At 42.0% G+C, this 71,067-nt stretch overlaps 6 protein-coding genes across 9 annotated transcripts in view; 2 read left to right on the forward strand and 4 right to left on the reverse strand.

Annotated features, from left to right (window-relative positions):
• slc1a7a (solute carrier family 1 member 7a) overlaps window positions 1-4,808 on the forward strand; it is a 236,422-nt gene extending 231,614 nt beyond the window's left edge. The window contains exon 11 of one of the 2 annotated variants that reach the window (XM_055865925.1): window positions 840-4,808. In XM_055865925.1, coding sequence (XP_055721900.1) covers window positions 840-1,089 — 250 coding nt within the window. In that variant the 3' untranslated portion in view covers window positions 1,090-4,808. The remainder of the gene's footprint in view (window positions 1-839) is intronic. The other variant, XM_055865924.1, reaches the window with a different exon arrangement.
• Window positions 4,809-14,517: 9,709 nt separating this feature from the next.
• Window positions 14,518-35,631, reverse strand: scp2a (sterol carrier protein 2a). The gene is made up of 16 exons (XM_055865926.1): window positions 35,396-35,631; window positions 34,400-34,454; window positions 34,113-34,184; window positions 33,445-33,576; window positions 31,859-31,923; window positions 30,820-30,946; window positions 30,583-30,646; window positions 30,354-30,440; window positions 30,003-30,153; window positions 29,760-29,907; window positions 28,952-29,059; window positions 25,514-25,667; window positions 22,729-22,822; window positions 22,158-22,287; window positions 20,968-21,047; window positions 14,518-16,128 (listed from the first exon to the last, which is right to left on the reverse strand). The coding sequence occupies exons 1-16, from the start codon at window positions 35,576-35,578 to the stop codon at window positions 16,033-16,035; spliced, it is 1,746 nt and encodes a 581-aa protein (XP_055721901.1). The 5' UTR covers window positions 35,579-35,631; the 3' UTR covers window positions 14,518-16,032.
• On the reverse strand, window positions 16,135-20,961 carry LOC129813594 (apomucin-like). The gene is made up of 2 exons (XM_055865927.1): window positions 18,111-20,961; window positions 16,135-18,060 (listed from the first exon to the last, which is right to left on the reverse strand). The coding sequence occupies exons 1-2, from the start codon at window positions 18,222-18,224 to the stop codon at window positions 17,122-17,124; spliced, it is 1,053 nt and encodes a 350-aa protein (XP_055721902.1). The 5' UTR covers window positions 18,225-20,961; the 3' UTR covers window positions 16,135-17,121.
• Window positions 35,632-35,837: 206 nt separating the features above from the next.
• Window positions 35,838-38,315, reverse strand: czib (CXXC motif containing zinc binding protein). Its single transcript, XM_055865930.1, has 8 exons — window positions 38,227-38,315; window positions 38,055-38,138; window positions 37,471-37,527; window positions 37,286-37,367; window positions 37,108-37,139; window positions 36,801-36,878; window positions 36,367-36,432; window positions 35,838-36,229 (listed from the first exon to the last, which is right to left on the reverse strand). The coding sequence occupies exons 1-8, from the start codon at window positions 38,230-38,232 to the stop codon at window positions 36,152-36,154; spliced, it is 483 nt and encodes a 160-aa protein (XP_055721905.1). The 5' UTR covers window positions 38,233-38,315; the 3' UTR covers window positions 35,838-36,151.
• Window positions 38,316-39,271: 956 nt separating this feature from the next.
• uck2b (uridine-cytidine kinase 2b) lies at window positions 39,272-53,623 on the reverse strand. 2 transcript variants are annotated; one of them, XM_055865928.1, is made up of 8 exons: window positions 53,484-53,623; window positions 44,634-44,699; window positions 44,301-44,394; window positions 42,442-42,538; window positions 41,756-41,898; window positions 41,337-41,434; window positions 41,174-41,222; window positions 39,272-40,930 (listed from the first exon to the last, which is right to left on the reverse strand). In XM_055865928.1, the coding sequence occupies exons 1-8, from the start codon at window positions 53,586-53,588 to the stop codon at window positions 40,791-40,793; spliced, it is 792 nt and encodes a 263-aa protein (XP_055721903.1). In that variant the 5' UTR covers window positions 53,589-53,623; the 3' UTR covers window positions 39,272-40,790. The 2 variants fall into 2 exon arrangements, with proteins under 2 accessions (XP_055721903.1, XP_055721904.1); XM_055865929.1 differs by lacking the exon at window positions 53,484-53,623 and adding an exon at window positions 45,521-45,607.
• A 4,943-nt stretch (window positions 53,624-58,566) lies between these two features.
• On the forward strand, window positions 58,567-63,909 carry LOC129813597 (zinc finger protein 236-like). 2 transcript variants are annotated; one of them, XM_055865932.1, is made up of 4 exons: window positions 58,567-59,170; window positions 59,755-60,318; window positions 60,571-61,347; window positions 61,724-63,909. In XM_055865932.1, the coding sequence occupies exons 1-4, from the start codon at window positions 58,909-58,911 to the stop codon at window positions 62,668-62,670; spliced, it is 2,550 nt and encodes an 849-aa protein (XP_055721907.1). In that variant the 5' UTR covers window positions 58,567-58,908; the 3' UTR covers window positions 62,671-63,909. The 2 variants fall into 2 exon arrangements, with proteins under 2 accessions (XP_055721907.1, XP_055721908.1); XM_055865933.1 differs by having other exon boundaries at window positions 58,569-59,170; window positions 61,727-63,909.
• Window positions 63,910-71,067: the final 7,158 nt, after the last annotated feature.

Genomic DNA, 71,067 nt, shown 5'->3' on the forward strand with positions numbered 1-71,067 from the left:
GAGACCCAAACATTTATTTGCCTCCGATCACCCAATCTCTGTTGAATACAGATATTACAATTCTGACTAAGAGTCCTATCACCCAATCTCTCTGTTAAATACAGATATTACAATTCTGACTAAAAGTCCTATCACCCAAACTCTCTGTTGAATACAGATATTACAATTCTGACTAAGAGTCCTATCACTCAATCTCTCTGTTGAATACAGATATTACAATTCTGACTAAGAGTCCTATCACCCAATCTCTCTGTTGAATACAGATATTACAATTCTGACTATGGCTCCTATCGTTCAGTCTTTCTGCTAAAGGCACCATGAAGTTTATCATTCCCATTATATTCAAAGGCAATCACACAGAGTTCATTAGGTTTTGACCCTCTTACTCTAATATTTATGAGCTTCTCAATTCTATTTACACTTCATCTCACTTAACTAATCCTGATTCTTTTCCTAATTTCTCTGTACGCAATACAAACCTCTGATCCTGTAGTGAGATCCTGGACCGTCTATTTGTTTAATAACATAGGGAATTATTTGTTTCTGCACAAATTCACAGATTGGTTTCTTCTACATTTATGGGTGGTCTATTATTAAACATGAGATTAAAGAACATTAAAACAAAGCTTCAATTGCAATTTACGTGTGAATGCTGGCCTTTCCATTTTTAGTTTCTTATTCGCCAATGTGTCCTGAAGGTGCCTCTGATCGTTTCTATGGATGCAGCAAAATATATTTTGATCCAATAGTCAGATCCAAGGCCATCTATTTGTTTTTCATAGGGAATACATTGCTCTGGCACAAATTAAGCTATTATTTCCTTCTTGTACCCTCCTGCAGGTGCCTCTGATTTGTGAGACCAAGCCCATGATCAGCATCCAGCAGATGATGACGTACCAGAAGAACGGTGGGTACCAGCACCCTCCCTGCGGACCAGAGGGCCCGGACGTGGCTCGTCTGATGCAGCTGGAGGAGGGGGTACGGCCGGAGCAGAGGAAGAGGAACCCCCACGCTGCCCAACACAAGAGGGAGCACAAGGACAAGGACCACTGCTCCATCGACATGAATGGCCTGGAGACTAACGTATAGAGGGAGCCAGTCATCAGCACCACAGCAACCGGCTGCATCCCGATTCTCCACACTTCTCTAGAAGTGTGCACATGCATATTCTCCGTCACGAATCTAACAATGGTGGATCTAACAATGGTGGATCTGACAATGGTGGATCTAACAACTCCCTCCAGCCAATGGTTACACCAATTCAATGTTTTTAACACCATGACAAGGAGTGGGAAAGTGCATACTTTGGAAAAAGGGTGGACAATCAGAATGCAGACAAGATTATAGCTACAGGCGAGAGGAAGGGACTGACTGACTAACTGCAACAGATGCAGGACAGATTATAGCTACAGGCGAGAGGAAGGGACTGACTGACTAACTGCAACAGATGCAGGACAGAGGATCCAACAAGAAAATATGATTTTTTACATGATTTATATTATGAACCAGTATGATTGTGCATGTGTGTGTATGTATTTATCAGAGTTGTTACACGCCAGCAGAATGATTTTAAAGAAACATTTTATATGAGGAGCAGGCATTCTATATGACAAGGGGACATTCTATATGAGGAGCAGGCATTCTATATGAGAAGGGGATATTCTATATGATAAGGAGACATTCTATATGACAAGGGGACATTCTATATGTTAAGGAGACATTCTATATGACAAGGGGACATTATATATGACAAGGAGTCTTTCTATATGATGAGGAAACATTCCATGTGACAATGAGACATTCTATATGGCAAGGGCACATTCTATATGACAATGAGACATTCTATATGTTGAGGAGACATTCCATGTGACAATGAGACATTCTATATGACAAGGAGACATTCTATATGACAAGGGGACATTCTATATGACAAGGAGACATTATATATGATGAGGAGACATTCTATATGACAAGGAGGCATTCCATATGACAAGGGGACATTCTATATGACAAGGAGGCATTCTATATGACAAGCAGACATTCTATACGATGAGGAGACATTCTACAGGATGAAGAGACATTCCATATGAAGAGCAGACATTCTATATGACAAGGAGACCTTCTATATGATGAGACATTTTAAATGCCTAGGAGACATTCTATATGATGAGACGTTCTAAATGACAAGGAGACATTCTATATGAAAAGCAGACATTCTATATGATGAGACATTCTAAATGACAAGGAGACATTCCATGTGACAATGAGACATTCTATACAATGAGGATACATTCTAAATGACAAAGAGACATTATATACGTTGAAGAGACATTCTAAATGACAAGGAGACATTCTATATGACAAGCAGACATTCTATATGATGAGACATTCTATATGACAAGCAGACATTCTATATGACAAGGAGACATTCTATATGACAAGGAGACATTCTATACGATGAGGAGACATTCTAAATGACAAGCAGACATTCTATACGATGAGGAGACATTCTAAATGACAAGGAGATATTCTATATGATGAGCAGACATTCTACAGGATGAAGAGACATTCCATATGAAGAGCAGACATTCTATATGACAAGGAGACATTCTATATGATGAGGAGACATTTTAAATGCCTAGGATACATTCTATATGACAAGGAGACATTCTATATGATGAGGAGACATTTTCAATGCCTAAGAGACATTCTATATGATGAGGAGACATTCTATATCACAAGGAGTATTTCTATATGACGAGCAGACATTCTATATGCCGAGCAGACATTCTATACAATGAGAAGACATTGTATATGACAAGGAGGCATTCTATATGATGAGCAGACATTCTATATTATGAGGAACATTCTATATGACGAGGAGACATTCTATATGACAAGGAGACATTCTATATGACGAGCTGACATTCAATACGATGAGGAGACATTCTATATGACAAGGAGACATTTCATATGAAGAGCAGACATTCTATATGAAGAGCAGACATTCTATACATTGAGACGTTCTATTTGACAAGGAGACATTCTAAATGACGAGCAGATATTCTATACAATGAGGAGACATTCTATATGACAAGGAGATATTCTATATGAAGAGCTGACATTCTACATGACGAGCACACATTCTATATGATGAGGAGACATTCTATATATGATATGGAGACATTCTATACGATGAGGAGACGTTCTATATGATGAGGAGACATTCTATATATGATATGGAGACATTCTATATATGATATGGAGACATTCTATACGATGAGGAGATGTTCTATATGATGAGGAGACATTCTATATATGATAAGCATACATTTTATACGATGACATAAGAGATAAAGAAGAAGAACTGTGGGAATCTTCAGTCGGGGATTGAGAATCTGTGGACCTGTGGATAATGACAGGACAGCTAAGCTTGAACCTTCCATCTTAGCCAATCAACACCCCCCTCACAATGGATGTGTCAGTCAGTCTGTCTGTCTGTCTGCTGGGCTGAGAGGTGAATGTGACTACACTCTCATTACGCTTGTGGACTATGGATAAATAGGAAGTATTCATTTATTTTTTGAAAATATTATTGAAATGTTATTGAAGAATGTTATCATATTTTGCATTGTTTTTTTTTTCTTGTTGAATTTTGTATGTTTTTATCATTCAGTTCTTCTCTTTCTGAACAACATCATCACACAAACAAACGTAATGTTGCCTCAAAACCCCCACACGGGGTTATGGTCATTTTATGCTCATTGGTTAGTCTTATATACCCAGCAGGTTACTCTCACAATCATCATTGGAGATAATTCGTAAAACTTTACAGCTAAGGTCAAATCTAGTTTTTTTTTCTTCCCGAATCTGAAACAAAGAGATATATGTCTAATTGTTTTCTGTCATTGAGAAACGAGTTTTCTCTGGTGGTTATGTTTTGGAAGAACTCATGTTCATTGATATCTACAACTGCTTTTCAAGACATTTGTGTTCACACTCAACAGAGAAGGAATCTACAGAACTCCCGTTCTTTCTGCTCTTCTTCCTCAGCAAACTGACCATGTTGCTTCTCTCTTACTGATTTCAATCTTTTGGTACCTTTTCTGGTCAACATTCCCACCCTATTTTCTTCTTTGTCTTTTGGTCCCCTTATAATCAGGGTAGTACACCTCTGACTCATATATGGTGACTGGCATGATGGAGACCAAATGGCATCCTATTCCCTATACAGTGCACTATACACTGTAGGGAAAAGGGTGCTATTGCCCAAACTCTAATGCACTATATAGGGAATAGGATTCCATATGGGACACACACAATGACAGAAAAAAGTTAAGTATGTGTCAGAGCCATACTGCTCCGGTGGGTGTTAGCCCATATTCAAAAATGTCCAATGTCCAAGAGTGTCCAATTATTTACACCCATAGTATTCCCTCTTTGGCTTAAAGTAAAAAGGAGAAGCATGTGTGGAGATAATACAGTCATTTACAGTATGGGGGTCCCCTAAACATATGGGGGTACCCCTGAACATTCAAGGCAAGAGCAGCAAGCTACAACTAAATAACCACAGGTCTTACTCTGAATATGTTTATGATAATATATGCTGTAAATATATTTATTTCAAAAGTGAAAAGGAATTTGTAGTTTGTATGAACAGACAGTATGATTCAACAGGCGCCATTATATCTCTGTCATGAAATTAACATAATTATTCATTGTTTCATCTAGTCCAATTGTACAAAATGTAACCCCCTTTTCTGTAAAAAATCAAAACAAACAACAACAAAAAAACAAATATATTCTAAGGAAACACAAATACACATATTGAACTGTTGTGTATTGCTTCTGTTGATGAACTGATTGTTTGGTGTTCTTATTTGAAATCAGTAGTTTGGAATTGTTAGCTGAGTTGGATTTTCTTGCTATCGCAAATACACTTTCTGCCCTTTTCATGTTGAACCAAAAGAAAGACAATGTTAAGAGTTCAAAGAAGACCAACAACACAAAAGGGACATGGCAAACATTCAAAAAGTTACAGTTGCAGTTACAAAAGTTCAAAAACCAAATGGATAAACTCTCAAAGAACCCAACGTTCCATCAAAGTCACAGTTACCATAATCTATAGCAACCGCTTAGCGTTGATGTACATTGCCCACAGCCTCACAGGGTGAAGGGAAGATAAGCTCCAACACACACCTTGGAGCTCTCCTGAGTGAGCCAGGAACGAGCTACAGTCTCAAAATAGAACATTTACCTCAGGCAACGTGTTATGTGTACACACTTTCCATACTGTGGCCACTAGCGCATCCCAAATAGCACTCTATTCCCTGTGTAGTGCACTACTTTTGACCAAGGCTCTTGTCTAAAGTAATGCACTATATAGAGAATAGGGTGCCATTTGCGACACAACCCAAATCAGTAGTCCTTAAGGGATTCCCTTAGTCTTAACACCAGCCTGCCCTGGTTCTCTTCTTCCCAGATCATAGATCAGATCCCACAAGTTTTCCTTATCCGTTAATCGTTAACATTAAGGTGACCTAAGTCTGGTAGCCCGGGACTGAGAGGAGGGACTAAACGGTCACTGAGCCAGGCCACACGGCCACCACAGCTGCTAAATGCCACCAGTTGGCACCATTGGATGGAGGAAGGGAGGGGTGGATATAGGGAAGGGTGGAGGGAGATATTAAGAGCGCAGGCTGTATCTGGCAGAAGGTGCGGCCCCGGTGGGGTGGGGTTGAGGGTGGAGGGGGGTAAAAAAAAAAAGTACAGCATAATGAGATGAATGCACAAAATGGAAATTACAAATGCATTCAAAAGACATTCAAAATGTGTTATAATTCGGATAATCTAGAAACAGTGCTTTATATTTTGTTCTGTTGGTTTTGCTTTACCAAAAAGCCTCAGAGGCTTAACCCCAATGACTGTATATATGAATCATAGGCGGGTGCTGAGGGGAGAACGGCTCATAACAATGGCCGGAACGGGGCAAATGGAATGGCATCAAACACATAGAAACCATGTGTGTGATGCATTTGATACCATTCCACTGATTCCGCTCCAGCCATTACCACGAGCCCGTCCTCCTCCGTTTAAGGTGCCACCAACCTCCTGTGATATGAATGGACAAAGCCATCAATCACTTGACACCATTTGTTCCTATGTGAGGACTCAATAGGGCATTGAAGCCAAATGAAGTTGGTTCAGATTGTATCTCATGGAGACATAACATGTGCCGTTTGAGCTGATCCAGGAAGTGATGTTGGTTCAGATTGCATCTCATGGAGACATAACATGTGCTGTTTGAGCTGATCCAGGAAGTGATGTTGGTTCAGATTGCATCTCATGGAGACATAACATGTGCTGTTTGAGCTGATCCAGGAAGTGATGTTGGTTCAGATTGCATCTCATGGAGACATAACATGTGCTGTTTGAGCTGATCCAGGAAGTGATGTTGGTTCAGGTTGCATCTCATGGAGACATAACATGTGCCGTTTGAGCTGATCCAGGAAGTGATGTTGGTTCAGGTTGCATCTCATGGAGACATAACATGGGCCGTTTGAGCTGATCCAGGAAGTGATGTTGGTTCAGGTTGCATCTCATGGAGACATAACATGTGCCGTTTGAGCTGATCCAGGAAGTGATGTTGGTTCAGGTTGCATCTCATGGAGACATAACATGTGCCGTTTGAGCTGATCCAGGAAGTGATGTTGGTTCAGGTTGCATCTCATGGAGACATAACATGGGCCGTTTGAGCTGATCCAGGAAGTGATGTTGGTTCAGGTTGCATCTCATGGAGACATAACATGGGCCGTTTGAGCTAATCCAGGAAGGGATCAGGCTCAGTGCTGCCCCTCTCATTGATTTACTCAAGTTGAAGGCTGACTGTAGTACTGCAAGTTGCAATTAGCAACTAAATGATCCTCTTCTGTGTGCGATTTTTAAATAATTAGTTCAAGGACATACATCTGGTGTATTACAAATAATTATTGGTACCATGATTGTCTTCAAAAATAATTTTTTTTATACATGAAGATTGACCCCGAAGATTGACATTCTGTTGAGTATGCAGGCCTGGGACATTTTCAGGTTCCAGGAATTGTGTACAGAGCCTTGTGACATCGGAACGTGCATTATCATGCTAAACATGAGGTGATGGCAGTGGATGAATGGCACGGCCATGAGCCTCAGGATCTCGTCACGGTATCTCTGCATTCAAATTGCCATTGTGTTCGTTGTCCGTAGCGTATGCCTGCCCATACCATAACACCACTACCACCATGGGGCACTCTATTCACAACGTTGACGCAATACACGCTGTCTGCCATCTGCCCGGTACAGTTGAAACTGGGATTCATCCGTGAAGAGCACATTTCTCCAGTGTGCCAGTGGCCATCGAAGGTGGGCATTTGCCCACTGCATTCGGGTTATGACGGAGAAAAGCAGTCAGGTCAAGACCCTGGCGAGGACGATGAGCACACAGATGAGCTTCCCTGAGAAGGTTTCTAACAGCAGAAAAACCCACAGTTTCATCAGCTGTCCGAGCGGCTGGTCTCAGAGACGATCCCGCAGGTAAAAAAGCTGGATGTGGAGGTCCTGGGCTTGCGTGGTTAAATGGGGTCTGTGGTTGTGAGGCCGGTTGGATGTAGTGACAAATTCTTTAAAACCATGTTGGAGGCAGTTTATGGTAGTGAAATGAAGATTAATTCCTGCAGTCAGCATAACAATTGCACACTCCCTCAAAACTTGAGACATCTGTGGCCTTGTGTTGTGTGACAAACTGCACTTTTTAGAGTGGTCCACCTGTGTAATGATCATGCTGTTTAATCAGCTTCTTGATATGCCACACCTGTCAGTTTTCTTTATTTACTTTCCCCACAGGCAGCATTAGCATTGCTACTGGTGAAACAATGAGAATGGTAGGGCCTATTGCAGGATGCTTCCAAAAGCATGCCCAAATACTCATTCACTTCAAACCAAATGTTATAGCACCCAAATACCATAACATGTTGCATGTATAGAATATTGGAGGATATTATAGGAATTCTGGTATTTATTTAACATTTCCTGTAGAAAAAATGTTTTGCGAACATATCGGGAAAATTTTGATATGCACAAAAATAAGGTCATTTGAGTTTTGTACAATTCAAATCAATTAAATTTGTCACATGCAGCGAATACAACAGGTGTAGACCTTACGTGAAATGCTGAATACAACAGGTGTAGACCTTACCGTGAAATGCTGAATACAACAGGTGTAGTAGACCTTACAGTGAAATGCTGAATACAACAGGTGTAGACCTTACCGTGAAATGCTGAATACAACAGGTAAACTTACCGTGAAATGCTGAATACAATAGGTGTAGACCTTACCGTGAAATGCTGAATACAACAGGTGTAGACCTTACCGTGAAATGCTGAATACAACAGGTGTAGACCTTACCGTGAAATGCTGAATACAACAGGTGTAGACCTTACCGTGAAATGCTGAATACAACAGGTAAACTTACCGTGAAATGCTGAATACAACAGGTGTAGACCTTACCGTGAAATGATTACTTACAAGCCCTTAACCAACAATGCAGTTAAGAAAATTAAGTACTTACTAAATAAAATTAAATAAATAAAAGAGGAACATTAAAATAACAGTAAGGAGTCTATATACAGGGGGTACCAGTACAGAGTCAATGTGCGGTGGTACTGGTTAGTCAAGGCAATTGAGGTCCAATGTACATGTAGGTAGGGGTAAAGTGACTATGCATAGATAATAAACAGCGAGTAGCAGCAGCGTAAAAACACAGTCATAACACATAGAAAAGTTACATCTTAGGCCGAGTACATGGTGAGCCGTATCATCTGCCTCTGCAGATGATCTGTCTATCTGGTCAAAATCACTGATACAGGTCCCCGTACAGGTAACTCCTCCCTCTGGTGGTACGGGTAACTCCTCCCTCTGGTGGTACGGGTAACTCCACCCTCTGGTGGTACGGTTAACTCCTCCCTCTGGTGGTACAGGTAACTCCTCCCTCTGGTGGTACAGGTAACTCCTCCCTCTGGTGGTACAGGTAACTCCTCCCTCTGGTGGTACGGGTAACTCCTCCCTCTGGTGGTACAGGTAACTCCTCCCTCTGGTGGTACAGGTAACTCCTCCCTCTGGTGGTACAGGTAACTCCTCCCTCTGGTGGTACAGGTAACTCCTCCCTCTGGTGGTACAGGTAACTCCTCCCTCTGGTGGTACAGGTAACTCCTCCCTCTGGTGGTACAGGTAACTCCTCCCTCTGGTGGTACAGGTAACTCCTCCCTCTGGTGGTACGGGTAACTCCTCCCTCTGGTGGTACAGGTAACTCCTCCCTCTGGTGGTACAGGTAACTCCTCCCTCTGGTGGTACAGGTAACTCCTCCCTCTGGTGGTACAGGTAACTCCTCCCTCTGGTGGTACGGGTAACTCCTCCCTCTGGTGGTACGGGTAACTCCACCCTCTGGTGGTACGGGTAACTCCACCCTCTGGTGGTACGGTTAACTCCTCCCTCTGGTGGTACAGGTAACTCCTCCCTCTGGTGGTACGGGTAACTCCTCCCTGTGGTGGTACGGTTGACTCCTCCCTGTGGTGGTACGGTTGACTCCTCCCTTTGGTGGTACGGTTAACTCCTCCCTCTGGTGGTACAGGTAACTCCTCCTTCTGGTGGTACAGGTAACTCCTCCCTCTAATGGTACGGGTAACTCCTCCCTGTGGTGGTACGGTTGACTCCTCCCTTTGGTGGTACGGGTAACTCCTCCCTCTAATGGTACAGGTAACTCCTCCCTCTGGTGGTACAGGTAACTCCTCCCTTTGGTGGTACAGGTAATTCCTCCCTCTAATGGTACAGGTAACTCCTCCCTCTGGTGGTACGGGTAACTCCTCCCTCTGGTGGTACAGGTAACTCCTCCCTCTAATGGTACAGGTAACTCCTCCCTCTGGTGGTACGGGTAACTCTTCCCTCTTATGGTACCGGTAACTCCTCCCGCTGGTGGTACCGGTAACTCCTCCCTCGAATGGTACAGGTAACTCCTCCTTTTGGTGGTACAGGTAACTCCTCCCTCTGGTGGTACGGGTAACTCCTCCCTCTGGTGGTACATCTCCAGAGATACGTAGATTCACATAAAGGTCCTATCTATCAAATTACTACAGGCAGAAATAGGTGTTTTTGGTGGTGGTCAAAATGACTTCAAAGGACTTGAATTTGATACAGAGACTAAACAATGATTTAGATTTAAAAAGAAGAAGTTGATTGACAAATCATGAACATTTTGAAGAATTGAATAAACCACCTTTGGGCTATGATACAATTATCCCAGTTGGTAGTATGAGGGAAAGAAATTCTCTGGTACTTTTGTTTGCTTTTTAGACAGTAGTTGTGAAAGTAGCGCTCATGAGCCAAAAGTGGTCCCCGAAAATTGCATAGCTGTCACCCAAATGGTGAGGGGCTTAAGCTCACTAGTTGAACCTTGAATTGCTAGGGGGTTGGCCCATGTGGGGGAAAAATTTTGGGAAAATGTAGGTAAAACAATAATTCTGCTCATAAATTATGTATGTATGAACTACACAGTGACACATCCAGCCCAAAGCGGGAGGTTTTAAAAATACTAGTCATCAAAGTACATCCTAAATAGCACCCTATTCCCTATATAGGGAATAGGGTGCCATAGAGCTCTGGTCAAAAGTAGTGCACTACATAGGGAATAACGTGTCAATTGGTATGCAGAAAGTTCTGTCTTTGTAGAAAACCAATCATGTCCTGAGAGAAAGATCAACATGATATTTGACCCTTAAAGATACTTATGTACAACATAACAGAATAAAAATCTCGGGTCTGGATTCAATCAGATTGAGCTTTAACCAGAGTTAACCAGCGTTGGCTGACATCAGCATAGCAGACATCCTGCTGGTGTTGGAGGTGGGACTGTGGTATGAGCTGACATATCGGTGAGCGGCTGCTCTTGTGTGTCACAATCCACTCCCTTCCTTATTATCCCTACCCAGTTAGATGTTCAAAATGGCGCTAGAAAGTGTAGGCTCTATCGCTGTTGGAAATAATGACTGTCAAATATCAAACTGTTGATGTTAGACTAATGCATGTTTTCATGTTCATTTAGATGGGGAATATATAGCCTATCAGTCTAATTCAAGTGTTTGAACTTGTAACGCTGCTGCATTGGATTTGTCGGATTAAAGTCGGGTGTGATTTTGTTACATTATTCACACCCTTGGACTTCTTACACATTTTGTTGTGTTACAGCCTGAACTTAACATGTGTCAGTGGGCAACACGCAATACCCCGTAATGTCAAAGTGGAATTATGTTTTTAAAAGAAAAGAAAGAAATATATGAAAAAATGAATAGCTGAAATGTCTTGAGTCAATAAGTGTTCAACATATTTGTTATGGAAAGCCTAAATAAGTTCAGGAGTAAACATGTGCCGAACAAGTCAAATAATAAGATACATAGACTCACTGTGTGCAATAAGTGGTTAACATAGTTTTTGAATGACTACCTCATCTCTGTACTCTGCACATACAAAATTATCTGACCAGTCGAGCAGTGAATTTCAATTTCTTTGCCTCGCAAAGAAGGGGACCTATTGGTTGATGGGTAAAACATTTTAAAAAACATACATTGAATATCTCTTTGAGCATGGTGAATCAATACACCCAGTCACTACAAAGATAAAAGCGCCTTTCCTAACTCAGTTGCCGGAGAGGAAAGAAACCACTCAGGGATTTCACCATAAGGCCAATGGTGACTTTAAAACCAACTTAAATTGCTGTGTTGGGAGAAAACTGAGGATGGATCAACAACATTGTAGTTACTCTACAATACTAACCTGAATACAAAGTGTTATGTTTGGGTCTAATCCAATACAACACATTACTGAGTACCACTCTCCATATTTTCAAGCATAGTGGTGGCTGCATCATGTTATGGGTATGCTTGTAATCGTGAAGGACTGCAGAGTTTTTTCAGGATAGAAAAGAAACGGAATGGAGCAATGCACAGGCAAAATCCTAGAGGAAAACCTGGTTCAGTCTGCTTTCCACCAGACACTGTGAGATGAATTTACCTTTCAGGAGGACAATAACTTAAAAAACAAGGCCAATTCTACACTGGAGTTACTTACCAAGAAGACAGTGAATGTTCCTGAGTGTCTGAGTTCCAGTTTTGACTGAAATCTGCTTGAAAATCTATGGCAAGAACTGAAAGTGGTTGTCTAACAATGATCAACAACCAATTTGACAGAGCTTTAATCATTTTGAAAAGACCAATGGGCAAAATGTTGCCAATCCCAGAGTGCAAAGCTCTTAAAGACTTACCCAGAAAGACACACCTTTAATCACTATCAAAGGTGATTCTAACACGTATTGGGAAAGGGGGGATACCTAGTCAGTTGTCCAACAATGTATTCAACTTAAATGTGTCTTCCACATTTAACTCAACCCCTCTCAGTGGCAGAACGACAGATTTTTACCTTGTCAGCTCGGAGATTCAATCCAGCAACCTTCCGGTTACTGGCCCAACACTCTAACCACTAGGCTACCTGCTGGTTACTGGCCCAACACTCTAACCACTAGGCTACCCGCTGGTTACTGGCCCAACGCTCTAACCACTAGGCTACCTGCTGGTTACTGGCCCAACGCTCTAACCACTAGGCTACCCGCTGGTTACTGGCCCAACGCTCTAACCACTAGGCTACCCGCTGGTTACTAGTCCAACGCTCTAACCACAAGGCTACCCGCTGGTTACTAGTCTAACGCTCTAACCACTAGGCTACCTGCTGGTTACTGGCCCAACGCTCTAACCACTAGGCTACCTGCTGGTTACTGGCCCAACGCTCTAACCACTAGGCTACCTGCTGGTTACTGGCCCAACGCTCTAACCACTAGGCTACCTGCTGGTTACTGGCCCAACGCTCTAACCACAAGGCTACCCGCTGGTTACTGGCCCAACGCTCTAACCACAAGGCTACCCGCTGGTTACTGGCCCAACGCTCTAACCACTAGGCTACCCGCTGGTTACTGGCCCAACGCTCTAACCACTAGGCTACCCGCTGGTTACTGGCCCAACGCTCTAACCACTAGGCTACCCGCTGTTTACTGGCCCAACGCTCTTACCACTAGGCTACCCGCTGGTTACTGGCCCAGCGCTCTAACCACTAGGCTACCCGCTGGTTACTGGCCCAACGCTCTAACCACTAGGCTACCCGCTGGTTACTGGTCCAACGCTCTAACCACTAGGCTACCCGCTGGTTACTGGTCCAACGCTCTAACCACTAGGCTACCCGCTGGTTACTGGCCCAACGCTCTAACCACTAGGCTACCCGCTGGTTACTGGCCCAACGCTCTAACCACTAGGCTACCCGCTGGTTACTGGCCCAACGCTCTAACCACTAGGCTACCCGCTGGTTACTGGCCCAACGCTCTAACCACTAGGCTACCCGCTGGTTACTGGCCAAACGCTCTAACCACTAGGCTACCCGCTGGTTACTGGCCCAACGCTCTAACCACTAGGATACCCGCTGGTTACTGGCCCAACGCTCTAACCACTAGGCTACCCGCTGGTTACTGGCCCAACGCTCTAACCACTAGGCTACCTGCTGGTTACTGGCCCAACGCTCTAACCACTAGGCTACCTGCCACCCTATTGCCTCAGGAGGTTGAATACTTATCTAATCAAGATATATTAGTGTCATATTTTTCATAATTTATTGACTTTGTGTTGATCGTTGACACAAAAAAATGGCAAATCCATTTGAATCCCACTTTGGAAGACGACAAAATGTGGAAAAAGTCGAGGGGCTTGAATACTTTCTGAAGGCACTGTAGATGTGTCAGGAACAAGGGGAACTGAAAGTAAAGCAAGAGACAGAACACATTGTCTTCAATAAACATGCATGGGTTTTAAATGCAGTAGATATCGATATGCAGACTGGAAGAGACTTACTACACAAACACAAAGCCATTTTCAAAATGGAACACCATTCTATTTTTAGTGCACAACTTTGTTGGTCAATCCCTAAACTGTAGCCCCCTACGTTAAATAAGAAAACTGAGGAAAGGATTTCATTACTATGCATTACACCTTTAACAAAAAACAAAAAAAACACCAACAGAAAAATTGGTGAGGAAAACATAAGGAAGACAACTTATGAACAAAGTAAACGGTCCGTGTACGTATGCATGGAGAATTGGTTTGCTCAAAACACCTCTGGTCAATCATTTCAAGTTTCACAAGTTTATTCGCCATGTGCACAGGATAACAGGTGTTAAACAGTACAGAGAAATTCTTACTTGAGAGCTCTTTCACAACAATGCAGTGAATTTGTGAAGCAAACACACGATTATTAGTTTCACCTATATGTTAAACGCTCTCACAGGCTATGCTCGCTCAGCCCTACGGGCCATGGTCAAAAGTAGCACGCTAAATAGGGAATAGGGAGCCATCTTCTCATTCACATCTTGAAAGTAATTAATGAAACACTCAGTCTGCTGGTCAACATAGCTGTTATTTATTTTGTAAAAATCAATTGCATTCATTCAGTCATTCACACATACACATTCTATATAAAAGCATTTCCTCAAATCAGGTCCTATCGGACTGTCATATTGAAATCAGAGCTGTTAGTTCATAGAGACACCAGAGGCACATAAAGTGGTGTTCTGTATTATTATAAAATAGTCCACCATGTTACATTATTATTAAACATTATTTACTACACAAACATAAAATATTGTATACATTTACCTCAATGACAGTGTTATTATTATGTGGCGGGAGAGCAGGCGAAGAGTCACTGCCATGCTCTCGCAGCAAACGCATGGCATATGGGACACAAACACCTGGTCACTGTGGTATTAAATGACTGAACAGCAGTGCCGGAGATCAAACCAGATTAGTTGGGTCTTAAAGATGATCTTTTGCTTTTCTTGACACAGCAACAGCCTCATAAGCTGTTTGTAAAATGGCCGTCAAGAGTCCAAAAAAACTTCAATTGCTTTTCACAACTGTCACAATCTCTCTTCCTCCTGTTTGTCACAGCAGCTCAGAGCAGAATATTGTGACATAACATTTAAGACATTTTCCAGTTCTATGTGTGTATGTGTCTTCACATTGGTTGGTTGAAACATGAGGAACCCATAAATCATGAGGAAAATGTGAATTAAATATAAATATTATCTCATCAATTATGTTACAGGACACTTGAGGAAGTTAGAATCTTGGGACATTGGGGTTGATTTCTCAACTAATTATCTAGTATAGAATCTATTTCAAAGAAAGACAGAGAGAGGAATCAATAGAGAAAGAGAGAGGCTAAATTAAGAGTGAATGTGAAGGGGTGTGGAGGAGAGATGGAATGAGATTATAGAGAGACGAGGAGAGGTGAGAGATGAGGAGAGGTGAGAGACGAGGAGAGGTGAGAGACGAGGAGAGGTGAGAGAGGAGGAGAGGTCAGAGACGAGGAGAGGTGAGAGACGAGGAGAGGTGAGAGACGAGGAGAGGTGAGAGAGGAGGAGAGGTGAGAGAGGAGGAGAGGCGAGAGACGAGGAGAGGCGAGAGACGAGGAGAGGCGAGAGACGAGGAGAGGCGAGAGAGGAGGAGAGGCGAGAGACGAGGAGAGGCGAGAGACGAGGAGAGGCGAGAGACGAGGAGAGGCGAGAGACGAGGAGAGGTCAGAGACGAGGAGAGGTCAGAGACGAGGAGAGGTCAGAGACGAGGAGAGGTCAGAGACGAGGAGAGGTCAGAGACGAGGAGAGGTCAGAGATGAGGAGAGGTCAGAGATGAGGAGAGGTCAGAGATGAGGAGAGGTCAGAGATGAGGAGAGGTCAGAGATGAGGTGAGAGGAGGGGGGAGAGACAGGTGAGCGAGAGGTGAGGGGAGTGAGAGAGGTTAGAGAGGTGAAAGGAGGGGTGAGATAGGGGTGAGAGGAGGGGTGAGGGGTGAGAGAATGTGCATAACTGCTACATATGGCAGGAGTTCCAGAGCTGAGGGTCTATCAGCCAATCACAGCTTGGCTTTGGCTGGCGCCAGCTGCAGACTCTGAAGCTTCATGGCCATGCCCATGTTTCCTGCGATCTTCAGCTTGCCCTGGAAGAATGCCTGCAGCGGACAGGTAGGGGAGAGAAATTATAAATCAGAGGAGAATGGGTTAAAACATAGGAAAGTCAACTACTGCTCAGGCTCCAAGGTTTAAAGGGTTCAGATTACCCAGTTGCAGGATTAACACAGTTCATTGAAAACTGGGACACGGGGGAGAGAGAAAGAGAGAGCGGGAGGGGCTGGCAGTGTCAGTGTTGGTCAGGGTGACAGCTTGCAGCCAGGGAACGGCTCTGCTCTGACATGAACCAACTGGAGTCATGCCAAACCCCAAAAACAACCATAACATTGCAGGATTCATCCTTGAGGAAGTATGTGTATGATGTCTGTTAAATGGTACAAAAAGAGGTTTCTAACCTCAAGTGTCTTTTGTGGTTAAATAAAGGTTAAATTCAACAACAAAAAATCCCCAACTTCTTCAATTCTGCTCGCTGATGCTGACTCTCAAAAATAAAAGCTCTGACGAAGACTAAGAGTCCGACACATTAGCTTGAATAAAATAAGTGACACTAAGAGCAGTGTGAAGGTTTCTCTTTCCTTTGGGTAAACGAAGGAAGGGAAAACCCAAAGGACTGAGTTCAGTGTTGCTGAAAGGATCAATTAAACCAAATGAATCAATGTGTGGATGGGAAGTGGGCCTATATTTAGCCAGGAAAAATCACCCAAAAACATCCACTATCATTAATCACATTCTTCCCTGTTGAATTTCTCCTCCCTTTGTATTACTTTTGTCTCAATTGCGAAAAGTTGGATTGGAAAACGCCCACCTGCTGAAAATGTCACCATGGTAAAAATCTACATTTCCCTGCTGTGTCATCTCCCTTTCTCCTCAACGTCAGAAAATGGATCATGGGAATCAGTTATAGTCTGGTCCTCCAGCCAACCTGGGGACGATGTTAGTTCAATAACAATAAATCTCATCGCTCTCAGGTCTTTGTCCTTTATATCTGAACGGAGGTCTGAAACCACACCTGGCCAAATCTGGCAACTGGGTTCCTAACAGGTCTGAGACCACACCCGGCCTTTCCCTGTGGTACCTGGGTTCCTAACAGAGGTCTGACACCACACCTGGCCTTTCCCTGTGGTACCTGGGTTCCTAACAGAGGTCTGAGACCACACCTGGCCTTTCCCTGTGGTACCTGGGTTCCTAACAGAGGTCTGAGACCACACCTGGCCTTTCCCTGTGGCAACTGGGTTCCTAACAGAGGTCTGAGACCACACCTGGCCTTTCCCTGTGGTACCTGGGTTCCTAACAGAGGTCTGAGACCACACCTGGCCTTTCCCTGTGGTACCTGGGTTCCTAACAGAGGTCTGAGACCACACCTGGCCTTTCCCTGTGGTACCTGGGTTCCTAACAGAGGTCTGAGACCACACCTGGCCTTTCCCTGTGGTACCTGGGTTCCTAACAGAGGTCTGAGACCACACCTGGCCTTTCCCTGTGGTACCTGGGTTCCTAACAGAGGTCTGAGACCACACCTGGCCTTTCCCTGTGGCAACTGGGTTCCTAACAGAGGTCTGAGACCACACCCGGCCTTTCCCTGTGGTACCTGGGTTCCTAACAGAGGTCTGAGACCACACCTGGCCTTTCCCTGTGGTACCTGGGTTCCTAACAGAGGTCTGAGACCACACCTGGCCTTTCCCTGTGGTACCTGGGTTCCTAACAGAGGTCTGAGACCACACCTGGCCTTTCCCTTTGGCAACTGGGTTCCTAACAGAGGTCTGAGACCACACCTGGCCTTTCCCTGTGGTACCTGGGTTCCTAACAGAGGTCTGAGACCACACCTGGCCTTTCCCTGTGGTACCTGGGTTCCTAACAGAGGTCTGAGACCACACCCGGCCTTTTCCTGTGGCAACTGGGTTCCTAACAGAGGTCTGAGACCACACATGGCCTTTCCCTGTGGCAACTGGGTTCCTAACAGAGGTCTGAGACCACACCTGGCCTTTCCCTTTGGTACCTGGGTTCCTAACAGAGGTCTGAGGCACACCTGGCCTTTCCCTGTGGTACCTGGCACCACTTGACCTCTGATTTTGAACACTTTGGGGTGATTAAGTGCTTGAGGACACCCACACTGTTTGCTGAAGTAGATAAACCTACTCATTCCATTTCTTTTGTGTGTGTGTGTGTGTGTGTGTGTGTGTGTGTGTGTGTGTGTGTGTGTGTGTGTGTGTGTGTGTGTGTGTGTGTGTGTGTGTGTGTGTGTGTGTAATCAATGCATGTAATCAAAATCAATAGATTTTTCTCTCCCTGTCTGTTACATGTTGAGTGAATTGTCCTTGGTCTGTGGGCGTTGTCAGACTCTGTCCCTTATGTCCAGGGTCAATGTCCATGAACAGACAAGGGGCTGATGCCCTTAGTACATCTGAAGGCCTTGACTAAACATTTATTTCTTAGGGGAGAGGAGGGAAGGGTTGAGTGAGAGAGAGAGAGTGAGAGAGAGAGTGAGAGAGAGAGTGTGAGAGAGTGAGTGAGTGAGTGAGTGAGTGAGTGAGTGAGTGAGTGAGTGAGTGAGTGAGTGAGTGAGAGAGAGAGAGAAGGAGAGAGAGAGAGAGGAGACCCACCCTATGGCATAACAGAATGCATTCTGGACAAGGACTAATCTCATTACACTGGCCAATTTCCAAACCTATTTTTAGAAAACAATCAAATCAGATTTGGCATCCTACTTAAGATCGGGCTTCGCTCGCTTTGGTAATTTTGATCAATATCAAATGAATATTTTTTGTTGTTGAATTAATACAAAAATACTTACACAAGATTCATAAAAGCTGATCTCTATGCATCTATGTAACCATCTGCCTCTCCTGAGGAACTCAATTTGCACTAGGCTTGGTGGGCTACATTCATATTGTCATACAGTCCTTCTTATCCCAGGATTTACGGTATTACCGGCATAGCCCACCACGGGGGCGCAAAAAATGCAAGAAAAGCCCATTTAGCCTATATTACCAGAATGCAGAATATAAAAAAAAATTCAGACTGAATGTGAATGTGAAGGAGAGCAATTGTGCAAATCACCACCTAATGTGCGCCGCGGAAATGACTTGCCGATAAATATTGAATGCTATGGACTCACCAGCTCGCTTTCTCCAGGCGCAGAACTGGCCCAGCGTCGTACGTGTTTGGCCGGTGTAGGCCGTCATTGTAAATAATTATTGGTCTAGTTAAATATAGGGTAAATTGAAAAACTTTATTTAAAAAAAAATCTTTATTCTCCTGTTGTGCTATTTACAAACACATGACTGGCTCAACTCTTTTGGGGAAGTACGGTGTAGGATTCTAATATTAAATACACTTATTCATGTTACGATACTAGAATTTATTGATTACTTTACATTTAATGAATGTATATATTAAGAACTGGATGATAACTAGGTGTATGGAAAGTTACTGAGTAAGACAAGGGGGAGGCAGGAAGTTTGCATTCTGTCAAACATGTTATCTCATGGATCCTATGGAGAGAGGCAAAGGGCAAAAGTCTGGTTTCAGTCACTGATAAGGTAGGACTGTGGAGTAGGGAGGAGTGAGTAATTCAGCCCAAGGTCAGATGAAGTGAGAAGGAACAGTCCTGTTACACACATATACTTACACGCCCACAAAGGTTCTAACAGGAGGCAGGGCCATGACTAAACCAGTGAGAGGAACTAATTAAGTTCCTGAATAGCAACAAAGATGTGTTGGCTGTCTATACGTACAAGGAGTTGACTCCTCCTAGTAGGAGGGTATAAATATGTGCTTGTTTAAACATGTTTTTGCAGCTGTTTGACTCAGTGGGTGAATAAACTTGGTTTGAGCTTTTCCTAGTTGTCAGAACCTAACAATGGTAAGCTTCATAATGTAAAATAATGTGACAAGTGAAATGAAGAACGCAATCTGTTTTATCTGCTAATGCATTGCACAAGTTCACTGCAGGTATTAACTTAAAAAGTAGCTACAAATATTCACATTTATTAAAAAAACTTAAAATAAATAGATGAAGGTATTGAAAAACCATGCCGTGGCTTTTTCCAAATACCCCGGTATACTGCCCAAGCCTAATTTGGACTAAAAGTGAGTGAAGAATCTCAATATTAAAGATATTGAAATGAAATGACTGGTCTCCATCAATGAGACAGAGATTCACTTTACTGTATAATACAGTGCATTCGGAAACTATTCAGACCCCTTGACTTTTTTAAACATTTTGTTACATTACAACCTTATTTCTACAATGTATACAAAATCAAAAACGGAAATATCACATTTACTAAGTATTCAGACCATTTACTCAGTACTTTGTTGAAGGACCTTTGGCAGCGATTACAGCCTCAAATCTTCTTGGGTATGATGCTACAAGCTTGGCATAGTGCATGTATTTGTGGAGTTTCTCCCTTTCTTTTCTGCAGATCCTCTCAAGTTCTGTCAGGTTGGATGGGTAGCTTTGCTGCACAGCTATTTTCAGGTCTCTCCAGAGATGTTCAATCAGGTTCAAGTCTGGGCTCTGGCTGGGCCACTCAAGAACATTCAGAGACTTGTCCCAAAGCCACTCCTGTGTTGTCTTGGCTGTGTGCTTAGGGTCGTTTCCCTGCTGTAAGGTGAACATTCGCCCCAATAGGAACAGGATGCACCTGAGCTCAATTTCGAGTCTCATAGCAAAGGGTCTGAATACTTATGTAAATAAGGTATTTCTGTTTTTATATTTTGTATAAATGTGTATAAAAACTGAACAAGAGGACAATAGTATTGGGCTTCATCCAAAATGGCACCCTATTAGCATAGAGCTCTGATAAAAAGGCTGTGCACTATATAGGGAATATGGTGCCATTTGGGACACAGCCTTATTCATTGTTGTTTTAAGGACTCACCGTCTGTGGATTCATCTTGCCTGTCATCAGCTTCATTAAGTCTTCATCTCCCATGGTGATAGTGCAGTCAGCCTTCTTATCTGAATGGAGGGGAGAATAAAATAACAGAGGTTAAACTTTGGTGCACAATTTCTACTTAAAATATCAAAAGGGACGCAAAAGGCACGATTTTGTAGAATGACGCTGTTACGAACAGAAAAAGAGGAAGTATGCTCTATAGTTTCTCCCCCATCTTCAGTTTCTTGTTGATCGGAACAGTTCGAGAATCCAATCAACTATATACTGCAAAATACATGGGAACCTTGACATCATGTTAACTTAAATGCCCAACACCATAATCATTGGGACTGCGCTATTCATGGTTAAATAACATGATAAGACTACTGTCCATGTGGTTAAGAAGGGAACAAGTTGTCATTCCAGTACCAGGGACAGGATGAAGTGTACTGTGCTGTGCTCTACTTCACACACCTGCCACGGAAGTTGCTTTTATGAAATGTTCGCTGCTCTTTAGAGACCATTCAACGTACTATTGGGACAATGTCCCAAATGCCACTCCATAGTGCTCTGGTCAACAGTAGTGCTCCATATAGGGAATATGTGCTTTCTATACAACGTCCTAACAAGTGAGATAGGTTTGATAACAGGAACGGCTCAGAGGAAGGCCAAGTTTCAAAAGGTTTTTCAACAGAGCTGAGTGGAAGAACAGGACATTGCTCCAGACAGCCATAATGGAAGCAATTTAAAAGTTCTCTCTGTGTGTGTGTGTGTGTGTGTGTTTTCTAAAGGAACAATTCAAAAAGTGTGTGTTTGGCGTTTGATTAAAATCCTTCTTTATCTTTTGCATTACAGAGCTGCTCTCTCAGAAGACAGACCGCCCATCCTTCAGTCATTTATATTCTGCAGACAACCATCTCCTCAGACGGACAGTCGTTCTGTTTTTTTGTAAGGAAATCTAATATGTCAGAATCTCAGCCAAGATCATCGATCTCCTCCAAGTCCTCTAATGCTCACACTGATAAAAACACTCAACATTGTCAAAACACAAAGACCAGATATTCTGATGACACACACACACACACACACACACACACACACACACACACACACACACACACACACACACACACACACACACACACACACACACACACACACACACACACACACACACACACACACACACACACCAGCGTCGTTGCTCACGGAGCCTTGTCCATTCTTGGCGTCTACGACCCACAGAGCGTCTTTCCCCTCTGGTCCATCTGTCACCTTGAAGGCAAAAACTCCTCCAATCTTCTTCACAACGTCTACTCCTTCCTGCAGACAAACCCAATGTGACATCAGAGCAGAGAGAGACGGACTGTTATGGCTCTGCGTTCTGTTGGGTTGTGTTAGGTTAATGTGGCAGCGGAGGCTAACGTCGGGTTAGAGTTACCTAAATATATACGAGGGTGACGGACTCCATAAATTACGTAGCTAGCTTGTGGTACTGGGTTCTGAGACTACCTTGACATTGGTCTCTGGTGACAAACTATTAAACAGAGACAACCTTATAAAGTCATTATTATAATACAAAAAGCTTTGTTAAATAACATTCAAATGTGGCACTTAATTGATGTGACAACAAGCAGCAATGACACTGCAGAGTGAGACGGAGGTAAGCAGTCGTCAGCGCCCACACAGAACATGAACACATTTGGACTTTGTATAGAAGGATATAAATCATGAATAGGAATTTAGTTTGTCCAGGTGGTGTACCTCGTGTAGTTTCTTCTCTATCTCCTGGAAGACAGAATAGACTCTGAAGCCCTCCAGACGTTCTGCTCTGGTGGGGACAGCCGCTATCTGGGACCTAGAAAACACACACAGGAACAGAACACGGCTTCAGTTAGAGTGCGTTCTCCTCACACAGGAACAGAACACGGCTTCAGTTAGAGTGCGTTCTCCTCACACAGGAACAGAACACGGCTTCAGTTAGAGTGCGTTCTCCTCACACAGGAACAGAACACGGCTTCAGTTAGAGTGCGTTCTCCTCACACAGGAACAGAACACGGCTTCAGTTAGAGTGCGTTCTGCTCACACAGGAACAGAACACGGCTTCAGTTAGAGTGCGTTCTCCTCACACAGGAACAGAACACGGCTTCAGTTAGAGTGCGTTCTCCTCACACAGGAACAGAACACGGCTTCAGTTAGAGTGCGTTCTCCTCACACAGGAACAGAACACGGCTTCAGTTAGAGTGCGTTCTCCTCACACAGGAACAGAACACGGCTTCAGTTAGAGTGCGTTCTCCTCACACAGGAACAGAACACGGCTTCAGTTAGAGTGCGTTCTGCTCACACAGGAACAGAACACGGCTTCAGTTAGAGTGCGTTCTCCTCACACAGGAACAGAACACGGCTTCAGTTAGAGTGCGTTCTGCTCACACAGGAACAGAACACGGCTTCAGTTAGAGTGCGTTCTCCTCACACAGGAACAGAACACGGCTTCAGTTAGAGTGCGTTCTCCTCACACAGGAACAGAACACGGCTTCAGTTAGAGTGCGTTCTCCTCACACAGGAACAGAACACGGCTTCAGTTAGAGTGCGTTCTCCTCACACAGGAACAGAACACGGCTTCAGTTAGAGTGCGTTCTCTGAGAGAAAAGACAGGCTAGGAAAAGTGTGTGTGTGTGTGTGTGTGTGTGTGTGTGTGTGTGTGTGTGTGTGTGTGTGTGTGTGTGTGTGTGTGTGTGTGTGTACCAATGTTGAAAGGAGTATGGTTCAAGGCCATACTACAGTATCTTCACTTAATCTGTTCCAACACAGAAGGTTAAAGTACATGCTGTGGCCACGTCCCAAACAAAACCCTATTCGGTCCACTTCTTTTGATACACACAATAATAGTCTTTGATGAAACCACTTTCAACATTCAACATTGGTACATTCAGTGAGTGAGTGAGTGAGCTGGCTGAACGACAGGTCTGTCTACCTACACATCAGGTAGACTGAACGACAGGTCTGCCTACCTACACATCAGGTAGACTGAACGACAGGTCTGTCTACCTACACATCAGGTAGACTGAACGACAGGTCTGTCTACCTACACATCAGGTAGACTGAACGACAGGTCTGCCTACCTACACATCAGGTAGACTGAACGACAGGTCTGTCTACCTACACATCAGGTAGACTGAACGACAGGTCTGTCTACCTACACATCAGGTAGACTGAACGACAGGTCTGTCTACCTACACATCAGGTAGACTGAACGACAGGTCTGTCTACCTACACATCAGGTAGACTGAACGACAGGTCTGTCTACCTACACATCAGGTAGACTGAACGACAGGTCTGTCTACCTACACATCAGGTAGACTGAACGACAGGTCTGTCTACCTACACATCAGGTAGACTGAACGACAGGTCTGCCTACCTACACATCAGGTAGACTGAACGACAGGTCTGCCTACCTACACATCAGGTAGACTGAACGACAGGTATATTATTTATCTGAATATCAAGTGTTATTATATAGCCTGTCACTCAGGAGAAAGAACAGGTGGACAAAAGACATGTAGGTGTGTAGTTCCATGTTGTTGTTGCTGTGTGTGTGTGTGTGTGTGTGTGTGTGTGTGTGTGTGTGTGTGTGTGTGTGTGTGTGTGTGTGTGTGTGTGTGTGTGTGTGTGTGTGTGTGTGTGTGTGTGTGTGTGTGTGTGTGTGTGTGTGTGTGTGTGTGTTGTTTGAAAGAGAGAGAGAATGTTTCCTTTCTCAGTTATTAGGAACTTTTTACAAAATATGGGTTTGGTGCAGTATAGAGGATTAGAGTTGTGAGGAATGCTCCCATTTTACCTACAAATATTAACAACAACTATCACACAGAGAAGCAACAAGATTGTGAACAATGCCCGCCAACTATATCTTTGAAGCCAATTCAATACCGTGAAAAACAGTGTTGAGATAAGAACCACGTTACCCAGTTCAAACAATGACTTGAAGACGTAGGCCTGAAGAGATACTGTAACACAGCCATTTCAACCTTGCCTCGGGGCAATTCCTCATTCACCGAATTACACCGAATTACACAGACTCTGATTTGTCACTTTGATCAATTGAACATTGATTTCAACGTTTAATAAACCAAACAACTCTATGCACAATGACTACTTTGAACAATTTACACAGTCAATTATTTTTATAAAAACATTTACTGGAAAAGTTGTATTTTGTTACCAGGCTTTGTATCTGTGTTTTTGTAATATTTTCTGTGGAAATTGTTCTAAGTAGTCCTTGTGCATAGAGTTGTACGGTTTGTTAAACATGGAAAGAAATTGTTTTATTTATTGTACATTTTAAAGTGAGAAATCTGAGTCTCACCGTAATTCCGTTACCATGGAATTGCCCCCCCCCCCCCCCCAAAAAAGTGTTTTCTATTATTTTAAACATACAATTTCTACAAGGATCTTAGAGATGAAGCCTAGTTATTTAGTTATTTGGTAAATCACCTCAGTTGTGTGTTTCTCACCTAGTCAGTTAATTAGTAAGTTGGTAGGCAGATAAACTCACCTGGCGTCCTGAGGGAACCCCATCCTGTAGAGAGTGACGACCACAGCTCCTCCTAGGCCGATGTTGTGCTGTAGGGCCACCTTCGCCCCCGGGACCTGCCTCCTCTCAGCCTGGCCTCTCAGCTGCCAGCACAGCTCCGCACACTGGGCCAGACCTGAGCAAGCAGAGAGAGAGAGAGAGAGAGCGGGGAGGTCAATGACACATACAGAGAGAGATCAGATCAGAACACTGTGCCAGACCTGACTAATCAACCACAGAGAGAAATTAAGGCCAACACAATAGAGCAGACCTGAGCAATAACAGAAACCAATAGGGTCAATGCACTGAGTCAATCCCAGAGATCAGAACGCTCAGCCAGACCAGAGTAATCAACAAGAACAAAATGAGAGAGAGAGAGAGGTCAGAACACTGGGCCAGACCTGACACATCAACTACAGCGAGGGGAGGTTAATACTGAACCAGACCGGAGTAATACACCACAGAGAGATAGAGCTCTAGGATGTCTGTGAGATCAGAAAACTGGGCCAGAACTTACAAAATCACAGGTCAACACACTCTACAGCTATATAAGCGTTATATAAGGAAGTCATCATGCTAACAACCAGAGGGATTGGAAAGCCTACTGTAATATCTACTTGGACAACAAACTGAACATCACATGTATGAACATTTTATATTTCAAAAGTCTTCATATTTGAAAGGTCTCAATTAACAGATTGATTTCCTATCATAGATTATGGATTTCCTGTTTGTCCTTCCTTCCTTCCTTCCGCGCGCACACACACACACACACACACACACACACACACACACGCGCACACGCACACGCACAAAGCCTGTAAGTGCTAATGCTGGATTGCTAAATCTAACCAGATGGACAACAGGCATTTGAACCCAGTGTGGCTGAGGCAGGATGTCATTTCACAAATTAAAAATAACCCTAGGTCCCTGACACAACACATCGCTGGCCCTATAAAAACACAACGACCTTCCATTTTGCTTTTCTAATTTCTACATTGAAAAATTACTACATAGTGCCTCCATTACAGACATTTATAATCCTCTCCGATTCCAATGCACTTGATTTCCATCAACTCTTGCCTGCCACATCAGAGGGTGACAAGTTAACACCCCTCCCTAATCTTGCTGGCCGTGACTCCTAGGTTAGCGTTCCAGCATATAATAAACCCCAGGAAGAGTAGCTGCTGCATTGGCAGGAACTAATGGGGACCCTTAATAACCCCCAGGAAGAGTAGCTGCTGCCTTGGCAGAACTAATGGTTATCCTTAATAACCCCCAGGAAGAGTAGCTGCTGCCTTGGCAGAACTAATGGTTATCCTTAATAAACCCCAGGAAGAGTAGCTGCTGCCTTGGCAGGAACTAATGGTTATCCTTAATAAACCCCAGGAAGAGTAGCTGCTACCTTGGCAGGAACTAATGGTTATCCTTAATAAACCCCAGGAAGAGTAGCTGCTGCCTTGGCAGGAACTAATGGTTATCCTTAATAAACCCCAGGAAGAGTAGCTGCTGCCTTGGCAGGAACTAATGGGGATCCTTAATAAACCCCAGGAAGAGTAGCTGCTACCTTGGCAGGAACTGTCATTTTTTTGTCAACGTTCTACAAGTATTCAAAACCTGAGTCAATACATGTTAGAAACACCTTTACAGCTGTGAGTCACTCTGGGTAAGTCTCATAACAGCTTTGCACATCTGCAGTGTACTATATTTGCCCTTTATTCTTTTCAAAATTCTTCAAGCTCTGTCAAGATGTTGGGGATCATGGCTAGACAGCAATTTTCAAGTCTTGCCATAGATTCTTATGCAGATTTAATACAAACCTGTTACTTGGCCACTCAGGACACTTCACTGTCTTCTTGGTAAGCAGCTCCAGCATAATTGTGGCTTTGTGTTGTAGGTTATTGTCGTGCTGAAAGATGAACGTCTCCCAGTGTCTGGTGGAAAGCAGACTGAACCAGGTTTTCCTGTAGGATTTTGCCTGTGCTTAGCTCCATTCCGTTTCTTTTCATCCTGAAAAACTCCCCAGTCTTTGCCAATGTCAAGCATACCCATACCATGATGCAGCCACCAACATGCTTGGAAATAAAGGAGGCAGTTACTCAGTGATGTGTTGGATTTACCCCAAACATTAGGCTTCGCATTTAGGCCAAAACGTATATTCCTTTGCTGTATTACTTTAGTGCCTGGTTGCATACATAAGCATGTTTTGGAATATATATATATTCTGTATATTTCTATTCTTCTTTTCACTCTGTCATTTAGGTCGTTATTGTAGAGTCACTACAATGTTGTTGATCCATCCTCAGTTTTCTCCCATTACAGACATTGAACTCTGTAGCAGTTTTAAAAATCACCAATGGCCTCATGGTGACAACCCAGTTTCCTTCCTGTCCTGCAGCTCGGCTCAGTTCAGAAGGACAACTATATCTTTGTATCTGGGTGGTTTAATACATCATCCACAGCATAAATATTAACTTGACCATGCTTAAAGATAATCACTGTCTGATTTGTACTTGTTACCCTTCTGTATGAGGCTTCCAGAAAGCTCCCTGGTCTTTGTAGTTGAATCTGTGCTTGAAATTCAATACTTGACTGAGGGATCTTACAGATGTTGTATGGGGGACAGAGGAAGGGGTAGTTATTAAAAAATCATGTCAACTCCTATTATTTCACAGAGTGAGTCCATGTAACTTATTATGTGATTTGTTAAGCAACATTTTACTTCTGAACTAACATAGGCTTGCCTAAACATGTGGCGGCAGGTAGCCTAGTGGTTAGAGCGTTGGGACAGTAACCGAAAGGCTGCTGGATCGAATCCCTGAGCTGACAAGGTAAAAATCTGTCGTTCTGTCCCTGAACAAGGCAGTTAATGGAGATCCACAACAAGAGAGACAGCACTACATAAAGAGAGACCTAAGACAACAACATAGCAAGGCAGCAACACATGACAACACAGCATGGTAGCAACAAAACATGGTACAAAAATTATTTGGCAAAGACAACAGCACAAAGGGCAAGAAGTTAGAGACAGGAATCAACCCAGCACGTAGCACAGTTCAATATCCTCCTGGGACTATTTAGGATGTCACATCCTGTCTGTGTGTTACAGGCAAAGCGTGGACGTGGGAGTTACTGACTTTCTCAGGAGACTACTGCCCTCTGGTGGTCATGACAGTCACATCACACATTCAGAATCCATCTTAATCTATAATGTAGCTTTTTGAACATTAATTTGTTGCATACAAAATTAGTTGTTGGATTAAGAGGATGATGAAGTCCCTGGGTCAGCAGGAGATGGTTGGTGTTGTTTACCTGTAGCTCATAGGGTTACGAGGTCAGGGGTTATGGGGTCAGCAGCAGGTGTTTGTGCTGACGAGAGGGGTCAGGGATTAGAGGTCACTTGGTCATAGTTGTTATTACCTGTGGCTCCCAGAGGGTGTCCTTTAGAGATGAGTCCTCCGCTGGGGTTGACCACCCACTGGCCTCCGTACGTGTTGTCTCCTCTGTCTATCAGCTCTCCAGCCTTACCTAGGAACATAGAACAGTGATACATTAAATAATATAATACCTTTGATCTTTAAAGCGCTTTCATGTTGGCCTACAGGTAGACATTCACAAAGTGTGGTACAAAGGTAAAACAGGACAGAATGCTAAGAGAACACAGCCAGGGGGTAAAACTCAGAATGCTAAGAGAACACAGCCAGGGGGGGGGGGTAAAACTCAGAATGCTAAGAGAACACAGCCAGGGGGGAGGGGGGTAAAACTCAGAATGCTAAGAGAACACAGCCAGGGGGGGGTAAAACTCAGAATGCTAAGGGAACACAGTCAGGGGGGGGGGTAAAACTCAGAATGCTAAGAGAACACAGCCAGGGGGGTAAAACTCAGAATGCTAAGAGAACACAGCCAGGGGGTAAAACTCAGAATGCTAAGGGAACACAGTCAGGGGGTAAAATTCATTACGTGTATGATAGGAGTATGACATGAGATCAAAGACACACAGATGGCCTCTCAATCAAAAACATATATGAATAATTCAACTATAGTAAAACATTGAACTGAACAAATCAGAAACAGTGAAAAACAAATAAAAAGCAATTCTATATTTTTTTTAAATAAAAAAAACATTGTTAAAAAAAACATTTTTAAATAAAAAAAACATTCTATGGAGTTAAAAATGCTACTTTTATGTGGCTAGAAATAGGCGGTAGAGTGGTAGGGTCAGACTCACCCTCTGGGCACAGCCCCAGAGCCTCGTACGTGATCAGCTCGTTGGCAGAGAAACAGTCATGCAGCTCGATCACATTGACGTCACTGGGTTTCAGACCCGCTGTCTGAAAACACTTCTTGGCTGCCAGGGAGGTCATGTCGTATCCAACCTAACAGGAAACGACACAATAAGTCACTATCTTTTTGTTGTTCTGCATTTAAAAAGTTGTTGGATACTTTTGAACAGCTTTATGTCCCCTCTCACCATCTTCATGCAGCTATTGTCGTCGAAGGTAGTGGCGAGGTCCGTGACCATCTCCTGGGCTAAGATCTCCACCGCCTGGTGCTCTAGACCATGGCGCCTCACAAAGTCCTCACTGGCCAGGACAGCTGCCCCTGCACCGTCAGAGGTAGGACTGGGGGGGGGGGGACAGTGTTAGTGTCCCATATATTATTTTCCTGCCATAGTGCAAAAGCCCCAAAGCAACACCCTGGTCCTTAACACTAAAATGTTTAATTGTAATCAAATAAAGTCAAACTCTAGGGAGGGATTCCCCACTCTGCCTATCCTCTGGTAGGGGAAACACTGCCCCAGAGAGATAGTGGGACTCCTTACCAACACTGGAGAAGAGTAAGGAACTCAAACACCTTCCTGGACTGTTTGACCTGGTCCAGACTGTACTCATCCTGGAACTGAGAGTACCTGTTAAAACACACACACACACACGCACACGCACACTTGTCATGCAGTGGCAGGAAAACATTGATCATTGGATTGGTCAAAGAAGGTAATTTCTAATGACCAGGCCTTCTGTGTGTTAAAGAGTTGATGGTTGCAGTCTTACGGGTTGTTGGTGGAATGCTTGTGGTTCTTCCATGCGATTTTAGCAAAGTGCTCTGGTGTAGTACCTGGAAGAGTCCCGGGAATGAATACACTTAACTATTCAATGACAGACTTCCCAGATTTCCACAGTCACACACTACATGGTGTATCATCCAGATGAAATAAAAGGCTGAGAACAACACCAACAACACACTTCATAAGGTACTGTACACATGTGCACGCACACCATCATGTTTACCGTATTTCTCCATGTGTTCTCTGCCGGCGTTGCCAAACATCTGTGGTGCTGCCGGTGCTGCTGCCATCCCATATGTGTTGAACATCACCTCCATATGCTTGTCCATGGGGTTTGTCCTGTCCATGAACTACAATACACCGGGTTAGTCCTGTCCATGAACTACAATACACCGGGTTAGTCCTGATCATGAACTACAATACACCGGGTTAGTCCTGTCCATGAACTACAATACACCTTATTAGCCCTGATCATGAACTACAATACACCGGGTTAGTCCTGTCCATGAACTACAATACACCGGGTTAGTCCTGTCCATGTACTACAATACACCGGGTTAGTCCTGTCCATGTACTACAATACACCGGGTTAGTCCTGTCCATGTACTACAATACACCGGGTTAGTCCTGTCCATGAACTACAATACACCGGGTTAGTCCTGTCCATGTACTACAATACACCGGGTTAGTCCTGTCCATGAACTACAATACACCGGGTTAGTCCTGTCCATGAACTACAATACACCGGGTTAGTCCTATCCATGTACTACAATACACCGGGTTAGTCCTGTCCATGTACTACAATACACCGGGTTAGTCCTGTCCATGAACTACAATACACCGGGTTAGTCCTGTCCATGAACTACAATACACCGGGTTAGTCCTGTCCATGAACTACAATACACCGGGTTAGTCCTGATCATGTACTACAATACACCGGGTTAGTCCTGTCCATGAACTACAATACACCGGGTTAGTCCTGTCCATGTACTACCATACACCGGGTTAGTCCTGATCATGTACTACAATACACTGGGTTAGTCCTGATCATGTACTACAATACACTGGGTTAGTCATGTCCATGTACTACAATACACCGGGTTAGTCCTGATCATGTACTACAATACACCGGGTTAGTCCTGTCCATGAACTGCAATACACCGGGTTAGTCCTGATCATGTACTACAATACACTGGGTTAGTCCTGATCATGTACTACAATACACTGGGTTAGTCCTGATCATATACTACAATTGGTCTTACCTTTGATGACAAGGAGCCTCTCTCCATCTTTTCAAAGCCAAGGGCTAGTGTACAGTCAGCCAGACCTACAGTCAGCAAAAGAAGGCATATGTTTAGGTCCAGCATAAGACGGATTATAGTAGATGAGCATGCATCCTACTTCAGTTTGCTTCCAGGACATGGCATCACTAGGGTCAGAAGTTTTTCCTGAACATGTGACCAGAGCAGGGAAAGACTCCTAGTCCTAGGAATCAATCCTGCCCCCCTCTCTCTCAGTCCCACTCACCTCTCTGTGTCCCATCCAATGACGTCCAGGGAAGGGGGAAAAAGTATGTGGCACACCTGCTTGTCGAACATCTCATTCTGAAATCATGTGCATTAATATGGAGTTGGTCCTCCCTTTGATGCTATAACAGCCTCCACTCTTCTGGGAAGGCTTTCTACTAGAAGTTGGAACACTGCTGCGGGGACATGCTTCCATTCAGCCACAAGAGCATTAGTAAGGTCAGGCACTGATGTTGGGCGATTAGGCCTGGCTTGCAGTCGGCGTTCCAATTCATCGCAAAAAGTGTTCGATGGGGATGAGGTCAGGGCTCTGTGCAGGCCAGTAAAGTTCTTCCACACCGATCTCAACAAACCTTTTCTGTATGGACCTCGCTTTGTGCACGGGGGTATTGTCATGCTGAAACAGGAAAGAGCCTTCCCCAAACTGTTGCCAAAAAGTTGGAAGCACAGAATCGTCTAGAACATCCTTGTATGCTGTAACGTTAAGATTTCCCTTTACTGGAACTAAGGGGACTAGCCCAAATCATGAAAAACAACCGCAGACCATTATTCCTCCTCCACCAAACTTTACAGTTGGCAGTTGGCACTATGCGTTTGGGCAGGTAGCGTTCTACTGGCATCCGCCAAACCCAGATTCGTCTGTCGGACTAGCAGATGGTGAAGCGTGATTCATCACTACAGAAAACGTGTTTCCACTGCTCCAGAGTCCAATGGTGGCGAGCTTTACACCACTCCAGCCGAAGCTTGGCACTGCGCATGGTGATCTTAGGCTTGTGTGCGGCTGCTCTGCCATGGAAACCCATTTCATGAAGCTCCTGACAAACAGTTATTGTGCTGACATTGCTTCCAGAGGCAGTTTGTAACTCAGTAGTGAGCGTTGCAACCGAGGACAGACGATTTTTACTCGCTACGTGCTTCAGCAACCGCCGGTTCCGTTCTGTGAACTTGTGTGGTCTACCACTTCGCGGCAGAGCCTTTGTTGCTCCTAGACATTTCCACTTCACAATAACAGCACTTACAGTTGACCGGGGCAGCTCTAGCAGGGCAGAAATTTTACGAACTGACTTGTTGGAAAGGTGGTATCCTATGACAGTGCCACCTTGAAAGTCAGTGAGCTCTTTAGTAATGACATTCTACTGCCAATGTTTGTCTATGGAGATTGAACAACTGTGTGCTCGATTTTATACACCTGTCAGCAATGGGTGTGGCTGAAATGGCCTAATCCACTAATTTCAAGGGGTGTCCACATACTTTTGTATATATAGAGTACTGTATGTGTAACACAGATATGATTAATATATCTACGGTCGAGTCCCACTCACCTCCCTGGATTAGCTGTCGGGCCATGAACAGGGCAGTGGAGCCTGTGGAGCAGTTGTTGTTGACGTTGATGATGGGGATCCCTGACAGACCAAGGCTGTGGTAGATGGCCCTCTGGCCACAGGTAGAGTCACCTGAAAAAAAATGATAATAATATGGTCATTTACATTGACAGTAACACAAGTGGAGTCAACCGAGATACACAGATGGACAGACAGATGTCAAAATGACCTCATTTTAAAGTGATCTTGTTTTAAAGCAATAGTTCATCACTAGACAGTTCTCTTCATGACACAGACACAGGTCAGCTCAGGTGAAGGATTGCGTTGTGTTATAATATCTTACAGGCCTATACAACAGCATAGCTTATTACTAGGCCTATACAACATCATAGCTTATTACTAGGCCTATACAACATCATAGCTTATTACTAGGCCCATACAACAGCATAGCTTATTACTAGGCCTATACAACATCATAGCTTATTACTAGGCCTATACAACATCATAGCTTATTACTAGGCCTATACAACATCATAGCGTATTACTAGATGGACACTTACAGCACTTTTGGACTGAATTTGAAGGCAACTCACAGGGCATTTAATATGCCTGAAAAAATACTGTTAAGTAACGGACAGTTAACGTTATAATCAATGACAGTCTCTTACCATACACATAGCCCACACAGGCTTGCTGTATGGCAGAGTAGGGGACTCCAGCATCAGACAAGGCCCTCTCACCTGAGTCATAAGAGCATGATTATAAGACACAACAGGGAACAATGGGCATCACTCAAAATGTTGCATGTAGAATGGGACTATTATATGACATGTACAACACAGGGTATTATAACCAGGTAGTATCCAGGTGACTATAGCTCAAGGTGTATCCAGGTGAATGTAGCAAGGTTGGCAAGTACAGGACAGGTACAGTAATTAAATGAAATGACAACCACCTGCTATCTTTGCCATGTCGGGATAGTCAAAGTCTTCTTTTCCTGGCTTCTCAAACTGCAAAGACAAAACACAGGAGAGGGTTCTGGATCAGACTGGGGATAACAGTTCAACTACTACACAGACAGAGTCAACATGACCGCTGTGTACTTGAGCAAGGCACTTCGCCCGTAAACTGCTCGGTACTATGGCTTACAACCCCCGTGTGTGTGTGTGTGTGTGTGTGCGCGCGCGTGTGTGTGTGTGTGTGTGTGTGTGTGTGTGTGTGTGTGTGTGTGTGTGTGTGTGTGTGTGTGTGTGTGTGTGTGTGTGTGTGTGTGTGTGTGTGTGTGTGTGTGTGTGTGTGTGTGTGTGTGTGTGTGTGTGTGTGTGTGTGTGTGTGTGTGTGTGTGTACAGGAGGGACGTCCTTCTGCTGCATGCAATGTAGCTAGTGTTTATCTAGCTATCGGTGTGTGCAATGCATCCATGAACCTTGGCACAATTAGCCTATGACCATGGAGTATTGGACTTTCAGATTAGACGGGGTTTTAAAATGCCACGTATGGCAATTTCATTTTAGCTAGCTAGCAAATACATTTCCAAGACACACTTTACAATACAATTGTAAACATTGTTCGCCCAATATAGTTGTTATTCAATGTTTCGTGTTAGCTAACTAGCATAGCTTGAAAGCTAGCTAAATTAGCTACGTTACTGTAGTTACCTAGTTGGCTAGCAACACCAACATGAACAGCTGACAAGTCTTAAATCTCGCGTTAAGTTATATGTTTAGCCAACAATAGTTGTTTAGCCTACGTTAAATATCGAAAGAAATTACAAGCTACTTTAGCTACCTACGTTTTTTGGAAATGCTACTAACCAACATGACAGGTAACGTTAGCTAGCTAAGGACAACGAGCTAGCTCTTTGCTAAATAGTCTTTCAATACTTGATAGCAATCCAGCTAGCATGGATGCTAGTCTAAATGCAACCATTTATAACCAATAGCAAGATTTACCTTTGTCATTCCCACTCCAATGACGAATACTCTGTTCTTTTGAGGAGCCATTCTGGTTGTTGTGCTGAGACTAACGTTAGTGCTTCCAAGAGGGAAGAGTGACAATACGGATGATAACCGTTCACCGAACTGAGAAGTCAAAGTACTACGAAGGAGTTTCAGTGGAGCACGTGAACGCAGCATAACTCCTTGCCTGTGATGATGCTAGCTATCTTTACCCATACTAACGTTACACAATACAGTGACTTCCTAATGAAGTCACTTGAAAGTGTGTCCAGTTGTGTAAACAATGGCTGAACTCTGGACAAATACCTAACGTTAGCGAGATGTTTTACTATTGACTGTTTAAGAGCAAATTAGTTTCATGACTACTTCTTGTGACCGAGTGCCTCAGATTTACTCAATGCATTCTGATACTGATCATTCCAGGCAGAGAAAACCTTAAAACCACATCAGTTTTTTTTTCTTTTTTCATTCATGATCTTTATTGGGGTAGTGACAAAAGGAAAGGCATGGTCACATATCTCATTCAATCCAGGATGATGTGGATGGACATTCCACCCAATCAATCCCCAAATGCTTCTTGCTTGTCACAAACGAAACAGCACTGCATTATAACTGTCAACAGCACTGTATCAGCATTGGAAGTGTCTGATACCAACAGCCATTTCAGTCAGTGGATGAGTGGATATCTGGCCAGTGTGTTTACATCCCGTCACCAGGACTAGCTGGTCGTACAAAGCGTTTGACCGTAACTCAACACTTGATGAACTGGTGTGTGACCTCATAGATGCCCACTGACTCGCTGGCCTTCTCATCATAGTCTGTCCAGTCCTGATATGGAGAAGAAGTATTAAAAACACTGTTCCTGAACTGAAAATAACTATTGTATTGGGTACTGAAAACTATTCTTGTAATCAATGTTCACATTTACTATGTTGACCTACTGGCCATAGATCAAAAATACTAACTTTTTCCAGTAGGGTGATTTCAGGAAACTTGGTCCTCGACTCAGCTCCCTCTGCAGCAAAGCCCGCCTGTTGTGTTTCAAGGTCAAAGTAATGTGATGTTAGAGACAGGGGACAATGTTGATGGGTGTTGTAGTATTGTAAAGCAAATGTTTTAGTTGACTTTATTGTTCTTTCAGCAGTATTATAAGTTCTTAAGAACATTTATCATTGAAAACTGTTACAAAAAAATTTGTACAAAATAAAATGTCAAGGTTTCAGAAATGTCTATGCTAAACATTTGGAATCTGTTTTTGAATGGTAGAGTGGATCCAATTGTTATACTTTATCAGCATAGTTACAGGGAGAAAACAAATCCCCTGATGCTATAATCTGTGCTTCTACAACCTTAGCTGAGATTTGACAACATACAGTACAAGTGTGTGCTCTGTTCTCACTTGTGGTTGGAAGTCCACCGGCTCCAGGCCTCGACACTCAAACTGCACCATGGTCTTAAACCTCTCACTATCCTCAGCCTTCACAGCAGCAGCACCATGAGGAAGAGACAAGAAGGATGGAGTGGCTGAAATAAATACTCTTGTGTTTTAAAGAAGTATTGTTCTGTAGCAGAACACTTCAAGTGTCAGCAGCAACAGAGTGGTAGGATGAAATAGGCAGTATTATTACTAAACATTTCCCACCTTCAATTGCAGTCAAGCCAAGGATCAATTGAGAGGTAAGCGTCACAATAAGTACTGTACTCACATTGTACGGGGTGATTGTGTCTTTCATGATATCTGTGAACAGACACATACATATGAACATCATGGCAGAAACAAGGTGGAGCTGTTGCTTACCTCTATCCAGTCATCTCTGATCCCCAAAGGAAAGTGAAATGGCTGAATGTATGAAACTTATGTGTAATACTTCTCTGTTTGCTTACCAATAGAATTCTCCCTGGCACAGAGTTTACACTTCTGCACCATGCTGGCACTCCCTCTTCCTCCTTTGAGTGGTACACTGTCCTAGGGAAACAGTCAGTCACTGCAAAGTGTGGAATATCCATTGTCACCATATCAAATGTGATTTTGAATAATAAGATACATTTATAAATTCACCATTACTCACCATAAGGTTGATATACTGCCATTTCTCTGGGATCTCACCACAATTGGCACATTTTAACTGTGACAAAAGTACATATGTTACGGAATTTGCCACAAATGGCACCCTACTCCCTATGTAGTGCACTACTTTATACTACAGCCCTATTCCCTATGTAGTGCACTACTTTTGATCAGGGCACATGTTCTGGTCAAAAAAGTAGTGTACTTTATAGGGAATAGTCTGTCAACTAGGGAAGCATACATTGTGTGTAGTTATGGCATACACATTCTATTCTAATCCCAATTCTATGGGTTATTGGGAGTCCACAACACTACATCAGCATGGCTTTTGTATTGTTACCTACCATTAGCTGCCTAACGTTACATATCACATGCGTATTGCTTACCGACTAAAAACTAGCAATGTTTTGAAAATAACGTCACAGGAGTACATTTCATAGCTAGTCGTGCTGTAAATATCTTGTTTATGTAGTGATACAACTTTTCACCATTTGACAAATTCGCTTATTGTGTGTCAGGATAAATATAACGTTATAGCTAATCGTAAAATGGCTAGCTTCAGCTTGTTAGCAAGTTCTTAGTTACCTTTAAAAACCAGCGGAAGTCTTCACCTTCTGGCCGCACATTTGTGACATTTTCCAAAGTGGCTTTGAACTGCAGCCCAATTTTCTATGAAACATATAACAAGTATTTCATTCATGGTAATGTAAATATTGTTGACAAGCGTGCATGATCTGAATGATGTGGCCTCACTTACCACCATCTTGACACTAGTACATTTGCGTAAACACTCGTTTCAAAATACGTAAGCGTAGCTACGTCAAGGCACGCTTTTCCGCATTGTCAAGAATCAATCAGCTAAGGATATTTTGTATAGAAAAGTCTTTATTTTTTAAGAACTGGTTCAATAATCATATCCTGCTGGTGAGTCAACTTTTCAATGCAGAAGGATTGTTACTCAATTATGAGGATTTTTTTTTATACCGTTACAATATCCCTGTTACACCTAGAGTTCACCAGTCTTTGATGCTATACCACCTGGAACTCTCAAGTTATTTAGAGGTATAGCCAGACCTCACTTTCTTAATCTTAACCTACCCTCGCTTAATCCAGTTGATTCTCCAATAGGGAAAATGTGTTTCTCCTTGCGCCGTCAGAACAGATCTATACGTGCTTTATTTCAAAGGGATTTACTGCGATACATTGGTCACTAATATCTGTTGGGAAAAGGTCTGGTTATTACCACACAAATACCTGCTTGCTAACAAGGTCAAAGAGGTCTTTCAGAATGATCCATAAGTATTACCCTGCGAATCACTACCTGAAGAAACTTTAAAAAGACATTAACATTGACTGTACTTTTTGTGTTGAGCATCCAGAAACAGTTTCGCATTGTCTACATGTACAAAAAATTATAGAAAGATATTCAGTTATAATTGTTAATATTCTTGATTACTTTTTTTAATGGGAGAATGTGCTGCTCGGTTTCCTTAACCATAATAAGGATAAAGAAAAACAATTTAACCTCATAAATCTAATTGTGCCAATGGCAAAATGTCATATTCATTCATGTAAATTCACTAATAAACACTGTTTTCTCTATAAGGAATTCAAGCAGTACATTAAGACCAGTCTATATTCTTCTAATAAGAAAGCTGTTAAAACAATCAATGTGTGTGTTTAAGGTCTTTGTATAATCTGTAATTTGTTGTACCCTCTAGCATGTTATCATTGTCTATTTGTATACTTCTTGTATGTATACTGTTTTTCCTACGTAAAAAATAAATCAGCTGTTGCAGGAATAAGTCACAAACACACCTCCAGTTTTTTAATCTACCATTTTGAAATGTGCTTTTGTTTCAATCATCCAACATTTCTACATCAATCCAACATCCAGAAAATTGTATGGTAAAAATTAAGTCACAATTCAGCAACTGCATGCTTACTAAATACAGCACGTGGCATATGAAAGACATTTTACAGAAATGGACTAATTGGAAATAATAGGGATGTGTATTGTGGTTAAATTCAGCAGCAAAAAGGCATTGTGCTGGTTTCATGTTTTCAAGTCTTGTCAGAAAAATAATGAATCAGGCATAATTCAGGTGCATTGCTGTTATATGACCCTTCCATCCGTTTGACTAATAACATCTCTGCACTTCAATGGTTCTGTCAACCTGAGAAAACAGTATTAGGAAAATATTAGGAAATAACAATTACTAAATGACTAGGGGAAATTAAACTTAAATAGGTATATTTCTTCACACTGTTAAATGAATTATGCTTCAAGATTAATCAGGGAAAAGCATTTTATGCAAATAGTTGAAGATCTTGTGTAAGTTTAATCAATTAACCTGACAGTTTCTATTTTGTGTTATAGCACTCATAACACTTTACTGTGTTGACGAGATTGGATTTGGCTTCCACCACCAGGAAATACACAAGATATCATGCAGGACGAGTCAGCCCAAGCTAACTATACCACCGTTGTCTGGTAAGTAACACCGAAATTGGGCTTCCATAATAAAGGAGAACCCTTGTTTGAGAATATTCAACCTTTGTTACAGCTTCCTTTAACCTACCTATTCTGTGCGGAAATTAGAATTTCTGAATGTCATGGAGTTTGGATCTGCCCTCTTGTGGAGGTTCTGTAGTTTAGAAAATGGTGGAGGGTAAGTGACAGGCAAAAGACAACTCAACTAGGGAATGGAACAGACTAGAAAAACACGATAAGACTGACAAAAAAAAAAAAGGGTAGGAAAAACCTATTTCAAGATTGTCAACGAGAACGAATAACGAGAGCAATCCTGAGATTTCATTTCAACTTTCAGTCTAGTTTCATCCCCATTTTCAAGGTCCAAAATTCTTCTCAATGAGGAATTGGATCGCAGACTGATTTTAGGGTTTAATTCTCATTGGACAACACCAGTTTCCCCATTTTATTCAATCTGTCAAAAAGCAAACTATATGAAATACAAATTTGAAATAAACGGATGAAAACAAAAAGGGGGTAATTCTTAACACATGATCTCATTGCAAAAACCGGAGGTTCTCTCTCCACGCCTGAACCAAATGCAACAATTACAATAAAAGTACCTGTAATAACAGTAGTAGTAATAATAATAATAATAAGCATTGTAGTTACTCTTTGGCTGCGTCCCAATTCTCCACACTTCTCCTACAAGGACCAGAAGTGTGTAAGTGCACACTCTGGTAACAGGGTAGAGAATCAGGACGTAGCCTACCTCCATCTTAAATACGGCAATGCCATTGGGAATTATGTACAGATCTAATCACACTCTGCCTCCAATACAAAGGAGGTCAATGAGGGCGACTGCTGGACTCTGAGGTCCGTCGTTGCCGGGAGGGCGTGCTGTGCCCGTTCATGCAGCCGTTGTGCCGCTTGGTCAGTCCGCCGTTCAGAATGTCCTGGATGTGCTGTACTATCAGGTTTATTGCCACTGGGGAAAAAAGACCAGAGGAAGGGAACAGTGAAGTTAGAGTTACCATTGTACATTCACAAAAGGGGTATAAACAAGGAAACTCCAGAGGGAAAATTCATGAGTCATGTAACGTGACGGCTCCATAAGAGCCAACCTTTCCTTACCATAACCCTTCACTATATTGACAAAAAGGGGCAAAAAAGATTCCATACAACCCAAAGGGATATTAAAGGATCAGATCTCATGGACGTTCCTCCTTACCCAAGTTATCTGCTCCACGAGGGATGATCACGTCAGCATACTTCTTAGTCTGGAAATAAACATTGCAATTACTACAATAAACTAGGCAAGTATTTGCAAAGATTATGGCTGGCTTCATTGACTAGCACACTATATTACAGGGACACACAGAGTGGAAACTTACTGGAAGACAGAACTCCTCAAAGGCAGGTTTGACAAATGTGATGTATTGAGTAAGAACCTGCTCAAGGTCCCTGCCCCGTTCACCTATGTCTCTTAGCACTGGAAGAAATAAACAGGTTGGAACACAGAACACGCTAGAATTGTAACACAGAACACGCTAGAATTAGAACACGCTAGAATTGGAACGCAGAACACGCTAGAATTGGAACACAGAACACGCTAGAATTGGAACACAGAACACGCTAGAATTGGAACACAGAACACGCTAGAATTAGAACACAGAACACTCGAGAATTGGAACACAGAACATGCGCGTTAGAAGTCAAGAAGAGACACTGACACCAAGTCTGACTGGCAACAGTTTGTACAACGTTTAACCTTATCCAGAAATACACAAGGAAGTTGAGTCAGCAAACACACCTCTGCGTGAGAGCCGCGTGTCTGCATCCGTGTCTACAAACAGTTTCATCTGGAACAGGTCTCTTATCTCCTGGGAGTAGAACATCAGGATGCCCTCGAACAGCACCACGTCAGCCGGGTACACAGTCACAAACTCATCCTTCCTGGAATCGAACAAGACAGCATGAATATTTTTTTTAAATCAGGATGACCCAACAGGACACATGACATAAAATAAGAACGAACAGCCTGGTATTGTACAAACAGTTTGTATTGATATTTCAGAAGAAAACATCCTGTTAGAGACAACTATGAGACAGATCAAATGTGATTGAATAGCCAACAACGCTGTATTAAAACAGACCACAGAAACCTGCTCTACGTGGCTGTTCAGTCGGTACTACCTGAACTTGACAAATAACAATACTTGGGTTAGAAACATGTACAGTTATTGTTAGAACACAAACAAGAGTAGAGGGGTATACTATCAAGCAGCAGCCAGCTAACCCTGATATATAACTATTGATTTCCTGTATCACTAAGAAAGCTACATTTTGGATATGTGACTTTGGTTGTTGAGTCAATTAGACCATGTCCAATTCAAGATAAGATATTTAGGCGAGTTAGCTGGCTAAGTCCTTGATCCTGCTTTGTAGTACCCCCCCCCCTCCTCTTGTGTGTGGACACCGCAACAACGAGGAGCTCACCTGGAATGGGTGAAAAAGTCATACACAGGGATCTGTACGGTCTTCCCCTGCATGATCTGCCACAAAGTCTTCATGACCAGCTCATTGTCAAAGGCATCTGAAGAATGACAGTTTTAGAGAAAGAAATTCCACGAGATTCACAAGGAAAACAAGAGACATAAATGGCTTAAGAGAAAGCAAGAGAAAAAATAGGTTTCTCACATCTATTCCATTGGCAAAATAACTGACCATACATGGACTTCCATTTACCCATCTGCTGACAGTGGCCTCCACTAAACTCACATGAGAACACACGCTATCAAACACACACTAGACTAGTGTAATTGAGGAATCTCTGTGGTGTCTACTGGGTCACAGCTGTTAAGGTCTGTCTCTCAGACCCTGGGTCTCCCCCAATAATATCTCCTGACACTTCTGCACACAAATCTAAAAGGTATTGGATCGGTGGAGACATGGGCTAGACTATGCCATGCATTCTCTTTTAAATCAGTGAGAGGAAATTAACACTTTAGGAGAAAGTGGAGATTGAGACCCCCCCCCCCTGTCGTGCAGCAGCTGAGAGAGACTCTGCTATTATAGATCTGCTGACTAGGAGTATGGCAGGAAGATGAGCTGAGTGTATGAGGGATGGATGGCCAACAGAGGCCAAAAATGGATCAGGTATGCGATGGTAAAAAACGTGAATGCCTCTTGAAATGTTATATGAAATGTGGCCATGGGTCACGTGATAAATTGAGTTGTTTAATTATATTTCAAAGAAGGGTGAAACATTGTATCAACTGGGTCCGGCCCTGTAGGTTATTCGTGCAAGGGATAAGAAGTAATCAGGTTGGCCTATTTTAACGACGTTTTCACTGGAAAGGGAGAGAACTGGAAAGATTTTTCAAATACATTAAGGAACTATTGTCACTCATTGAATTTACAAACAGACTTTTACTTGCTGAAAAAATTACTTTGAGAAGCTCCACAGTTCATTAGTGCTGGTGAGTTAAGCCAATAGGAAATATTACATCAGATCACCAAATGGTGACATTTATACAATTGCGCACAGGCTAGGTTGCCTACGCCTACTTCTGTATAATCAGGTTCACGTCCTTACTCAACATTGACAGGAGTGCTCCAAACAAAAGACAATTAATAAATTTGACCAAACTCAACTGGAATTAAATAAACCAAAACTGGTTTCTTACAAGTGTAGCATTGGTTGTGCACTCTGAGAACAACGTGTCCACTCCAACAACGACAACGGTAAACGACTAATAATAATAATAATACAAAACAAATTGAATGCATTACCAGAAATGACCGTAGCCAAACAAACACTGTAGATTAGAAATGATGGTTATTTACATTAATGTACTATTGGTGATATATGCAAATGGGGATTGATAGACTAACAATCAAAGGGCAAACAATTCACACAATTAAATTATGAAACAATGACTTTGCACGAATTGGCGGGAGATTGCTTTTTCTGAAGAGCTGTGCATCAGCCACCACACTCCCTTTCTTGGACTGTACCATCCCTGCAGCATGAACAATGAATTAGTCCAATGAGACGGGCACAAAGCAGACAGGTGTCTCGTGTGCCATACATTAAATATATTTGCGACTGCTCGACAAAAACATATATAATCTTGGTCAACCATCAGCCTATCGACCAAACAATCGATCAGTCGACTAAATGGGGTCAGCCCTAGTTGAACTACATTCACAGTCAGACGTTCTGATGTATCTACACACAGCAAAGCAGACCCTTCCAAGCCCCAGCCAGCCACAGCTCCTGGTCCTACGCGTCGCTAGCATGGCCCCCACCAGTCCTACGTAGCTAGCAGCCCTATGCGGACCCGACCCCATACCTGGGTGATCGAAGTTGAACTGCCCCTTGAGTGCTTTTGCCTTCTGTTCTGGAGTCAGCTCTCTGTAGAAACTGTCCTGGCTGAGGATGGCTACCTGGAAAACAACGACATAAGTCAGCACTACACTGAGGAAGCTAACCATCTCGGGTTGTATAATACTGGTATAGAGAAAAAAACAAAAACAGAATAGGGATAGATTGGAGAGAGGTTGGCTACCTGGAAAAATAATGACGCAGATCGGTCAGGGCTGCACAGTGGAAGCTAAACCCTGAGTGCTGTGGCTGTGAGCTACAGTACAGAAAAACCAAGACTGGGGGAGAGAATGGAATCTACCTGTCGCTGGTGGTGGTCGATTTCGTTCTGGCCCAAAAGCTCCATGATCTTCTCACACACCGACGACTGCAGAGACACAGAAGAACACAGGACGCATTTTACACTGTCGTAGAACAAACGATATTTGATAGGTTTCGATGGGTTTATTGTGGACCTAAGCTTGTCGCCTGCCTTCGCGCCTTTGGGACAACGACTCCCATCGTTAGGGCAGAGACTTGTACATCGTCATTATATACAGATCTCTGGTTGCAGTCACATTTCTTTACACAGTTGGAAGAGGGCATGATACTGGTGAATTTGCACGTCCCATGTAACAAGCAGTAAATCCACAACTTAGCTTCATTGTTTTCTGATTGAAACACGAGAAACAGTCGTTTATTTTCTCATAGCCAGCCACGGAGTTGTGGTGCATAGTAGGCTATTTACTGTGCGTTGATTGACAACTGAACAGCAGTTTGTTTTATTAAAAAAATAAAGTGTCGAACTGACTGAATAAAGTCGATCTTCTTTATGCCTTTGACATTCATAAAACGTAGTTACATGTCCATGAAATCGCGTCGGGACAAGGAAACCAAAAGGGCTTCCTAGACGTCGGGACAAGTAAACCAAAGGACTTCCTAGACGTCGGGACAAGTAAACCAAAGGACTTCCTAGACGTCGGGGCTTGCCAAACAGTGATGCTAAAGTGAGTGACTCGTTTGTAACCTACCGGATTGCATCGGTGAGAGAGCCACTCATTTGGCCTTTTTTTAAACAATTTATCTGCAATTTATCTAAATTCTGAAAACATTCAATGAAGATAGTAAATGGTAATCTTAAACAAATCTACTTTGAAACAAGAGTATACACCTCACACATGGTTATGGGCTTTAAAAAAAGGTACCTACCTGTACCATGGTCAGAGAGAGTTGAAATGTATTCCATGTATTCCATTTTCAGTTCACACACAGAGAGAGAATACTAAAATACAAAACCATGACAAACACCGGATTTAAAAAAATATATATTTTATAAGTAATGGTTAATTAATTATTTAAAAAATATTCATAACATTGTCATTTGACTGGAGGAAAGGATTTTAAGCATTGTTGTGGACTTACATCTAATTGTTGTTTTTCTATTTAAAAAGTGTGATTGAGCAAAATGGTGTACTGTGTACTAGTTACAGTATGTGCTGTGTACTGCACAGTGTGTTATACAGTGTGCTAGTTACAGTAGTTACATAGTACTAGGGCTGTTATGGTGACCATATTACTGCCACACTGACGGTCACGAGTCATGACTGCAGTCAAATTCCAGGTGACCGTTTAGTCTTCTCCACGCTCTGATGCTGATTAGTAGCCTACCAAACTTGCTAACTGCCTGGTACTCAGAAGTCTATTGTCCCTCTAATCACTGAAATCAATGCAAATGTAATGGAACATTAAATCAAAACACTTCATGAGAGCCCATGAGCTCATGTTGCACAACAATAGATGTATTTTCCCCCCTGCTTCATGACAGGTGCAAGATACTTGTCTATTCTAAATCAAAATGTCACATTATTTAGTATATGTAAAGACAAGATTAAATGAAGTATGATGGGTTACAATATTAGTCTATCACTTGTGAATGACACCCAGCTTCTGTGCAGTAAGGCAAGAAACTTTCACCCCCCCCCCAAAAATACACCTTTTTAATAAAGCATAACATTCATAATCACATTTGCAGTGACGTTTGATGCAGTGGAAAAAAGTACCCAATTTGAATACTTCAGTAAAGGTAAAGAGAACTTGAGGCGTTTTCTATTAAGGTAAGTGAAAGTCACCTGGTAAAATACTACTTGAGTAAAAGTCTAAGTACCTGGTTTTAAATATACTTAAGTATCAAAAGTAAATGTAATTGCTAAAATATACCTATCAAAAGTAAAAAATCATTTCAAATTCCTTATATTAAGCTAACCAGGGGCACACCAACACTCACACATAATTTGTGTTTAGTGAGGCCGCCAGATCAGAGGCAGTAGGGATGTTCTCTTGATAAGTGTATAAATTTGACCATTTTCCTGTCAAAATGTAACAAGTACTTTTGGGTGTCAGGAAAAAAATGTATAGAGTAATAAGTATATTATTTTCTTCAGGAATGTAGTGAAGTAAAAGTAGGCAAAAATATTAGGCTGTCCGACAACAAAATCTTGGTCATCAGAAAGTCTGGTCTTTCGACTAATCGATTGGTCAATTTAAAACGTTATATAGCCACTCCCTATGCATTTTAATAAAATCAACTATATGAATTGAGCTTGTCTGATGAAATAAGACAAGAGGGCGCCAGAGATCTAGATAATTTCCTCCCTCTCCTGCTGGCTTTCAGATTCTGCTATTACTCCAGACCTGCCAACACAGTCCAATGCGGCAAATTGGAGATTCAACTCGCCCGCATAGCACACGCCGAATTGGGGTTCTTTCCCCGGACACTCGTTTGTGAGTCTTGGTACAATTCTATAATTACGATCAATCAAGTCTATAAAAATGTGGGATACTTTGACAGCATTCCATTTACACATATGGTAAAAGTCACTAACAAGATCTAAATAGAAAGAACAAAAAGAGCCTTTATTCTTGGAGTTTATTTTATTTTAAAACAACTGAAGTTATTTGTTTAGGTACAAAATGTACAAACGTCTAATCCACTTTATTTTTTACTGATATGATAAGAACAAATGTTTGAAGCAGAGCATCAGTGTCAAAGAAACATGTTAAACGAATAAAAACAAAAAAGCTATGATAGGAAACAGTGAGGGTGAGAACAAATCTGCTGGACACTTTCAAAATGTTCAGGAAATCATTTCCTAGACAGATTTGCCTGGTAGCTAGCAGATTTAGCCTTACGCAGCAGGGCATCAGGGTAGACTTCTCTGTGGCTAACAGTTCCTCTGGCAATCATTGAAAACTTCTTGGTAACTAGGGCACTCAACATGTCTGTACTGAGGGAGGCTCTGTACTGGGTTTTGTTCTTGGAAACGAGACTGAATATTCGTTTGCCGTCTGCATTGCTGTGGAATATGACCAATATCCCCAGCCGAAAGGTGGGAGTAGACCAGCCCCCCCCCCCCCTTACTTGTGCCAATGCCTCTCCAGGCCTGATCCGTGCGCATGTTGACCAGACTCTGCTCAAGATTATTTTTTGCATTTGCATTTAATTTCTGTCACTAGCAAATGCGAGTGAACTGCTGGCACTTTAGAGCCCACTGAATGTCCATCTTATGTTCACTAACGTTAGCTTGAAACAATTAGTGTTTACATTTCCACAACACACAGAGTCAAAAAAAGGGATTTGTCCATGTGTTGACGTACAGCTGACAGTCGGCAAACTCAGCATCACAACAAACAGGAGGGGCAGACACGGGGTAGCTACGTCCAATAATGACGTATTAATCTCCATGTCCGTTGACACAAACGCGGTACATGTCTGTGTTGCAGCTCGAGAATCGAGATGTTAGATTTACTCAGTGGATTTATTTTTATTAAAATGTATTTAAAAAAAACTTAACTCGTATCTCATACCTGCGTACATGGACAGAGAATTGCGTAGTTGGTACGCAAAATGCGTGCATGTTGGCAGGTCTGTTACTCTCCTGAAGTTGCCGGTAATAGGCTACATGAGGAGTCGGCGACTTTTCTCAGGTGGAATGCCAATTTATCTGATAATTTCTACCGATCTGCGTGGCAGTTAGTTTTCATATGCACATTTTCACGGAACAGGTTAATTTAATTTACAATAACGTCTTCATATGCACATTTTCACGGAACAGGTTAATTTAATTTACAATAACGTCTTCATATCTTACAATGACTGTCATGTGGTTAATCAAAATTCTATCCAAACCTAAATGAAAGTGACACCTAAAAAGCAACTTCTATTGCAAACTACACTACCAGGCAAAAGTTTAAGAACACCTACTCATTCAAGGGTTTCTCTTTATTTTGTACTATTCTCTACATTGTAGAATAATAGTGAAGACATCAAAACTATGAAATAACACATACGGAATCATGTAGAAACCAAGAGTGTTAACCAAAAATATATTTTATAATTTAGATTCTTCAAAGTAGCCCCCCCCCCCCCCCCTTTGCCTTGATGACAGCTGTTCACAAGTAAACGTGGACAGTTCTTCCAACATCCAATGTGTTAGTCTTCACTTGTAGCCTATGAGAAGGACCCCATCATGTGACAGACATTGGCTAATAACTGAGAGGTGCTTCGTAGCATGCACCCGGGTGAAGGGAATTAAAATTCTTATATTCAGCACAAGAGCACAACAGCCTCTGGCCGCAAAATGCATAATTTTTTTTAGGGGGCATTACGGCCACAAAGGGGATTCCGCCTGGAAATTCAAGGCATTATCAAGTGCTTGTCAAATTGTGAATTAGGCGCTGATGAAGTGTGTACAGCCTGCGCAAAAAACAAAGCTTATGCCTTCCATGCCACTTTTTTTCAAATCATTGGAGTTGTATCATGCAGCCTTAGAATGTATTAAAAATCAAAACATATAGCCCAATGTTTGTATCCCAACTGAAGTTTCATAAATAACAAAATAAAGCCTACAGGAGGACCGGTTTCTTTATTAACCGCTCAAAACAGAATAGCCGCATGTGCGCACTAGTTTGGAATAAATATCCTTTCTATTTTATTCAGCTATGTTCAATTGTATTCTTCATACTAAAAAAGAATGCCACAGAATTCTAAGCAACTAACTCCAACTCAGAGTATGCTATTCTGTCCTTCTGAAATAGACCACATTTCCTTAATTTCTTGTTTCTAAAACAAATAGATTGATTGTGATAGTGTAGGCCATATTAAAATGGCTTTATTAGACTGTCGATGTTCCTAAGGTCTGCATCAGTGGCTTATAGACTGTGTGTGGAAGCCAGGAGATGCTAAATGTGTTTGTTAATTAACAGTCAACTACTGTGAGACCACAGTTATTTGCTTGGCAATCATTGTCTGACAATTTCATGATGACCACAGCCCCACACAGTACCCCAGCAAAACATACTGTACCCAGTACCCCAGCAAAACAGGGAGCACTATGGAAGTACCACCCTGGACCCAAGGGCCCTTCCCAGTGCCCAGGCCATCTGTCCTCACCGACACCCTCAATGTGCCAGGATCTCCCATCTACAAGGCTGCCAGTGCTGACGGGGCATTCTCCTGACCTGCCACAGACTATGGTGCTTTTGTGTCCGTGAAAAAAAGTGTCACAATGAAATCGGACGCCCACTCTGGAGACTGTGTTGTTCAGCACTGCAGCACACAGACTAACCTAAAGCTGCTCATCTAAGAGCCTGTCAAGCATGATGTAGCTTCTATATACAGACTATGATTTGGCAAGACATAACACTACAGCAGGGTGTGTGTACAGTAAATATTACAGGCAGTAAGTAATCTCAGTTAGCAAACGCAAGCATACAAAAGGCCTGGATACCATTCAACCAGAGCCACATTGGTGTCAGTGCACTTACAGTAGGGTAATGTGACGTCATGTTTGGTACATCATGTTTGTTACCATACTGCAGGTGATTACTGTTCGCTCACTACTTCCTCATAGCTCCATGGGCCAGCAATCCCAAACCACCCCACCTCAGTCACACCCAACACCATGTACGGGGATTTTCAAGGAGCCAAACAGTGGCCCTATGCCAAAAGTTAACTTCATGTCTGGGTCAACCGAACAATAGGAACGGAGGAGGGTATGGAAGGGGCCAGGGAAAGGAAGGGACATTGAGTGGAAGCTTCCATTGAGTTCTTTTAAGAATTTTAACATTAGTTCATTTCACAAGCTTATTACATATGCCTTGTGATATACGAAGCAAACTATTAATTTGCTTTCCAAACTACTGTTGGTATCAAGACCGGTATTTAATTGTGGTCTCAAACCAACAAGTACGAACAAATAGTGGAAAACTACAGGCCATACTAGGCTCAGTGTTAACACGTCATTATCAAATCACACAAAGCTATTAACTACATAGTGTGGTAACTACATAAAAATCTTGACTGCGTCCTGTACTACTTTAAAAACTAGTCATCTAGCTAACAAAATACATTTCTTTGTAGCCTGGGTAGAAGTATTGTTAGCTAACATTCCACTCCTTTCATTTGCCAAAGATAGGAGTGGAATGAATGTTAGCTAAAAAGATTGGTAACCAGACTACGTAGTTTCTTTCCCCACATCTGAAAAATCCATGTTTGTCTCATTTAATCCCATCGCTGAGAAAGTGAAGAGAATATTATGCTTCGTTGTTAACGGAGCTCTTTTTTTTTAAAAGTCATATATTGCTGTCAAACTGAAGGATTATCATGATTAATATATTCTGCAATGGCATTGGATGTTCCCCCAAGCAACAATTAAAAAGACATAGACAGCTTCCATTTTGTTTGAAGGAATACTTAAAATTAAATCAATGATGTTTAAATGTGCTTGATTTTGGTACATCCAATATTATTTAAGACTAGATGGTTCAACAATTACATCAATTTAAGGATAGGATTTGTAATATTATTCGAAATCTTGTTTTTGAAAAAAAAAAAAGGTTGAAGTCATTGAATTTGTCCTAAAATGTAACTTCACTAAATTATACTCAAACATAGGATAGGAATATCCTGGTTAATTGTATATAAACATAATTCCTCCCCATAGGTGTTTGAGTTGGAATAACAGACAAAAATAATACATCTTAATTTTTTCAAAGTTGGTTAGAGATCGTTATTTTGTTAGTGACAATTATTTAATGACAAATGTACAACCGTATAATTCTGTTAAATGGAATTCCAGGGACGGTACAGTACCAGTCAAAAGTTGACACCTACTCATTCAAGGGGTTTTCTTTATTTTCATACGTTTTCTACATTATAGAATAATAGTGAAGACATCAAAACTATGAAATAACACATACGGAATCATGTAGTAACCAAACGTGTTAAACCAAAATATATTTTTGATTCTTCAAAGTTGCCAACCTTTGCCTTGATGACAGCTTTGCACACTCTTGGCATTCTCTCAACCGGCTTCGATGAATGCTTTTCCAACAGTCTTGAAGGAGTTCCCACATATGCTGAGCACTTGTTGGCTGCTTTTCCTTCACTTTGCAGTCCAACTCATCCCAAACAATCTCAATTGAAAAACAAATGATGTCTCACTAAGCGCAAACCAGATGGGATGGCTTATCGCTGCAGAATGCTGTGGTAGCCATGCTGGTTAAGTATGCCCTGAATTCTAAATAAGTCACCAACAGTGTCACCAGCAAAGCACACCCACTCCTCCATGCTTCACAGTGGGAACCACAAATGAGGAGATCATCCGTTCACCTAGTCAGCGTCTCAAAAAGACACGGCGGTTGGAACCAAAAATCTCAAATTTGGACTCAAACCAAAGGACAGATTTCCACTGGTCTAAAGTCCATTACTTGTGTTCTTTGGCCCAAGCAAGTCTCTTCTTGGTGTCCTTTAGTAGTGGTTTCTTGACACAACAGCAACACAACTGATTGGCTCAAACGCAATAAGGAAAGCTCAATAAGGAAATCAACTTTTAACAAGGACGACCTGTTAATTGAAATCCATTCCAGGTGACTACCTCATGAAGCCGGTTGAGAGAATGCCAATAATGTGCAAAGCAGTCAAGGCAAAGGTTGGCTACTTTGAAGAAACTCAAATAAAATAGATGTTGATTTGTTTAACACTTTTGGTTACTACGTGATTCCATGTGTTATTTCAGTTTTGATGTCTTCACGATTATTCTACAATGTAGAAAATAGTACAAATTAAGAAAAACCCTGGAATGAGTAGGTGAGTCAACTTTTGACTGGTACTGTATATGCCATCGTTTTTTATGCAATACAAGACTTGTACAGGGAAATGGACTTGTCACTTATTAATGGACTTGTACAGGGACATTATGTTCATTAGATGAAGAATTCAGTTCTGTGTGAGTCAACCATACGTGCACTAATAATTATATTAGGAAGATATGTACCGAGCCTGCTTTTCTTCCTGCAAAAGTATACTGGAATACAATAAAATAAACTGACGCCCGTTTCCCGCTTGCGCCCACGTCTGTTATTGTTATGTAGCTAATATTAGCTAGGTGGCTACGCGTCAATAATCGATTCAACTGAAATAGCCAGTAGTCGTGTCCCTCGTCAATAAATAAGTCCAACAGTGGATAATAGCCACATTGTGTCGAATAGTTCGTCACTTTGACATTCAGAAGAGGGTACGAACCGTGGTCTTATTCGGCTAACCCGCGGGGCTAGCTAGCTAATCAAAGAACTTTAAACAAAAGAATGATTTAGCTGTATGGCGCGATAGATAACAAGCTAACGTTAGTCTCAATAGCCGATTTGGGTAGGCTCTCTATAGCTGTGTGTGCAAAAAAAGTAGCTAGCAAACGTTAGCTGTCTAGCCAGTCTAGTTACTAACATAACGTTAGCATGTAGTGCCGGGGATAAAATATAACGATTACAGTTTAGATAATTTACTAACTAGAAATTGTTGGTTGATTTGATAGCCAACTATAATTACCTAACGTTAAATGTATTTGCCAACTTAAACTATCTCCATTGTGTGTGGTGGAATTAGGCATCCTGGGGGCAAGGGAAATGTGATGCCAACGGATGAAGGAAACCACAAAAGTTACAATCATTTAGCAAACTCATTAATAAATGCTGATTACTCAAGATTGGCAAGGGGTTGATGTCATTCAAACCAACAGTTCAACATGAGCCACGCGGTCGGCGAGTTTAAGAGCGACTTGAACACATTCCATCAGTTGCAAAAACATACAACAATAGACAATATATGTAAGGTGCTAACCTTGCCACTGGCAGTGCCTCCAGACACTCCGATAAGGAATGGTTGTCGGATAACGTTGTTATTTTCGGCATAGTCACTCAGATGTGTTTCAGTGTCTCCGGCCATGCTTGCAATAACGTGCCTACAACAACGCAGCTGGGAAGAATACACTGTCCCGCTGAGCTCCTCCCATCATTTCTTTCACTAAATGTATAACTTTTTTAAAATTTTATTTATTTTGTATTAATGCATTTTTCAAATATCCTGGTCTTGCACATAATGTGATTTGTATGTAAATTGATTCATAAAGCTGTATTATTTATATCATTTGATTGTATGTTTGCACTTCATAAATGGTTCGTGCTATACAAAATCCTTGGAACAGCCCTACACTAAAACCTAACCTTAACCCTTACCCAAACCCTTATCAGGGTTGGGTAAGTTACTTTCTAAATGTAATCCTTTAAAGTTACTAGTGATCGGTCCACAATTGTAATCAGTAACATAACTTTTGCATTACCCAACACTCAGTAATGTAATCTGATTACTTGCAGTTACTTTTGGATTATTTCGATTTGAGTCAGAAGCATTAATTCCAGAGACAAAATTTACTACGAAGTGTAAACAGGATAATTTTGTCCATGAAGTCAGACTCGTCCAAAACAGAGTTTTCTAGGTGAGTTCGTCATGATTTACTGTAGGGTAGGGTACAATCTCACTTGCCAAGTGCCCAAGACATCATATGTAAAATTTTCCTATTTGATTGCGAACATTAAAAAAAGTGTAATGACATGTGTAATATAGTGTAATATATATATATATATATATATATATATATATATATATATATATATATATATATATATATATATACACACACACATGGGCAAAACTTTGGTTTTAGAAGTGTGGGGGAAAAACGTATTTTTTAATTTTTTATTATCCATTCGGAAAAACACTACAAACAGCCTACCCCACCGCTGGGAGGCGCCCGCGTGGTCCTAAAGCACACCTGACCCCTTTTTGAATCACACACCAATGATAAAACGGGGGACAGAAATGCAATTTCAGAATGTCCCCCCCATCGCCAGTGAAAGTTGAGCCCTGACTTGTAATTAACACCTAGACAACCAGGTGATGCCAAGAGTGTGCAAAGCTGTCATCAAGGCAAAGGGTGGCTACTTTGAAGAATATAAAATATATTTTGATTTGTACAAACAGTTGTTTGGTTACTACATGATTCCATATGTGTTATTTCATAGTTTTGATGTCATCATTATTATTCTACAATGTAGAAAATAGTAAAAATAAAGAAAAACCATTGAATGAGTAGATGTGTCCAAACTTTTGACTGGTACTGTATATACAGATCATATGGAAAGTATTCAGACCCCTTGACTTTTTCCACATTTTGTTACGTTACAGCCTTATTCTAAAATTGAACAAATAGATTTTTTTTGGTCCTCATCAATCTACACCAAATACCCCTTAATGACAAAGCAAAAAAAAATTGGGGATTTTTTGCAAATGTATAAAAATAAAAAGAATATCACATTTACATAAGTATTCAGACCCTTTACTCAGTACTTTGTTCAAGCACCTTTGGCAGCGATTACAGCCTTGAGTCTTCTTGGGTATGACGCTATAAGCTTGGCACAGCTGTATTAGGAACATGCCTCAGGACTACCTGTCCTGATGACTCCTTGCTGTCCCCAGTCCACCTGGTCGTGCTGCTGCTCCAGTTTCAACTATTCTGCGTGCGGCTATGGAACCCTGATCTCTTCACCGGACGTGCTACCTTGTCCCGGAACTGCTGTTTTCGACTCTCTCTCTCTCTACCGCACCTGCTGTCTCTATCTCTGAATGATTGGCTATGAAAAGCCAACTGAGATTTACTCCTGAGGTAATGACCTGTTGCACCCTCTACAACCACTGTGATTATTATTATTTGACCCTGCTGGTCATCTATGAACGTTTGAACATCTTGGCCATGTACTGTTATAATCTCCACCTGGCATAGCCAGAAGAGGACTGGCCACATGCTGTCTGCCCAGTGCAGTTGAATTTGTGATTCATCCATGAAGAGCACACTTCTCCAGCTTCTCCAATGGCCATCAAAGGCGAGCATTTGCCCACTGAAGTCGGTTACGACGCCAAACTGCAGTCAGGTCAAGACCCTGGTGAGAACGATGTCCACGTAGATGAGCTTCGCTGAGACGATTACTGACAGTATGTGCAGAAATTCTTCAGTTGTCCAAACCCACAGTTTTATCAGCTGTTCGGGTGGCTGGTCTCAGACGATCCTGCAGGTGAAGAAGCCAGATGTGGAAGTCCTGGGCTGGCATGGTTACATGTTGTCTGCAGTTTTGAGGCCGGTTGGACCGACTGCCTAATTTGTTGGAGCCGGCTTATGGTAAAGAAATCAACGTTCAGTTATCTGGCAACAGCTCTGGAGAACATTCCTGCAGTCAGCATGCCAATTTGCCACTCCCTCAAAACTTGAGACATCTGTGCCATTGTGTTGTATGACAAAACTGCACATTTTACTGTGGCTTTTTATTGTCCACAGCACAAGTTGCACCTGTGTAATGATCATGCTGTATAATCAGCTTCTTGATATGCCACACCTGTCAGGTGGATAGATTTTCTTTGCAAATGAGAAATTCTCACTAACAGGGATGTAAACAAATTTGTGCAAAACATTTGAGATAAATAATATTTTGGTGCATATGGAACATTTCTGGGATCACTTATTTCAGCTCATGAAACATGGGACCAAGAATTTACATGTTGCGTTTATATTTTTGTTCAGTGTATATACGGTGCCAAGAAAAAGTATTTGCCCCCTTTCTAATTTGTTCTACTATTGCATATAAAGGGAACCTGAGTGAATAAATAACACAACAATTACCTGCGTATTTCATTTATTTAATAAACAAAGTTATGCAACACCCAATGCACCTGTGTGAAAAAGTAATTGTCCCCTTACACTCAATAACTGGTTGTGCCACCCTTAGCTGCAATGACTCCAACCAAACGCTTCCTGTAGTTGTTGATTTGTCTTTCAAGTCACTGTGGAGGATTTTTGGCCCACTCTTCAATGCAGAACTGTTGTAACTCAGCGACATTTGTGTGTTTTCAAGCATGAACTACCCATGTCATCCAAAAAGTTATACTTTTGAATCATCTGTCTACAGAACATTTTTCAAGAGTCTTGATGATCAGGTGCTTCCAGGTGCTTTTTGGCAAACTTGAGTCCACTTTTTGGGATGACGTGGGTCCCGTTATGCCTGGCGAAAACCAAACTGTGCATTCCACAGTAAGAACCTCATACTACTCCTACCAACGGTCAGGCATGGTGGTGGTAGTGTGATGGTTTGGGGATGCTTTGCTGCCTCCTGACCTGGATGACTTGCCTTAATAGAAGGAACCATAAATTCTGCTCTGTATCAGAGAATTCTACAAGAGAATGTCAGGCCATCCGTCTGTGAACTGAAGCGCAGCTGGGTCATGCATCAAGACAATTATTCAAAACACACAATGAAGTCTACATGAAATGGCTAAAAAGCAACACATTTGAAGTTTAGGAATGACCTAGTCAGAGTCCAGACCTAATGCCAATTGAGAATTTCTGGCAGGACTTGAAACTAGCAGTTCATGCTTGAAAACCCACAAATGTCGTTGAGTTAAAGGGGCAATTACTTTTTCACACAGGGGTGTTGCATTACTTTTAAAAAATTAAATAAATGAAATAGTCATATTTTTGAGGGGGTTATTTTTAAACTCAGGTTCCCTTTAACTAATATTAGGGTTTGGTTCAAGATCTGATAAAAAAAATATGCAAAAATATAGAAAATCAGATGGGGGAAAACACTTTTTCATGCCACTGTATATATATATATATATATACACACTATCTTTCAAAAGTTTGGGTTCACTTAGAAATGCTCTTGTTTTTGAAAGAAAAGCACATTTTTTGCCCATTAAAATAACATCAAATGTGATGTCAGAGTTGGACATCCCAAGGATTCCTGATAGCAAGTACCAGGGTTCAATTCCCACGGGGGGACCAGGATGAATATGTATTAACTTTCCAATTTGTAAGTCGCTCTGGATAAGAGCGTCTGCTAAATGACTTAAATGTAAATGTAAATGTAAGTAAATGACGTAAAAACATCTAGTCAAACGTCTGTAGTTTGCTGGTAAATCAGCCAATTACTGTCATAGTGTATATTCCGCCGACAGCCTAAATGGTTACATTTCCAGTTCGTGCATTTTGGGATTCAAAATAAAGTTTACCAGATATATTGTCGACCTGTACTGGGAAGGTTTAGGTTTCCAAAATATGAAGTATTCATATTTAAAGTATTAAAGATGTTGAACCTCTTTTCATGTTATTTTTCTTTGCCTCGTCAAAAAAGTGACGCTAGATCTCAAATTCCGCTGTGCATCCTCTTTTCTATTTACGGTTGACTATTTTCACCACTTCCGGCCTTAACCCTATTTTAGTTTGTTGCATCAAAGATTATCTATTATATTGACAAGATATTCGAGTAACCGCTCTAACAATGGAAATACATGTCATCAAAGCCGGAAAGCAGGCAGGGGGAGGCGAGTTTAGGTGGGACAAGTCTAGCCAATGAGAAGGCAGATACGCGTGTAAACAGACATGGAGATAGATAGAGGACTCATCTTTGTATCTGTGCCATTATATCATCTGTGACAGCATGGGCAGCACCATTTTAAAAATTTAACTTGGCAAGTCAGTTAAGACCAATTCTTATTTACAATGACGGCCTACCCCGCCAAACCCTAACCTGGATGACGCTGGGCCAATTGTACGCCGCCCTATGGGACACCCAATCATTGTAATACAGCCTGGAATTTAACCAGGGTCTGTAGTGACGACTCTAGCACTGAGATGCGCCACTCAAGAGCCATTTTCTTCTTCTTCATTGGCTGATTTCTCCCAACTCATAGGAATCTCCACCAAGTTGACTACTTTAAAATGATTTGAAGCCCTCAATTGGCAATGTTATATCCATGATGAGGCCTCTATCTAGCTCTATGACAAATCCGAAATAGTCGTATTTTTTTAAATTTACGAAATGTCACATGCGTTTACTTATACCAGTGCATGCATATCAAGCTAGCCATTACGAAACGTCTATTGTATCAATATTGTATTGTATTTGCCTCACGTAGCAAATTAACAATTCAATTTTCCGTTGACCTCCATACAAAAATTCCTCACGTCGTGGGCAGATTTTGGGTGGAGTAAAAGCTCTCGCTTCGCCTTTTCCTCTCTGTAGCTGCACATAACTACACGATTCACATTGTTGCTAGCATATTTAAACCAAATTATTAGCATATTACTGAGATACAAAGTTTCAATCATCTGCAGAAGCAAGACCGAACTCTGTTTAGTTTTCGCAAACATTTGAAAATGTTGAGCAGTGTTTCTCTCCGGGCTCAGATCGCTTCCATCATAGAGGTACTTTCTAAAACTGCGGTTGCAGAAATTGGCAAAGTAGTCGACGATGGCATAGTTGTGTTACGTTTAGAAATGTGTCGACGGGAAAATGAAATCAACGTCCTGAAAAATAATGTACAACAACTTGACAGCGAGCTTCGAAGAGCTCGAGGGATTAATGCTCGAAGACGCATTCATCATGGTCGATCAGTCGCTGCTGAGAATCTTAGGAGAGGTGGGTCGACGTAGTGGTACTAACTATTTTATAATCAATAGTTATCAATATCTAACTGTGTACGTGACGTAACATTAGTCAGCCAGAAATATTTGCAGGTAAACAATGTAGGCGGTTTTTAATCGGCCTACTCACGTTCACACTGCACTGAGCCCAGGGCTAACGTTAGGGCCCTACAACAGACGAGTGTGTCCTCGGGTCATATCTGTCTGTGCACAATGGGATGGGAGAGGAATAGCAATGACTCATTATAACCAATTCAGTGGCCTTGTTAGAGTGAAGGCCTACACCCTGAGATTGGAAGGTTGGGGGTTCGACCACAGACTCTCTCTGCTTGACACTCAGCATTAAGGAGATGGATTTGGGAGTAAGGCCCTACAACAGACAAGTATCCTGTCCAGGGGGTGTACTTGTACATCCCGCTATAGAAACAGGAGGCATGTGAAATCAAATCATTATTATTACAAACCATTACACCCTTCTTTGACACAACTGCCCACAGGGACACATCCATTTAGATTACTATTAAAACAACCAATAAATTATTTTGATGACTGACATACAGTACTTATTAATTTCCACAGGGCCTCGTAAAGGTGGTACCACTTGTGTGGGGAAGACCTCGCTTGAAAAACTGCAGCCTAAGGAAGATTTGAATGAAAAAGATGGACCTGCGGATGAGATTCTGGTGAAGACTGAGCCAGGAGGAGAGGGTCAGCAGGAAGAGCGGACTACAGGGATAAAAGACAAGGAAGCATCATGCAGCAGTGTTTTCTTTCCAGGGAAACCATATTTAGAGTCAGACGTCAGAGAGGATATGATTTTACAGCTCAGACAGCAACAACGTTATCGGCAGTCAGACGCGCTCAGGAGAACAAGCGACGGCACAGTAAAGTCAAATCCAGACCCTCAAAGTGTATTGGGTTCTGACCCAAATTATAATACGGCAAGGAGAGCGAGCAACAAAATATTTTGCCAGGTTAAGAAACACTTCATTTGCACACTGTGTGGAAAGAGTTTTGAACGTTACGGTCATCTTGAAAGGCATCTACGAATTCATACGGGTGAGAAACCGTACAGCTGTGACATATGTGGAAGGTGTTTCAACCAGAAGGGTAGCCTCAAAGGGCATCTGAAGACTCACAGAGGTAAGAGACTAGAATCACTTATTAGGTTATAGGTCATAGACAATTCCATGTACGCATAGCGAATAACAACCTATTCCCTATATAGTGCATTACTTCTGACTAGGGCCCATAGGGTAGTGCATCATATAGGGAATAGGGTACTGTTTGGGAAACACTCACTACATAATGACATCCAATATATTGGTTATTAATAGGACATAAGCAATTCTATGCCTCATTGTTTTATTAATCAAATGTAATCTTTCCACACAGTATCGATGGACGGACTAGCTAACAACGAAGAGAAGCCTCCCCTGGATAGACGTCAGACTGAGGAAGAGCAGTTGAACGAAAAGGACGAAGTGTTCCAAACTGCTCTTCAGATGCCTATGAAGTCTGAGCCAGGGGAGGAGAAGGATGCATTCCAGACACTAGATCCTAAAGCAGAAGAACAGACTGCAGGGAGAGCAGAACAGCGACTGGATGTTGAATTGTCAATGTACGAGAGAGACAGCCAGCCGTGGATGTCCGGTCCACAAGCAGACAACGATATGGAGACGAGCAATTCAGAATATTTCAGCAGTTCGGGTCAGAACTCCCAGTGTCTCACTGATCACTCTCCTGTACTTCCTGTCCCAGAAATGGTGGAGGCGTCATGCAGCAGTGCTTCATCTCCAGGGAAACCATATGTAGATGTCAGCGAGGATATGATTTTACAGCTCAGGCAGAAACATTATGGATCTTCAGACACACTCTTGATAGCAAGTGACGGTACAGTACAGCCAAACTCACAGGTCATGGACGGGGCTTCTCTGAACCATCCTCCCATCTTCTCCAGTTTTCCGGAAAGGAAAGTGAAAACCTTCCAAGGAGTCACCAAGGACAAGAATTGCTTCATCTGCTCATTCTGTGGGAAAGTTTTTGAGCGTGTTGGTCATCTGGAAAGGCACCAGCGAATTCATACGGGTGAGAAACCGTATAGTTGTGACATATGCGGAAGGTGTTTCAACCAGAAGAGTAGTCTCAAAGGGCATCTGAAAACTCACAGAGGTAAGAGATGAGAATAATATTGATGTTTTCATACTTTTAATACGTGAAAAGGTTAACTCTTAAGTGCATAAATCAGTCAATCATTCTGTAATTAACAGACAGTACGCCTGTTATATAATTAAATAATGTGCATCCTTAATGGAACCCTATTCCCTTTATAGTGTACTACTATTGACCAGGACACAAAGGGCTCTGATCAATAGTAGTACACTACATACAGAATAGGGTGCCATTTTGGGATGGATACGAAGTGTTTTCCTGTTCTCTGTCGGGTTTAAGATGACGTTAAACAGTTCATGTTGGATGATTTACATTGTTTGAATTGCCATGTTGTTAAAATCGATGCTAAAATACTTAATACTCTTTTCCTGTCAAGCAGACGATGCTGACATGCTAACGGGACAACCGCCGCTTGATGATAAGAAGCCTGACGTTTATCCTAGACCCTCGGAGAACCCAGAGGAACCGAGGGATCAGCCCTCACCTGCTGAAGCACAGCCTAGCTCAGGGTACAGTGAGGAGGGCAGGGGGCAGGGGTTGGTGGGGGAAGCAGAGAAAGAGAAGCAGTTTGAATCCCAGATACTCAGTCAGTCAGGACCTCCACATCAACAAAGCACAGAGCGACCAGGTTACCAGGACGACCCAGAGTATGTCATGGATGAGAGGGAGAGTCAGCTGTGTAGATCTTTCACAGAGAGGCACAGTGATACTGAGTCTGGATCACTACATCCAGGTTGCTCCTCTGATGTGACAAAGCAGCAGAACTCCCATCCTGTTTCACCCAGTGTCAAATACCATCACAGTCCTTTTGATGGACTGCACCACCACCACGGGTTCTATACGTCAGCTTCTAGAGAGGTGGAACTGGGAGACGTGTCTTTTCAGGAAGAGAAAGACAAGTTGGATGTGATTGAGCAAGAGCAGTACGCAGGGATGGTTCTACATGCAAGGAACAGGGAGGATGGTGATGGGACAATACTACCCAGGTTTCAGAACCGGGTACCACCGCCACAACTACCTGTAGAGGAGGAAACGGCAATGAGCGCTTACATCACACAACCAAACTACAGTCAAGAGGGGATTTTATTTGCCCTTGGCATAGACAGTTTTGACAGTACAGAGGGCAGCAGTGCCACTACAGACGACACAAGAAATAGATGTTTCATATGCTCCTTTTGTGGGAAAAGTTTTGATCGCCATAGTCATTTTGAAAGACACCTGCACACTCATACTGGTGAGAAGCCCTACAGCTGTGAGATATGTGGTAAGACTTTCACTCAGAAGAGCAGCCTGAAAGCTCATCAGAGACTTCATACAGGTTAATCAAGGGCCAAAGAGTCTTAGTTTGTGTTCCGAATGGCACCCTATTCGTTATTTAGTGCACTATTTTTTAGGGTATGAATTGCCATTTGGGACGCACACTTACCTTGCTGAAAGTTGTTTACGCTTAATCAAAACTCAATCAACACCAGTTAATAAGTATGGGACATTTGGCTGCTATTGTTAACACGTTGATGGTGTTGCAACAGTTTAGAAGTCCAACTAAATTGTGTTGATAAGATGTCTTGTTTGTTTGTTTGATATGGTCGTTTTTACTTTTTAATTACATATATTTTTTACCTTTTTTAATTGAGAATCAATTCTCATTTACAATAGCGATATTCAAATGTTGGTGTTACGTAAAAAAGAAAAGGTTGGGTGGTTCTTTGTTTTATGTCATCAGGTATCTCTCCAATAATGTAAAAGGGTTTTTAAGAAAACCTTTCCTGCATCAACCTTATGGATCATTGATCCAATTTAACATGTAGGCTACATATCCATTTTTTTGTGTGTGAAGACCTTGATGGTAGGGTTGCGTCTATAACCCTTGATCATGACTCTGTTGCATTACATTACACATAAGTCATTGGACGTAAGCATCTTCTGTTTGGGGGAGTTTTAAGAGCCCAGACATTCGATTTGAACATTACCACGCGTCGCTTGTGGTATGGTTTTGGAAGCATAAGGATCTTATCTTTCATATCAGCTAGAAAATATATTTTTTAAAGTTAAATTAATACACACCTTTTTTATGGGGTTAGTGTTTCCACAAGGCTGATTAGCCATCTCCTAACACCTGTGTGTAAATGGATGTCACCACAAACACGGAAAAATACTGTCTTCTGCAACTATGTTAAAACAGTACGTTTCTATTTGTGAAATTATTTTTTTGATGTAACATTAAAGTAGAGGGATTTATGTATCTAGAACCAACTGCTGCAATTGAGAATAGATTCACGTTTAGATGGTGTATTTGGCTGTTTTGGCTTCCAGACCCAATTCGCCTCTAAACAGAACATTTCAGGTCCTTGGACAATAAGGAGTAACGTTAGACTCCTTTAGTTCATTATTGGGCTAGGTTGCTTACTACTCAATGAGTAGAGTAGTTCAAATGATTGAGTTTTTTACTCCAGCTATCTTAACCCAGGTAAATCAACCAAAAACATTTTTGCTTTGATTTGTTTTTTTGTGGTTTTCTGCTTGTGGATTTTTGAAATAAATGTAAAATTGTGAACGTCTCAATTTTGTGTGTTAATTGTTTTATTTAGTGACAGTAAAATAAAATGTTTTATAAGAGGATTCCTATTTCTGCCCTTGCAAATTTGGTGTTCACTTTTGTTGTACTTACGGTAACAAAAATTAGACTAATGTTTGAGAAGGTTTTGCCCACCTCCGTTAAGGTGTTTTAAATGACAAAGACTGGGACATGTAGCAGCTCTGTGCAAAGGAATGAAAAGATATGAGGGGAACAGGATTATGGTGAATGTGGGAACAATGTCAAGGTTAACTGTTGTGTGTGTGTGGGGAGGTGGGCACAGTGCAGCATTTGGTGGATGACAGGTGCAGAACGTGGTCTAGAGAGGCCCAAAGAGATAAAACCATACATAATGTCTCTTAGGCAGAGGCTTCAATGCAAATTGGTGGAACTATTAGGCAGAATGATGGAGATGACGGGGTCAGTCCTGGAATAAGTGGACCTATTGTAGGAGTTATGTTGGTCCTGACACCATTACGAGGCCTGTTCTGAAAGCTTGCTCTCACAAATGTGTCGTGTCAAAAGTCACCTTGATAGTTAATCAGATTGACTTTATAGCCTTCATTGGAAAGGTTATCAACATGACTGCACTTGAGGAAAGAAGAACTGCCAAGTTGAAGGTTATTGTGGGAGCAGAAACAGAGTTTTTAGGAGAAACAGATGTTACTGTCGCCATGATTGTTGATATGTTGACTTTTAATAATTATAATGATTGAATGTCTCAGTATAATGATAAAGTCATGGTTTTTGTCATCCTTCAGTGGAATGCCAGAAGCCTTATTGCTAACGGTCAGGACTTTAAGAAGTATGGAATTGATTTAGAGATCAAACCTGATGTGATATGTGTTCAAGAAACGTGGTTTAGACCACATCTTGATTTTATTATTCCTGATTGTTGTTCAGTCGGATCTTATTGGACAGGGTGGGTGGTTGTGCTACATTCATAAGGGAAGGTCATATATATGGTAATATACCTGTCCCATCTGAATATGAATGTGTGATGGTGGAAATCTACAGTGCAGGTAGTAATATTAAGTAGCAACATTTTTATAACCCTTGTCGTCAACTATCTGTAGCGATGTTTGATGAAATATCTGGAGAATTGGGCTCTAGAGAGTTACAGTGCATTCAGAAAGTATTCAGACCCCTTGACTTTTTCCACATTTTGTTACGTTACAGCCTTGTTCTAAAATTTATGAAATTGTTTTTTGACCCTCATCAATCATAACACAATACCCCATAATGACATCACAATACCCCATAATGACATCACAATACCCATAATGACAAAGCAAAAACAGGTTTTTAGACATTTCTGCACATTTATTAAAAATAAAAAAACAAAATAAGACATTTGCATAAGTATTCAGACTCTTAACTCAATATTTTATTGAAGCACCTTTGGCAGCGATTACAGCCTCGAGTCTTTTTGGGTATGACGCGACAAGCTTGGCACACCTGTATTTGGAGAATTTCTCCCATTCTTCTCTGCAGATCTTCAAGCTCTGTCAGGTTGGATGGGGAGCGTCGCTGCACAGCTATTTTCAGGTCTCTCCAGACATGTTTGATCGGGTTCAAGTCCGTTGATGAGTAAAAAAAAAACTCACTTTTAGAGTAAGGCTGTAACGTAACAACATGTGGAAAAAGTCAAGGGGTCTGAATACTATATGAATGCACTGTATGTGCCAGTGAGTGAAGTGGGTGACAAAACGAAGGTGGTTCCTTGGTGGACCGAAGAGTGCACTGCGGCTATTCGAGATAGAAATAGGGCTTACAGAGTGTTGCGTAGGAATACAGTGCTTTCGGAAAGTATTCAGACCCCTTGACTTTTTCAACATTTTTCAAGACTGTTCATAGAGCTGGCTGCCTGGCCAAACTGTGCAATCGGGGGAGAAGGGCCATGGTCAAGGAGGTGGCCAAGAACTCGATGGTCACTCTGTCAGAGCACTAGAGTTCATCTGTGGAGATGGGAGAACCTTCCAGAAGGACAACCATCTCTGAAGCACTCCACCAATCAGGTCTTTATGGTAGAGTGGCCAGACGGAAGCCACTCCTCAGTAAAAGGCACATGACAGCCCGCTTGGAGTTTGCCAAAAGGCACTTAAAGACTCTCAGACCATGAGAAACGAAATTATCTGGTCTGATGAAACCAAGATTGAAAACTTTGGCCTGAATGCCAAGCGTCATGTCTGGAGGAAGCCTGGCACCATCCCTACGGTGAAGTATGGTGGTGGCAGCATCATGCTGTGGGGATGTTTTTCAGCGGCAGGGACTGGGAGACTAGTCAGGATCGAAGCAAAGATCTGCAGAGAAGAATGGGAGAAACTCCCCAAATACAAGTGTGCCAAGCTTGTAGCATCATACCCAAGAAGACTCAAGGCTGTAATCGCTGCCAATTGCATGCTCCCTCAAAACTTGAGACATCTATAACATTGTGTTGTGTGAAGAAACTGCACATTTTAGTGACCTTTTATCGTCCCCAGCACAAGGTGCACTTGTGTAATGATCATGTTGTTTAATCAGCTTCTTGATAAGCCACACCTGTCAGGTGGGTGGATTATCTTGGCAAATGAGAAATGCTCACTAACAAGAACATCAACAAATTTGTGTGCAAAATTTGAGAGAAGTTTTTGTGCACATGGAACATTTTGGGGGTCCTTTATTTCAGCTCATTAAACATGGGACCAACATTATACATGTTGCGTTTATATTTTTGTTCAGTATAAATAAGCAATGCAGGTGTGACATTTTAAATGCTCATGTTAATGTGTATAAGAAAAGAGACACTGTTGACTCTTCTTTGAATGCAGATTTTACCATACATGAGATGTGTTCTACAGCTGCACCATCGAGAGCATCCTGACTGGTTGCATCCCCGCCTGGTATGGCAACTGCTTGGCCTCCGATCGCAAGGCACTACAGAGGGTAGTGCGTACGGCCCAGGCCAAGCTTCCTGCCATCCAGGACCTCTATACCAGGCGGTGGAAGGCCCTAAAAATGGCCAAAGACTCCAGCCACCCTAGTCATAGTCTGTTCTCTCTGCTACCGCATGGCAAGTGGTATCAGAACGCCAAGTTTAGGTCCAAGAGGCTTCTAACAGCTTCCACCCACAAGCCATAAGACTCCTGAACATCTAATCAAAAGGCTACCCAGACTATTTGAATTAGCCCCTCCCCCTCTTTTACGCTGCTCCTACTCTGTTTATTATCTATGCATAGTCACTTTAATAACTCTACCTACATGTACATATTACCTCGACTAACCTGTGCCCCCGCACATTGACTCTGTACCGGTACCCCCTGTATATAGCCTCGCTATTGTTATTTTACTGCTGCTCTTTAATTATATGTTACTTTCATTTCTCTTTTTTTTTAGGGATCTTTCTTAAAACTGCATTGTTGGTTAAGGGCTTGTAAGTAAGGATTTCACTGTGAGATCTACACCTGTTGTATTCGGCGCATGTGACAAATAACGTTTGATTTGATTTTCAGCCTTAATAGGCTGTAGATATACAGCCCTAGGTCATGATCAGTTGTGCTATGTAATGTTTAAGTATCTACTGTACCTGATGAGGTCATGTACGTTCCCCTAGGATAATTTAATAAGATTTGTAGTGAGGGGTTTATACCTTCTGGTTGTAAACATGCAGTAATATTACCTTTTGTAAAGCCTGGCAAGGACCCTTCATGTGCTGATAGTTAGACCAATAGCGCTGACCTCTAACTTGTGTAAGTTGATGGAAAATATGATAGTCATCAGATTGTCATATTTCCTGGAACATAGAGGTTTATTGAGTCAATGTCAAAGTAGATTCCTTAAAGGTTGATCTACTTTGGATGCATTAGTAAAGGTGAGCAAGTTGAAAATACTCTGGCCATGCTACTGTCTTTTTTTATATTGAAAAGACACCATGTGGAGAGAAGGCCGATTGATTCAAATGGAAAGACGTGGTATTGGTGGGAGATTATATATCTCGGTTTTATCCTTCTTATTTAATCACATTTTAAGTTAAAATAGGATCCATTTTATCTGATGCCTATATAGTTGACAATGGTATTCCTCATGGCAGTGCTGTCAGTCCTATTTTGTTCAATATTATGATTAATGATTTGTTTTCGAATGTAGATAGGGGTATTGGGGCTTCCCTATATGCTGATAATGGAGCTATATGGAAGAGGGGAAGGAATGTCTCTCGTGACCAAATCTATTCAACAAGATTTACTGGGGTTTAAAATTGTCAGAGACAAAGTCTTGCTGTATGTTCTTCTCAAAGAAGAAAGTTGCTGATAATATACAGTTGTTTCTGTATGGACAGCCTACGGGGAGGGTTTCTAAGTACAAATATTTGGGTCTATGGTTCAATGAGAGATATACATGGAAAGATCATGTCATAAATGTTGAAACCAAGTGTAAGAAGGTGGTGAATCTTATGCGCTCGGTCTCTGGTTATGAATGGGGTGATGACAGACCATCGTTGATGGATATTTATAGAGCTCTGATCGGAACCACAATTGATTACGGGTGTATAGTTAATGGAACAGCGGCGAAGACTTGGCTTCAGAGGCTGAACAGAATCCAGTATATAGCTTTAAGGATATGTATTGGTGCATTTAAATCAACATCTGTATGTGCATTACTAGTGGAGGCAGGTGAGATGCCATTGGATATACAGAGTAAAAAACTGTCATTAGCTTATTGGGTTAGGCTGAAAGGCTGTGAGGTTGCGCATCTCACTGCTACTGTTCTAGATGACTGATGGGAATATACTAGTAGACAAGGCAGTGGGTTTGGTTGGACAGATGGAAAGCTTGCTCATGAGAGTGGTTTGAGGGAGTTGGAGGTTGGCCCTTCTGTGCTGATAGGGCATGTTCCTCTGTGGTTAATCCCAGATCCTGTTTATCTAACCTTGGTAGAGAATAAAATATTGGTCAGAAGTCAGTGATTTAAGGAAACTGGTTGACAATTACATTGGTAGAAGTTGTTATGCCTTTTTACTGCTTTTCACAGATGGATCCAAGGACCCAGATAGTAGGCGCACAGGAGCAGGCATTTCATGTTCTTGAATTTAATGTGCAGATATGTAGAATACTAACAGACGAACTGTCAGTATACTCAGTTGAACAGTTGGCGATAGTAATTGCCCTTCAGTGAGTGGAGGACGTTCAACCTGTCAGAATGATATATAATATGCTCAGATTCTCTGTCTATATTGAATAGTTTATCATCTGGCAAATCTAATAGGAGTGACCTACTATTGGAGGGATTAATGTTATTATGGAGAATTAAGATACTGGGTGAAGTAGTGAGATTCTGATGGGTCCCAGCCCATTTGGGTGTAGAAGGGAATGAAATTGTAGACCACATAGCCAAAAGAGCTTTAAAATGAGTCATAATTTATATGAATGTTCCACTGGGTAAAGGTGAGGCCAAATGTAAGATCAGAGCCTTTTGTGTGGCAGAAAAGATGGGACCCTGAGCCCAGGGTCCGGCGTTTATATTCCCTCCAAAGAAAGGTTGGTGGACCAAGATTCAAAGGTCAGATTAGGAAGGAAGAGGTGGTATTTGCTTGACGTGTCTAGGACATTATACATTGAACTCGTCTTTACATCTTGTTGGCAAGCATGTGACTGGTTTGTGTCTGGAGAGTATGGTCGATGAAACGATGGAGCATGTGTTGTTATATTGTTGCAAGTATGTTGAAGAGAGGGAAAGATTTAAGTGTAATGTCATTGAGGTTGGACAGGGTTGGGGGGTTTGGAAGGGATTTGGGGCATGGTCTATTAGAAGTTAATAGGCTTTTTTTCTCTCTCTCAGAAGTGCTGAGTTAGGTTGGAGGATTTAGAAATGTGGAACTAATGTTGTAAACCATGATTGTCCATACACTCCAGCACAGTAGGTGGCGGCATGCACCTTTAACATTTGTTTGCTGACCGCCATTATATGATAGAGGAAGATTTAGACTCGGAAGTAGATAGCTAACGTTAGCTAGGTTTATTTTGCAGACATTTAAATTGGCTGATGTAGCTAGCTAGCTTTTAGAATAACATTTACATTAACTCGTTTTTAAACGACACTCAAAATGTCTAACTGTATCGCCCTTCAGACACAACTAACCTCGATCATGGAGGTTTTAGCCAAATCAGCTGTGGCAGAAATCGCCAAACTTATCGATGATAACTGTGCTGTATTACATTTCGAAATATCTCGGAAGCATAATGAAAATGAAATTCTGCGGAGAAAACTGCTCCTGATGGATAATGAACTGAAGATTGCGCGGATTCCACGACAAACTGGTGAGTACTGTACCAGTTAACGTTACTGTTATGTTAGCTAGTTAACGTTAGCTCCAAAGCGCTCAGTCATACAGGCTAGGCCTCTATTGTAATTTGCTATTCTAATACCTAGCTAAGTATTTATGTGGTGGTGTTTATTCAAGGAAAACATTAGATAGAGAAATATAGATGTTATTGGGCCGATTTATGTTTTGAAATGTAGTTGTCAGGCTAACGTTACCTACCAGCTAGCTCAGGACACCACAGAACAGACGCTAGATATGGCTCAGAAAACGTACCTCAATCCAGGGATGGAAGATGACGCTGTAATCCTAATTTTCCCATTATCAAAATGTTACATCGACAATATTGAAATACTGCTATTTCTTTATTAAACTGTCTTTGTCGTCCCAATGTTAGTCTACCTAGGCTATAGCAGCCCATGGATTCCGTGAAAATACGACGCCTAGCGTTGAGGTGAGTAGCTACCTGAAGTGTTGTGGAATCCAATGGGTTGCTTTAGTCTAGCATGAGGACAAAAGGGCAGTTTAAGTAAAAGCGATCAGTATTTCAGTCTTCTCAGTGTATCATTTTGGACAATTATAGTAGTACAGCGCCATCTTCTATCCCTGGATTGAGGAACGTTGGTTAGAAAACTCGGGGCTCCCGAGTGGTGCAGCGGTCTAAGGCACTGCATCTCAGTGCTTGAGGCGTCACTACAGACACCCTGGTTCAAATCCAGGCTGTATCACAACCGGCCGTGATCGGGAGTCCCATAGGGCGGCGCAACAATTTGTTCTTAACTGACTTGCCTAATTAATTAAAGGTTACACACACACACACACACACAACGTTTTCTGAACCATATCTCGC

This window comes from Salvelinus fontinalis, chromosome 17 (assembly GCF_029448725.1).
Source record: "Salvelinus fontinalis isolate EN_2023a chromosome 17, ASM2944872v1, whole genome shotgun sequence".
Classification (NCBI taxonomy): domain Eukaryota; kingdom Metazoa; phylum Chordata; class Actinopteri; order Salmoniformes; family Salmonidae; genus Salvelinus; species Salvelinus fontinalis.

Excerpts from the sequence above, each read along its gene's own strand:
- LOC129813597 (XM_055865932.1), top strand. The coding sequence starts at position 58,909 with ATGTTGAGCAGTGTTTCTCTCCGGGCTCAGATCGCTTCCATCATAGAG. Across the intron at positions 59,171-59,754 it reads TGCTGAGAATCTTAGGAGAG|GGCCTCGTAAAGGTGGTACC; the intron begins GTGGGTCGACGT and ends TAATTTCCACAG. Across the intron at positions 60,319-60,570 it reads GCATCTGAAGACTCACAGAG|TATCGATGGACGGACTAGCT; the intron begins GTAAGAGACTAG and ends CTTTCCACACAG.
- uck2b (XM_055865928.1), bottom strand. The coding sequence starts at position 53,588 with ATGGCCGGAGACACTGAAACACATCTGAGTGACTATGCCGAAAATAAC. Across the intron at positions 41,435-41,755 it reads CACGCGGCTCTCACGCAGAG|TGCTAAGAGACATAGGTGAA; the intron begins GTGTGTTTGCTG and ends TATTTCTTCCAG. Across the intron at positions 41,223-41,336 it reads TTGAGGAGTTCTGTCTTCCA|ACTAAGAAGTATGCTGACGT; the intron begins GTAAGTTTCCAC and ends GTTTATTTCCAG.
- scp2a (XM_055865926.1), bottom strand. The coding sequence starts at position 35,578 with ATGCTGCGTTCACGTGCTCCACTGAAACTCCTTCGTAGTACTTTGACT. Across the intron at positions 31,924-33,444 it reads CCGACAGCTAATCCAGGGAG|GTCTGGCTGACTGTACACTA; the intron begins GTGAGTGGGACT and ends TGCTGACTGTAG. Across the intron at positions 16,129-20,967 it reads GCAAGATGAATCCACAGACG|GCATTCTTCCAGGGCAAGCT; the intron begins GTGAGTCCTTAA and ends TGTCCGCTGCAG.
- czib (XM_055865930.1), bottom strand. Across the intron at positions 37,368-37,470 it reads GGCAGTATATCAACCTTATG|GACAGTGTACCACTCAAAGG; the intron begins GTGAGTAATGGT and ends CTGTTTCCCTAG. Across the intron at positions 36,433-36,800 it reads CGGTGGACTTCCAACCACAA|GCGGGCTTTGCTGCAGAGGG; the intron begins GTGAGAACAGAG and ends GAAACACAACAG.
- LOC129813594 (XM_055865927.1), bottom strand. The coding sequence starts at position 18,224 with ATGAGTAGGTTTATCTACTTCAGCAAACAGTGTGGGTGTCCTCAAGCA. Across the intron at positions 18,061-18,110 it reads GTACCACAGGGAAAGGCCAG|GTGTGGTCTCAGACCTCTGT; the intron begins GTGTGCCTCAGA and ends GGGAAAGGCCAG.